The sequence below is a fragment of the Panthera uncia genome, chromosome D1 (genome assembly GCF_023721935.1).
Source record: "Panthera uncia isolate 11264 chromosome D1, Puncia_PCG_1.0, whole genome shotgun sequence".
Lineage (NCBI taxonomy): Eukaryota > Metazoa > Chordata > Mammalia > Carnivora > Felidae > Panthera > Panthera uncia.
This window is the reverse complement of record NC_064808.1, coordinates 18,945,632-19,017,720: the sequence shown is the minus strand read 5'-3', so window position 1 is coordinate 19,017,720 and position 72,089 is coordinate 18,945,632. Positions and strand designations below refer to the sequence as shown.

The 72,089-nt window shown below is 37.5% G+C and overlaps 1 pseudogene; it reads left to right on the top strand.

Moving 5' to 3' along the window:
• The first annotated feature begins 41,864 nt into the window (after positions 1-41,864).
• On the top strand, positions 41,865-50,181 carry LOC125928871 (L-lactate dehydrogenase B chain-like; annotated as a pseudogene).
• The last annotated feature ends 21,908 nt before the right edge of the window (positions 50,182-72,089 follow it).

Below are 72,089 nucleotides of genomic sequence, written 5' to 3'. Positions count from 1 at the left end.
GGCTGCTGTCCTTGTAGTGTCCATCCTTTCCCTGGACCCTCCCTGCCCCCATATCCAGGAGCCCTCGATGCTTTTATGCCTGGCAGAGAATACATGTTTCTCTGTGTGTTTCCAGAACAGGGCCACATGAAGTAAAGGAAGAGAAATCATATATAATGTAAGATTGGTAAACAGAGAATTTTCATTCCTTGGTCCCTAGAAGCTAATGTTGAAAACAAGTGCAAACCATTGATGTCTTCTATGAACAGGGCAGTGTGTTATAGGTACATAATAATAACAATGATGATGATGATGATGTATGTCACAATCAAATAGACTTTGATTTAAATCTCAGTCCCTCACTTCCCAGCTAAAAGACCTCAGACTAGTCACATCAGCTGCCTGAATTTTGGTTCCTTCAACTGCCAAAGGATGATATTAATGGGTACAAGGTGTTAAGACAATTAAACTGGGTAGTATCTGTAATGCACTTGGCACTGTGACTCAAAAATGAACATGACCTAGCCCAGCATGAGCTGACTCACCTTTCCTGCCAGCCTCATTTTGGACCAGTTTGATAGTCTACCTCTACCCCTATGGCACCCTGGCCTGATTTTATTTATTTACTTTGAGAGACAGACTGAACAGGGGAGGGGCAGAGAAAGAGGGAGACAGACAGAATCCCATGCAGGCCCTGCACTGCCAGTGCAGAGCCTGATGTGGGGCTCAAACCCACAAACCATGAGATCATAATCTGAGCCGAAATCAAGAGTCAGACGCTTAACTGACTGAGCCACCCAGGCACCCCTCACCCTGGCCTTATTTTTATCTCTCAGACTCCCCAGTCTTTTTCCTTCACTGAGGTCTTTGTGATGTTTCCACTGCCTAGAAGGTTCTCCCTGTTTCCAGCTCTTCTTCTGCCTGGGTAATGTTTTCCAATGTCAAGCTTTCACCTTTTAAACGGGATTTGTCAAACAAGGACATTAGTCTGCCTTGTCCACAAAACAGGTGAGATTTCATATGTACATTTTGTTTTGTTTTTCTTAGCACCTTGCAGTTATCTGCCACTCTACTTAACTACAGCTGTGGTTAAATGTATATTTTATAAACTATCTTATTATTAATTTTTTTAATGTTTATTTATTTTTGAGAGAGGGAGAGAGACAGAGCGTGAGTGGGGTAGGGGTAGAGACAGAGAGGGAGACACAGAATCTGAAGCAGGCTCCAGGCTCTGAGCTGTCAGCACAGAGCCCGACACAGGGCTCAAACTCACAAACCGTGAGATCATGACCTGAGCCGCAGTCGCTCAACTGACTGAGCCACCCAGGCACCCCTATAAACTATATTTTTAAATGTTAGTCTCTCACAAAGAACTGAAAGCTTTATTGAAGAAAAAAAAAACAAACATAAAACTTCCCGTCTTATTCACCAATTACCTCCAGCCCTGGCCACAGTAACTGTACCCAGGAGTTATTCTTTGTAGATTATAGTTGTATTCCCTGTGGTAGGTCATGGGAAGAAAACCAGTGAACATTACCCAGTTCGAAGTATGATGTCTGTAAAGCAAATGGGAAATATTATTTGGGTCCACACAAGTGGTCATGGTCCCCCTAAAAAGGCAGCAACTTGTTCACTGTCCTTTTCCTTTCTCCTGCATTCCTGAAATGTATCCAAAGCATGAGAGTGTCCAGAGGGGTGTAAAGATGATATATGGGTCCTTTAGGGATAGGCCAGTTTTCCAATAGAACACTTGTGTTTTCTCAGCTCAAATTTTGACTGGGCTCGTTGATTTGGTAAGAACATGTCAAAAGGAACTCCAGGATGATTCAATGTGCTTGATAATACGGATATAATCTAGAGGGGATATTTGAATTTCAAGCTGTATTTAAAAGTGACTCTTAGCTTCCCCAATGCAAAAAGGTACTACACAGAACATGACAAAGTCAACCCTGAAGAGTCATACCCATGCTGCATAAACTTTCCACTGTTATATGAATCCCTGAAAGAAGGGCTAGGTTCTATTGTTTCTGAAAGAATACCCAGTACATGGTGGTATTTTATACATTTTTTGAATGGATGAATGGATGGATGGATCACTCAAACATAAGCTGGTAACCTATTTTGCAATTATATATGGGAAACAGATTTTTTGAGTGTTCCAATATTTTATCGCATGCCTTAATTCATGTAACAATCTTGTTGAGAAGTATCCTCTATTTACAGATAATAGCACTCAGAAAATCTACCTTTTACTAAGCACGGCACAGAGCTTGTACAGAACTTTGCAGTGCTGACTCTGGAGTGTAAGAAAGACCAAAATGTTTATTTTTGAGAGAGACAGAAAGAGCATGAGCAGGGAAGGGGCAGAGAGAGGGGGAGACACACAATCCCAAGCAGGCTCCAGGGTCTGAGCTCTCAGCACAGAGCCCAACGTGGGCTCAAACCCACGAACCATGAGATCGTGACCTGAGCCAAAGTCAGATGCTCAACTGGCTGAGCCACCCAGGAGCCTCTGCATAGGTAAGTTCTAATGTAGAATTTGTGTCTAGAAATTCCAGATAGAAGGTGATAGAGGAGCACATGAAATGATACGTAAAATCTTCAGATAAGGGAAATTTTCAGAAAATGCATGACTTTATTCTGATACTGAAGGAATGAGAAATAGAGACCCAGACATTGAGCAATGGATGACATTTCCAGAAAAAAGAAATAGCTAATATGAAGCCTTGTTGTAAACGTGTACTTAGCACACCTGCAGAAACCCCCGGATACAGGTGGCTGCAAGGTAGGCTTAGGTAGAGGATCTGTGAGAAACGAGACAGGGGGAATGGAGGCCAGACCTGAGGCCCAGGGGAACCATCACATGCCTTCAGGTCACTGGAGATGTAAAGATTTTTTTTTTTACTTTTCACAGAATTTAGTTACAGTCTAGAAAATGGCTCGAGGCAGGGCACAGCTGAAAGAAAGGGCGAGAGGGCCAGGTAGTAAGGGATGACAGTGGCCTGTGCTAAAGACGGTGCATGAGGCTCAGGATGGGGGATATGATACGTTATGAGACATTCAGGAGAGAATCAGCATCTCGTGTGGTAGGTACCATTGTGTCTAATTTACAGAGGAAGGATCCTAAGGTTAATAGAGGAAAAATAATTTGTCCAAGAGCAGAGCAGAAGCTCAAAACCAGATGCGCCCCACAGCCTTACTCTGTTCACATGACATCATCTCCCCAAAGCATGATGTCCCAGACATTTGAAACTGTGGTCTCTAAGAGAGACAGCCCATATCCCCAGCAACTCAAGTCCTCTTTGTATGGCTTTCATACTACCTTCTGTTTCTTCCCCCAAGTACCAGCTGTTGTGCAAAACACTTCAAATTATCAAATGCAAATTCTCTTTGAAAATCAGTTTCAGGATGCTTAGCCAGAAATGTTGTTAAGCAGCTATTGATTGAAAGCAGAAAAGTTAACGTGCAAATCAAATCTAGATTACCTGTGTCTCTAACACACATAACATCATCTTTCACTGACATAGATAAGATGCTGCTGTTAAAAACAAAAACAAAACCAAAACCAAAACCAAAAAAAAGCCTCCTTGTTGGCATCTCAGAAACAAGCACCCCTTTGCTTAATTTGCTTCTTTCTTTGACAAGAATAAACAAATCTTTTAAAAATATAATGAGTCAGGCCATTCTCTCTGTGGTGTGTAAGTGGCTCCAAGGGACTCCAGAAGGTCCCTGTTGAGGGTCATTACCTCTTTCAGGCCCTCTGGGAAGCATTCGGCAAATAATTGCTTCCCCACATTACATAGATACCCTGGTGTTCCAAACACGGGCTGGGGGCAGGGAGTAACTTCTGAACTGGGAAAATTTGGCTGATTAACTTTCCATTAAATGCCTCCCGACTCCATGCTGAAACTTCGGGGATCAAGCTGAGAGCTGAGAAAAAAGAAACAATCTGTAAGCTTGGCTGGTAATTAACATCACCAGGTGACAAATCAATACTACCTGGCTGTTCCCATAAACAATGATAACAGGGAGAACCGAGCCTTCTAGCCCAAAGCTTCCTGGTTATTTTTCTGTGGCTCCTGTTGCTTTAAAGATAGAAAGGTGAAAGACAGGTGGATGGTTTTCTTGAACTGTAGGTGGTAGGGAAGGCTGAAGATGCAAACAGATCTTCCAAGGCAAAGAGGTTTGGGCAAAAAATAATGAAATAAGTTACAATCTGAGAGGCTGGACCAGAAAAACGTGAATTTGGGTAGGTATATAAAAATTAACAAGAGAACTCATTAGAAATGCAAGTTCCAGAAATTCTTTTTTTTTAATTTATTTTTGAGAGAGAGAGAGAGAGAGAGAGAGAGAGAGAGAGAATATGCACGTGAGCCGGGAAAGGGCAGAGAGAGAAGGGGACAGAAGATCTCAAGCAGGCTCTGCACTGAAGCAGTGAGCCCTACATGCGGATCTAAGATCATGACCTGAGCCTAAGTCAGACGCTCAACCGGCTGAGTCACCCAGGTGCCCCAGAAATGCAGATTCCAGAAATTCTGTTTCGGGAGTATTCATTACAAGTTTCCCCAGATCATGCTGGTGCAGGTGGGTCACAAATCATACTTGAAGAATCATTGTTAAATACCTAACAGTTCCATTTGTTAGGTAACTAGAGCCAAGCAATTTAAGAAGTATTTATGTCCTGACAACTTAGTAGTTCTTTGAAAAAGTGATGCATATAAATTGAAAGAAAAATTAACTTTCTCCCTTCTTAAATTACCACAAGTGAGGTGCTGCTAATGGGATGTGCACACCTGTTGGGCACTGCACAACTTCTCAAAGCTTGGAATCAGATCAGACACTGCCACTCTCACTTCCTGTTCACACTGATTTTCATATGGGGCTTGCTTTGTATCATAGCAACTGCTGAAAACCCAGCTTCCCAAAGATGTGGCACCACTGACAGGAATATAAAGTGATTGTGGAAAACGTGAACTACTTGGAGCCAATAATTCCTACAGCCTCTCACAAAAGTCAAATTCTCACTCTGTTGTCCTATCAATTAAAGACATCTCAGTGTGCCCCTATGAGTTTGGGGTGGCACCCTTTGGGCATCAAGGGCATGAACAGCAGTGAAACAGAAAAGATCAGATAGCATTAGACCCCCAGAGTCTCTTCATGGCAGAGAATGGACAATTAGACAGATGTTTGGGAGTAAGGAATTGCCTATCCTTTGGAGATGGAAGCACTTTTCTCTTTCAGGATAGATGGACTGTAGCACTCCAGCTTTAGGCTTCTCAGTGAACTTAATTGGAATAATTTGTTAGTTGTTAGTAAGTGGTGTGGTTTAATTAAGCCTCAAGTACTTTAAATTTAGAAATGTCTTGGTTTTGTTTCTTGGTTTTTGTTTGTTTTTGTTTTTTGCTTTGTTTTGTTTTGTGCAAACCCACTATGTTCCAGAAAAATAGAAAAGCACATTCACCAGTTCATTTAATCTTCCCCACAAAACTAGAAGGTATTGTTATCCCCATTTACCAGTTGGGGAAGCCAGGGATCAAACTGGCTAAGATACTTACACAATATTCTACAGACAGTTAGTGTTGTTAGGCCTGGGACCCAGGTTTAATTGGCTCTAAAATCCAAGCTTTTTGTTCTGTAAGCCAGAGCCTCTTTCTGAGAAATAGCCCCCTTAGGTGGCCACCACGTGAGTCTAGAAGGTTCAGCTTGAGATGCTTAGTGTATCCTTGTTCCCAATTCAGTAGTTATGTGACCTTCAGTGGGTAATTTACCCCCAACAGGCTCATCATCAAAAGAAAGTAAGGCTCAGGCTCAGGCCATGATCTCACAGTTCGTGAGTTTGAGCCCCATGTCAGGCCCTGTGCTGACAGCTCAGAGCCTGGAGTCTGCTTCAGAATCTGACTCCCTCTCTCTCTCTGCCCTTCTCCTGATCATGCTCTGTCTCTCTCTGTCTCTCAAAAAATAAATAAACATTAAAAAAATTAAAAATAAATAAAAATTTAAAAAAGAAAGTAAATAATAGTAACTACCTTGTAGTTATTGAGAACAAACTGACATAAAGCCTCTTGCACATAAGAAACATTTCATCAGTGATAGCTATTATTATAGCCATATATAGCGGTACTATGGGCAGGTATATGTTCCCTATGATTTATGTCAAATTTTTAGAAGAAGAGATTATATCAAAATATTATGTCTGTGTTTATTTTATACTATATAGAATACACAATCATTCAGAAAGGTGACAATGGTTTGGAAGTAAGCCCTCTTATATAACCTCATTTCAATCTATAGGTGTATATATTTATCACCCCTTTAAAGTTCACTAGACTTTTGAAGGCAAATGGAGATTTTTTATTAGCCATTATTTTATTATTTAAAAACCAAATACAAATAAGTGAAAGGTATCTCAAGGTAAAAAGTGGAGAGAGATTATGGCTATCTCCTCCCTTCTAATAAATTTCAAGTACAGATAACACTACCCTCACATCTAGTTCCCCACCCCCATCCATGCTGTGTCATTTTGGGAAATTATTTAATTGCCTAATCTCTTTGGGACTTAGTTCCCTTTTCTATTTATATTTATATTAAATAATATCTGTGTTAACTACTATTAACCCAGTTCACCTAAAATCAACAGATTTTTAACTGACCTTGAATTCGTGTTAAGCACTAAACAATGTGAGACAAATATGTGGATAAGAAATACTCTACCTATCAGATGCTTAAAATTGAATATGTGTGTATGTGCATGCGTGTGTGTGTACATGTGTGTGTGAGGGTATGACAGAGACAGAGAGAAAGTGAGAGAGAGACTGAGAGACACAGTTTCACTGTACTGGAACCAAAAGAAAGGGATATTTTCTGCCCTATTTTGGGACTTATATTAAAAGTGGCAGCCCTCCTCACACCTTCTGTGCTTCAGTTGGTCCAAGCTGAATAATTTTCTTGAGACCCATTAAAAACAAAATATAGCAATTAACTTCCTTTCCCCCATACTGTAAAAATTTTGGTTTCAGACCATTAATTACATGTTAGTGGTTGAAGGAGAGGTGAAAATTAAAGCTCTAACTTAAGTCAAGGTTAAAGAATCAAGAAAAACCTTACTTTTTAATAATGCTATTCCACTTACACACAAAAGTACTGATCTGCATAGATTTTCAGGGCTCACAATTGTCCCTACTATTATTCAATATTAGGTAAGTGTATTAGGTATTATTATCAGTAGACTATTTTGACCTCTAACTTCAAATGTGGATAGAGATGCTCCAGATACAAATAACATAGATAGAGCCATACATACACACACAGATCTAGGTATCCATCCATAAGGTATCAGGTCTCCTATTCATACCCTGGTATTTCTCCAATGTCTTAATTATATTAATGTGCCCATTTCTAAGGCAGGGGAAAGGCAAAGCAAGTAGTGCTTTTTCTCCCCCTTTAGTTTCCTAATCCCAATTACTAACGTTGGGTATTACCATGAATTAATTAATTAGTTAATTAAATTTTAAATTTAGGGGTGGTTTATAGGGAGTGGGAAAGTAGAGGAAGAAGAGAGGCATTGATTTTGTTTTGGTGATTTTCATTTCAATTCCCTTTGACTCTTTAGTGGTAAATGCTCACACTGAGCTGAGAAAATGAGTGACAGGATTCTCATTAGTGCTACAGGGGTTCCCAGTTTAATATTTACTTGGCTGTATTTATAGCTTTATGGATGAATGGGTGCATGGTTAACAGAGTGCATATAGGATTGAAAAAAAATGGGACGGCACATTAAAACGAAACAAGAGGGAAGCACTTAATTGCTGCTGCTGTTTTGATAGCTGAGAGTACAATATTCTCTCTACATATAATGATCATGCTAATAAAAGTTAGTGTTTTCTGCCCCTAATATGTGCCTGGCTTGGTGTTTGGGGTGGGGGGTGAGAGGTGGTGATTAAGAAGAAAGATTTATTCAACCTCTTAGAATTTACAGCTTTAGTTTCATGTGGTCCTCACAGCAGCTGCTTTGGGTATGTCTTATAAATTTTATAAATTTTATGAATGTGCAAACCAAGTTTCAGAAGTCACTTGCCTACAGGTAGAAGTGTCAGAGCCAGACTCTAAAGACAAGTCTCTTTTGACTCCAAAATCCAGTTATCTCCACTACACTGGGCTGCCTCCCACACCGGATATATTGATAATACAGAACTAATCAATTCACTAGTTGCATCTCATTTTTTTTTCAGCATAGACTGGTTTCATAGATACATTTATACTCTCTGGAAAATTGATGATGATTCTAATTTTGAATATATTATAACATACATATGGTTATGGTAATCACTCATTAAACCCAAGAGTGAGTGGAATTTTCACGAACCACAGGACTCCATCTAAATTTTCAGAACAATACTGAGACATATCACCATTAGGCTGACAAAAGTAATTATAAGGAAAGAACATGTTCCATTTACACCCCAATTTCACATGATAAATGGCCCAGAACTGTCCTTTCCAAATTTCAGTACTCTGGTTCACGACCTCACCATCACCTGGGAGGCTTATTAAAAAAACATAGATTCCACACTCTATTGACTCAGCATCTCTAGAAGGGGGGAAAAAAAACACTTGGAGAATCTGTATTTTAAACCATTTGCCTAGGTCATTTCCGTCTATAATAAGTGTAGGATCTACTTCTGTAGGTATGAACTACTCCACTCTAGTTGGAGGAGCATAATCTCACATCTTATATCTTTTATTGTTAATATTGGAATTATTAAAAGATCAAAGCCTCATCTAGAATAGTAGCAAGTCCAGTACCTTCTGTAAGAGGGGAATGGACTCCCCATAGCCATTGTTGAACAAATAAACAAAGGCTTATGCAAACAATTGATTCTACTATAAGACTAACCAGGGCAAGTTCTAGACTATAATTGGGTCATCCATTCCATTGCTCTGTTTCTCTCCGTAACACACTGTTGCATTGAAAGTGGGTGTTTTGACATAAGGTGTCCTGAACCTTATGCCCAGGAAAGGTGACTTCAATCATCTGATACTGAGCTCACAGAACACTACTCCGAGCTCCGACTCTCATTTGAATTCTAATTCAGCACTCCCCTAAGGCTTCCCAGGAGTTTATTAGAGTTGTCTCCAGGTTCTCCCCTCAATTCCAAGGTGAAAGAGTACCTCTACTCCTTTTCTCAGGGAAGACAGCTTGACTACTTCCAGTGGGTCAGAAAACCTTGGACCAAGAAAGACGTATTTGTGAGAAGTTTCCAGCCACTCTACTCTGTGCTGTTTCTGGAAACTTTTCACTCTTTATCCTTACCACACAAGGCTGATTATACTCCCTCCCTTGCCAATAGAGCTTGATTGGCCTTTTTTTTTTTAAAGCAAAAACAAAAAGATCCCTGAGGGAAGCAGTCATTCAGGGTCTCAAATGCAATTCACTCTTCCTAGGACCACCAAATGGATCTGAGTCTTATTAAAAATAACAAAACTGAAACAGAAATTAATGCTGAAGCTTTATAACCTTGTTATAAATACAGATGACCCTTGAATAACAGGGGTTAGGGGCACCCCCCAACACACACACACAGTTGAAAATCCATGAAAAACTTCTGACTACACCAAAACTTAATTACTAATAATTGGACATCTTACCAATAACATAAACAGTTGATTCACACATATTCTGTGTGTTATACGTGTTATATGCTACATACATATATATAGTATATATTACTGTATTCTTACCATAATAACTTTTTTCTTATTTTTTTGGTATTTCTTTTTTAAAATAAAATTTTTAATGTTTATTCATTTTTGAGAGAGAGAGAGGGGGAAGGGGAAAGAGAGGGAGACAGAGAATCTGAAGCAGGCTCCAGGCTCCAAGCTGTCAGCACAGAGCCCAATGCAGGGCTCAAAATCACAAACCCTGAGATCATGACCTGAGCCAAAGTCGAATGCTCAGCCAACTGAGCCACGCAGGCACACCTTATTATTATTATTATTATTATTATTATTATTATTGTTATTTCTTAGCTAGAGTTTATCTGCGAGTTTTTTTTAGAAATGTCACAAATCCCCCCAAAAATTTCCAATATATTTACTGAAAAAAAAAAAAATCCATGTACAAGTGGACCCATGCAGTTCAAACCCATATTGTCCAAGGGTCAGCTGCATACATTCTTTTTTTAATTTAAGTTTTATTTTATTTTGAGAGAGAGAGAGGAAGGGAGGGAGAGAGTGGGAGAGAGAGAATCTCAAGCAGGCTCCAGGCTGTCAGTGCAGAGCCTGACATGGTGCTTGAACTCATGAAATATGAGAAACCAAGAGTTGGACACTCAGCTGACTGAGCCACTCAGGCACCCCTACACATTATTATTGACATCATTACCATTATTTTTTCCCAATTACCATGCTCCCTATGTCACAGTGAAATATAGTTATTTTTAGAAAAAGTTATTTTCTAAGAATGTATACCAATTCCTTCCTAAATCATTGCCCTAAAATATCAAGGGAAACTATAGCTCTCTGCACTACAAATGTGTGAAGTGATATGCCCACATCACTTTCCAGTTCCTATTACCTAAACCAGTTTCTATAAACCCGTTTATCTCTACTTCATACAACACAAATTCCAGTGATGTTTTACACATGCCAAATAGTTTCTATAATCAAATGTTTCAGAAAATTACCAGTATAATAAAATAATTTACTACAAGTTCTACAAAGAAACTGTGAATCTTCCAAAGAAGATAGAGTATTAGAGTTTTTCTCAAGCTAAAATCATGGAGCCATTTTTCCACAGAATATCTTAAATGATTGGCATTCTACAAAACTCACCACAGAAAATGTTGGTTCAAGCCAACTTCTGTTATTGATCATTCTATCAACAAATATCATTGAATTTCAGCACTGTTCTTTGCGCTCTTTTTTTTAATGTTTTTTAACAGTATTTATTTTTGAGACACAAAGAGACAGAGCTTGAACAGGGGAGGGTCAGAGAGAGAGAGAGAGACACAGAATCTGAAACAGGCCCCAGGCTCTGAGCTGTCAGCACAGAGCCCGACAGAGGGCTCGAACTCATGGACTGAGAGATCATGACCTGAGCTAAAGCCAGACACTGAACCGACTGAGCCACCCAGGCACCCCTGTTCTCTGCACTCTTCAAGGAAATAGGGTAGGAATGGAGAAACATCTAGGAATTAAAGGGGAAAAAAGCAAATAACATTTTCTTACTTGTCACACACAATGATATAATAACTTTAATAACTGTTATAACTACCTCATGTGATTTCTTATTTAATCCCTTTAAATGTTTTTAACATTTTATTTTCTTTTTTGAGAGACAGAGAGAGAGAGAGCGTGAACAGGGGAGGGGTAGAGAGAGAGGGAGACAGAATCTGAAGCAGGCTCCAGGCTCTGAGCTGTCAGCACACAGCCCAACACGGGGCTCAAAGCCACGAACTGTGAGATCATGACCTGAGCCGAAGTCGGACGCTCAACCAACAGAGCCACACAGGCACCCCTCTTATTGCTGAGTTTTAAGCATTCTTTGTATATTTTGGACAATAGTGCTTTATCAGATGTCTTTCCCAAGTATTTTCTCCCGGTGTGTGGCTTGTCTTACTATTCTCTTGATATTGTGTTTCACAGACCACAGGCTTTTAATTTTGATAAAATCCTGCTGATCAATTATTTATTTCATGGATTGTGCCTTTGATGTTGTATCTAAAAAGGCATCACCATATCCAAGGTCATCTGGGACTTTTTCTTCTGTGATACTTTCTAGGAGTTTTGTAGTTTTGTGTTTTACAATTAGGTCTATGATCCATTTTGAGTTAATTTTTGTGAAGGGTGTTAAGGTTGGTGTCTAGATTTTTTTTTTTTTTGGTTGGATATCCAGTTATTCCTGTACAATTTGTTGAAAAGACTGTCTTTTCTTCATTGTATTGCTTTTGCTCCTTTGTCAAACATCAATTGACTATATTTATTTGAGTCTTTTTTTAGGTTCTTTCTTCTGTTCTATTGATCTTGTTACTATTTTTCCAATACAGTGTCTTGATTACTGCAGCTTTATAGCAAGTCTTGAATTCGGGTAGTGTCAGTCCTACAACTTTGTTCTTCAATATCGTGTCAGGTGACTGTTTTTAGTACAGTATTCTTTTTCCCATTTCTGATGTTATTTCCTTTCCCCCTTACCCACATCACGTGCTTGCTCCCACAAGATGCTTCATGTTGAGCTAAGAGCCTAATATGTTTTCTACCATAGCTTCTTCCGACATCACGTAATTACTTACACAGGCAGATTCAGATTGAATCCATTCTAAATTGTATATTTGTCATAGTTTAATGTCTTTGGAATTAAGATACAATAATAATTGCTGTGAAACACCCAAGTGGTGACTTAGTTGCTATTCTCTATTGCAGGCATGTCAGTATCTAAAGAATGGGAATTCAGGGCCTGGGAAAAAAAGTATCTAAAGAATGGGAATTCAGGGTCTGTAGACAATGCTGGAATTCTCACTTTATAAATGTTAATGATCTTGATTGCAGAGGAAGACATTCTGCTGACACCCAAAATATCTATGACCTCAATTTGAAAAGGATATGAAGAGGATTTAATAAAACCTTGAACAGTTTATTTTGCTTACATGTTCCTTTTCCATATGAAAAAACTTATATAAGGCAACCACTGATATGCAGTTACATCTAAAAGAGTTCTTTAAATGAAAGTTAATTTTTTAATGATAAAAAAGCTTTCTGCCATAGTTTAATCTCAGCAGTTTTGCCTTTATATGAAATAATGTTTTACAATCAGTGTGTTTTACAATCAGTGGTATTTTAGGTTCAATAAAGCATAATACTTAAATGCATACATACTTATAAAGTTTTTCATTTTTTTGTGAAAATAGAATCATATTTTATATAGTTTGTCTCATTCAGTGATATCTTATGGAAATTCTTCCAAATCCAAGAAATACATTTCAAATCATTTATCTTATTGGCTAAATAATATTACACTGTGAATTCATGCCTTTATTCTTCTACTGATAGGCATTCATTTTATTATTGCTTTGTTTTAATGCTATAATAAATATCCTTATAAATATGTATTCACATACTAATAGATATACTTATTTGGGATAAAGTTCCAGGAGTGGAATTTTATTTAATTTTATTTATTTAATTTTATTTATTTAATATTATTTATATTGTGCATAAAATTTAATAGATATTGCTAGTTTACTTTCCTAAAGGGATGAAACGAATCTAACATAGCAATGTACAAGAATACTCTTTTCTCATGAAATCATGCAAAAAATATATTATTCTTCTTTATGGGAGTCAGCCATATCTTAACATGTTAATCATTATTACTTAGCATTTCCCAAAATATCAGTGATTTTTGATACCTTTCCATATGTTCATAAGTCATTAGGATTTATTTAGAATTTCTCTATTCATTCTGCCCATTTTTCTGTTTTGTTACCTTTTTTGTCTTTTTCTTAAAGAGTTATTTGCATACAATAGATACATTTTTGTCATCAAGGACACATATTTTCCATATATTTGCTGACTTTATGATAATTTTTTCTCACAATTATCTTAATTGCTAACTTTTTTTAAAAAAAATTAATGTTTATTTTTGACAGAGTGTGAGCAGGAGAGGGGCAGAATGAAGGAGACACAGAATCTGAAGCAGGATCCAGGCTCTGAGCTGTTAGCACAGGACCTGACGTGGGGCTCAAACCCACAGACCACAAGATCATGAACTGAGCCGAAGTGGGACACTTAACCAACTGAGCCACCCAGGTGCCCCATCTTAATTTTTTACCTTTATCATGTATCTTATGGCTCCAGGATATCCAAATTTGGTTAAATTCTGTTAGATTTTGTTGCAGGACCTTTATCCATTTGAAATTTGTTTTGCGTGTATTGCAATAGAAGTTACATTTTACTTCTACCCAGTTGTGTCATCACCATTCATTAAATATTACATCCTTTCCTGCTTATTTAACTGAAATCTCAACTTTACATACACAGCCTTCTTATACACACAGAGCTATGCTCTGAATTATCTTGCCAGTTTCCGTCATCTGTCGGTCTATTGCCAACAGCAAAATGACTTGACATCTTATCTAGAGGACAAGTACCCCTCGCTGATCATTCATTTTATAACATAGGAGTGGCTCATAAATGTCAGAGGGAACATTTGATCCCAGCCTATCTGACTGAAAAACCCCTTGGCACCGCCTCACCCTGACTCCGCACAGACCTCCTCCATAGCCTGGCAGCTAGAATTTTCAATTCCTACAAGTGAGGAAGTGAGACTAGGGGAAGGGGAGCTAATGTGGCCAAGACTACGAATGTCATTTTCGGGAACATTCCTTTATATTTATACAATATAAACTTTCATGAATAACATATGCTTTCTTTTTTAAAATTTCTTAGTGTTTATTTTTGAGAGAGAGAGCACAAGTGGTGGAGGAGCAGACACAGACAAGAGGGAGACACAGAATCCAAAGCAGGCCCTGGGCTCTGAGCTGTCAGCACAGAGCCTGACGTGAGGCTTGAACCCACAAACAACGAGATCATGACCTGAGCTGAAATCGGATGCTCAACCTATTGAGCTACCTGGCGGCCGCGACATATACTTTTAAAGGCCCCTCATCCCCAAAGCAGTACATGCCTTTTATTGACTGTACTGGTATTTTACTTTTCCTTGGACATAAGAGTAGGCAAGCTGGATGTGAATGTCTCGGGAGGAGTAAAGGAACATCTGTATTCAATACCCAACACTACCCCAGGGGCCCCTTGATGCCGGTCACCAGCAGCCTGGACCCTACACCTACTTTTGACCAGTGGCAAGCCCTACAGACCAGCACACACTCCTGACAACGAAGCTAGAACCAAAGGTCTTTCACACCAAAGCCTAGGATGCGAGTGTTAAAACCTAACCAATGCTGCCTCTATGTGGGAGTCACACATTTAGGACTATTGGCTTCTGTAAAATCCTATCAACGGAGTTCAGGCCACTGCACTTGTTCATATTCTCATAACCAGGGGATCACATGTCCTGGTTTTCCTAGAACAGTGCCAGTTCACGTCTGTTGCCCCAGTGTAATTCATAATAAAGTCCCCTTTCCCTCTCAAAACTGTGTCACTGCAGTAAATTACACGGTCATGCTCTTTAGAAAGAGACAATGCAAGCATGACAAGTCTTGTAGTAGTATAGAGTTGATAGACCTTCTCACCCGGTGAGGCTGATGGAATTATCAGTGGAGTGCCCGAGGGGAAGGACTCTAGGACAAAACAGGATAAAACCTATTTTATGTCATTGTCATCTAATAGTACTGTTTTCTCTGGAAAAGTAACAGGTTGCCATGTTTAGGAACTTTTCCAGTCAAAATGACCTACCTGCTGCAGTGGAAGGGAGAGATAACTTGGGAATAAGTATACAATTCCTATCCTCTGAAAACAAAAATCCAGGTTGGTAGGTCTGATGTTCTTCTGAGAGTCTATATCTCAGGGACATTGTGGTACCCGCACTCCTTTCAGCCAACCATCAATAAGAGGACCCCAAAAGATCTCAAATAAAAGCTTAAAAAGATTCAAGTCTGCTTCGATTCCACCTCCTTTGTTCTTTCTACCACATTAGCATATTCAGAAAACTGACAAACTGATTTGAGTTGATAAAGCAAATATACTACTACTTGGAGTCACATAACTATCGCAATTGTTTTTTTGTTTTGATAGTGAGGTGAAATTCAAGTAACATAAAACTAACCATTGTAAAGTGTGCCATTCAGTGTACATTCAAAGTGCTGTGCCAACTGTAACTTCTATGTAATTCTGAAATATTTGTATCACCCATAAAGGAGACCTGTACCCATTAATCAGTCACTCCTTATTCCTCCACCATCACCCCTGGCAACTACTGATCTGTTTTCTGTTTCTATGGATTTTCCTATTTTTGATTTTCCATATAAATGGAAACAAATACGATCGTTTATGTCTGACTTATATCTCTTTCCTTATAGTACTTCATTCCTATTTTGAATAACATTCCATTTATGTACCTAACATGTTTTATTTATCCATTCATCCACTGGTAGACATTTGAATTTTTCCACCTTGGGGGCACCTGGGTGGCTCAGTCGGTTGGGAGACCGACTTCAGCTCAGGTCACAATCTCACAGTCCATGAGTTCGAGCCCCGCGACGGGCTCTGTGCTGACAGCTCAGAGCCTGGAGCCTGCTTCAGATTCTGTGTGTGTGTCTCTCTCTCTGCCCCTCCCCCACTCATGCTCTGTCTCTCAAAAAAAAATGAATGTTAAAAAAAATATATATATATATATGAATTGTTTCCATCTCGTGGCTATTGTGAATAATGCTGCTATCAACATTCATGTACAAGTATTTGTTTGAATATGGGTTTTAGTTTGACTTGAATCACTGGATCAGAGATACTGCCAAACTATGTTCCACAATTAGCAATGTATGAGAGTCATCCCACTAGCAATGTATGAGAGTTACAATTTCTCCCTATTCTCACCAATAGTTATTTTCAATTTTTTTTATTACAGTCACCCTAGTGCATGTGAAACAGTATCTCAATATAGATTTTCTATATATGGGATTATGTCATCAAGGAATAGATATAAATTTTATTTCTTCCTTTTTAATTTAGATGCTATTTATTTAAATTATTTATTTGTCAGCACCTAGTTTCTCTGCCTAAAACTTCCAGGACGATATTGAATAGAAGTGATAAAGTCGATATTCTTTTCTTATTCCTGATCTTGAGGGAAAGCTTTTGGTCTTTCACAGTTGAGTATGATGGTACTTTGGGTTTTCATAAATGCTGTTTATCAGGTTGAAGAAATTCCCCAGTTTTTTGAGTGATTTCATCATGAAAATGTGTTGGTTTTTGTCAAGTGATTTTTCTCATAAATAAGATTGTGAGTAGAAAAGAAGGGTAGATTAAAAGAGTTATGAAGAATGAGAGACAGTAAAAGTAACTTATGGCTAGGTTGACCAGGAAGACTAAAAGTAAAAGATGGACGGATTTACATTTTGAAAGGTAAAAGAAAAATGGGTATGCACACTAAATGTACAAGAAGCAACCCTCACAGGCATGAATTAAGAATGAGTAGGTAATTTTTATCTAGTTTTTACTAACTCCTTACATTATATATAAAAGCAATTCTCTATAGGCATTTCAGCAAGGGTCCTCAGGTCTCAGCTGACACCCAGCATCAACTAACTGCTAAGTGTGTGAGTGAAGTTTTCATGGTGATTCCAGTCCCTCACCTAAATGGTAACTGCATAAAACTGATAAAGAACCATCTGAGTGAACTCAGTCTATCCTAAGAATCATGAGAAATAAAGAAAGAAAGAACCATTATTATTTTAAGCCATTGGGTTTTGGGGTGCTCTGTTATACAGTAGTAGATACATGAAAAAACAAACACATAAGCACAGACTAGAAGAAAGGCTGCATAATGGCACCAGGCCAGACCAGGATACAGTTGTTTATATATTTGAGTAATCCACTCACTAAGCATTTCATCCAATGGGCACAAGGCCAGGTCACAGACACTAGAGATAAACATGAGTATAAAGTAGTTCCTGCTCCAGAGGAAGTCACAATTTAAGAAAGAGAGACACTGTCTATATACAGCAAGCAGTAATAAAATGGTGCGTGCCATTGATTCAAAATTATGGGAGCAAGGAGGGAGTGATAGAGATAAGGAAAGAAAGAGATTTTCAAAACACAAGGGTTGCGTGTTTTTTGAAAGGTGGAAAATAAGGAGGGAAACTTTCACATAAAAAAAAGAACAACATGTATAAAAGTACAGAAGTGTTCAATTATGTCTTATTCAGAGGCTGAATGAAGTCAGATGTGGTTTGAGTATCAAAGACAAGAGGGGTGATGAGAAATAATGAAGGATGAGGTGAATGGCATTTTAAAGAAGTGTGGGCTAATCTGTAGGCTGAAAGAAGACAGTCACTAAAATGAATAGTAGCATAACACTTAACCAAAGATCAAGAAGACAATCCTGATGGCTTCAGATTTTTGCAGAAAAATGGGGAAAGTATTTACTCAATCAGCATCACTACAGGTTATACTGCCTTCCTAGGCAAATAATAATGGAGATAGACGCAGTCACTGTGGAGTTCTTTGGAAAGGGATCATTCAAATTGATGTGATACACACCTGATGTTTATTAGATGAAAACAGCCCTATGTTATGTGCCAAATAGTATCCTTTCTAATTTTCCTTTCCTGTCTCTACTCTTTTCTTTAGTACTACACGCATAACCTCTAATTGAAGAAAATTATTGTTTATATGTCTTTATATAAGGGAACAAATTTCATTTCAAAGTTGAATGGAATGATTATCACAAATGAAAGTGAAATTGCTAACAAGTGAAGACTGTGACCCAATCATCACACTGAGACTTTGGAGACACAGTTTCAAGGATTCCCAAATTATCTTATGTCTCTGATTGTGATTGCACTCTTGATCATCTTTTTCGACAGCTTTCTTTCACTGGAAGTCAAAAGTTATCATAATCCTTTTGGATTGCACTGCTCAGCTCTTTCACCATCAGCTAAGATCTCTCACTGAACCCCATGGACCACTAGCAAAGAACAGACACACAACTTCCAAATAAATAACTGATTTGTTTGGATAGTAACCAAAAAGGTGATAACCAACCCCCCTTGATGCATTGTAATTAAAATACCTTGGATCTATGTAAAATATTACCTCTAACATACTTTATATGCACACTTACTGTTATTATTATTATTATTATTAATAGCTAACTCTCATTAAGGACTATATGCCAAATAATTATGTTAGCATTTTATATTGATTAATTTAATTTTCACAGTGGTACTATGAGGAACTTTGCTTTCACTTGGGATGATCTTACTCAGAACCCAGCTACTATGTTGTGAGAAAACCCAGGTCATGTGACTATTTCAGCCAACAGCCCCAACTAAGCCCACAGCAAGCAACCAGCAGCCACTGTCAGGCATGTGTACAAATAGGCCTTCAGCTACTACTGGCCTCTCAGGCCTTAAGTCTTCAGCTGAGGTCCTAGAAACAATGGAGCAAAAACAAGCACACCCGCTGCTCTTTATCATAATTCCTTATGCAGAAATAGATAATTAATAGAGTAATGAAATGGGCAACTAATATTCCCACATTGCAGATGAGCAAACCCTGTTGTTAACTATTTCTTGAAATGTCTGTTTCCTCCACTAATCTCCCTTAAGCCAAATGCTATGTCTTGTTTGTCATTGTCTTTCCTGCTCTAAGCACTGGTCCAGGCATTAATATATGGCAATGAATGTTTGCTTAATGAAGAGATTATGAGAACCATAGATGGAGAGCAGAGAGAGAGACATTCTTCTAAGTGCATTTCTCCTGTCTTTATCCAGTTCCCCCTGAGAACAGTCAGTGTTCACATAGGCAAGCAGACCTAAATTGTTCATTTATTACAAAGAATGAGGTCTGTGGAAATTACATAAAGAAGGTGAATTACAATCTGGAACTGATTTAAAGAGTTATTTTTGCAGGAAGATTGTTGAGCCGAGTACCTGTTTTACCCACTACTGAGACAAAAGAATATTCTTCTTTCCTGATGTTATATTTATCAGTGGTAGTCTCTGAGACCAATAGATGGCAATGCCATGTAGTGATGAAAGAGCCCAGAGCCTAGAATCCTTCCTATTCCTAAACTTTCATTTACTGTTGCATTCATGCCTCTCAGATACTGTGACCAACTCCCTGATTCTAGATACTGACAGCAGAGAAACACATGCAAGCCTACAAGGATGACCTCAGTTACCGTCACTGTCCACGGACCTCCCTTCCCTGGCTTGTACGTGCTTTGAGCCTGCTGGCCTGTGCTATCATCCTCTGCAACAGAAATCTGCCTTTGCACTACTGAGCCATTTGCAGAATGTGGCTTGGAGATTATGTCTCCCTTGGATGACCCGTAGCTCATGACCGATGGGTACAGGCTTATGAAAGCATAGCTCCCTCTCTTGGAATTGGGACAGATTAAGTGTAATTTACATTTAATTACAGAGTTGCCCTTCACAATCCACCTGATCCAAGACTTCAGATCTTCTGCTTTCCTGCCCAATTTCCCACACTATATTAAAGCATTTTCCTGGGTGCATGTCTTTAATAAATCAACTATCCAAAAGTCCTCACTCAGGATCTGCTTCTCAAGAACTAACTTGAAGGCAAAGGGTGTCAATAGCTTTGTTGAGAAAGAGAAGTGTCCTATTAACAGATAATCATAAGACAGAGCACTGCTTTAACCTCCCAATCTATCATTTAACTTCCTAGCTACATTCAAATTTCCCCAGGGTGCTGACACAATGCAGAGAAGAGATCCATCAGGTACAAAAACTGTGAGAAGTAATAGTGACTTTATAATGTTCACAGTCATCTTAGGTGCAAGCTATATGAGCGCTCAAGCATTCAGATGAGCCAAATTATATATGTGTACAAATTATATATATTTATATATATAATATATATTATTACAATATAGAAAAATCTTATCAGGGTTAAGAATAAGTATCAATTCTATTACAAGCCATACACTTAGCTAATAATATTGATCCTGTGCTCAAGGGACTAAATAGAAATCATGGGTAAGGGCCAAGAAAGATCAAACATGACCACTGGGGCCGATACCATCCAGCAGGTGGAAGCACATGATAAAATTGAAGTCATATATTGTAATCTTCAGGATACACATGACATAAAATCCCATCCCATCCCAATAGGGAACTATTATTCAGAAGAGTTTGGTTTAAGTAGAATCAGGATGTTCTATAGAGTGCCATAGTGGGACTTTAAGCAGCAATTCTTGGCATTGAATAAGAATCAAAATTTTCAAATGATAACGATTAGTGTAAGAGTGACTATAACAAGGCTCTGAGTATCTGGAAAGGAAGCTAGCATGAATCAAGGAAGGGGGTTCAGATTCAGAACTAGCTTCCAGATTGTGAAATCTAAATAAGGCAGTAGAAACTCATGGATTGTTGACTAATTTGGCACACAGTAAAGTTAGTCAACAGACTGAAGTTATAATATTTCATTTTAGGGGTTGGTATAGTGAACTCCTCTCTGTTTTCATCCAGGTAAGAGGTGTTAGGGGTAGAGAGTTTTGATAGTATTTACAGATCCTACTGCTCATGAAGTGGGGGTGGTAGTGCCCAGCTGTACATCATTCTAATGGGTAGGATCATCATCATTAACGGTTGCTTCTCATTCCTCCTCCTCTTCTTCCTCCTTTTCTTCATCTCCTTATTTTGCTCCTTCTCCTTCTTCTCCTCTTCTTCCTTATTTTCTCTTCTTCCCCCTTCTCTTCCTTCTCCCTCATTCTGATTAACAGCAGCAGCAAGAACGTATATTGAGATCTTACCATGTGCCTGAAACTGTTGTAAACAATTAAAATGTAATATCTCACTTAATTTTCACAGTAGCCATATGAAAAAGGTATTATACAGGACATATTTTACAGAAGAGGAAGTGAAGTACAGGGGACTTATATAATTTGCCCACATTTCTGGAAAATTGATATCAAAGCCTGGAGTTGAACCCAGGCAAGGTACCAGAGCCCTTGGAAAATACATTCCAGTACTGAGTGATTACTATATAAAAAAAGGGTAGTGCTGTGGCTGGCTGTGTCTTATATCCAAAGGAATTACTTTGAATTGGAAGAAGGGGATTCATTTCTCTTTTTCAAATTCCATTTTAAACTATCATTTCCAAAATCCTGTCAGACCCATATAATCCACAGGTACTTCTTCATCTTCTGAAATCCTTTATTGCTTAGTTGCAACTCAATATTTATACTGAATAACCAGTTCCCACTTCATTTATTTGCCTTCTCATCACAACTGCACTAAATTATCTCTGCAAGGAGACATTGCATCTTACCGATGCTGCATTTACAGAGCCTGGAATACAGTAAGCACTTAACAAAATCCTGTTGACAGATTAACTGCAGATTGATAAAATGGGGATTTTCCAACAATGTAATATGGTGCCAAGAGGATCAAATCTGCTTTCAAAGAGATGTTTATAAATAGGATTTAACCTCAACCAGTTCAGGTGAGTTACTGTGGTCCTACTTAAAATGAAAGGAATGACCTCCAAAGATCCCTTCTAAGCCTATGACATGATGCCTCTGGGATCTGTTTTCTTAAACTTCCATTTCCCTTCCTTTCAAGGTATTTGTGGCATAAGAAGACTGGAAATCTTGACCTTATGCATAATGTAATATTTTGTAAAAAAAACCTGTAAGCTTTGGGGACAGATTGGGATATTAACTTAAGCTCTATAATATATAGCTCAGTAATCTTGATCAATTTTAACCTCTCTGAGCTTCAGTTTCTTCATGTGAAAATTGGTTCTGATGACAGTAATTTTATAGGTTTATTCTAAGAAAATGTAGATATGTGTAGGTGAATGCAGCATCTGAAGAACCATAAACACTCAACAAATATTAGTCCCCTTTCTTCTAACTTAACTCTTAATAAAATCAGATCATTCTACAAGTATTTCAGTAGAAAATAGCCATTTAACTTGTATGAATTTATGAATATGCATAAATATATGTATGAAAGTACTATACCACAAAGCTCAGTAAGGTAATTCCAAGAAAAGTAAATTCCAGATGTCAGCTCTAGGGTTGGCAATGATCTGATAATCCATAGCTTATAAGAGTATTAAAATTAGTAATAAAAATTTTACTACCATTTACATCAGAAACTGGTTTTAGTAGGGGGCCAACATGGTGGAGAAATAGGGGGATCTGAAGTTCCCTCATCTCACAAACAAAGCAGTGTTGAAGCTAAAGGACTTTGAACTCCAAGAGTCCGGGAAGAAAAGAGACAGTCGCACTTCCAGGGACCCACTGGGACAACCTGACGGGACATAGGGCTACTTCAATGAACAAATCAAAGCACATCTAGTGGAGGGGTCAAAACATCACTACGAGTAGGGAGATAAAGTAACCAGACTCACAACAGAGAGCAAGTAACACTCTCCAAAAATCACATCCTGAAGGGCCAGGCCCTGGACAGTGTATGACTCCCCTTTAATATAGCAGTGCTCACAGGTGCAGGACACATAACAAGCTTTTAAAACACATAAGGGACAGAAAACTAGCCAAAATGATGAAATTGAAGAATTCCCTTCAAAAGAAATTCCAGGAAGAAATGACAGCTAAAGAATTTCTCAAAACAGATATAAACAATATAACTGAACAAGAATTAGAATAATAGTCATAAGATTAATTGCTGCACTTGAAAAAAGCATAGAAGACAGCAGAGAATCTATTGCTGCAGAGACCAAGGAACTAAAAAATAGTCATGATGAATTAAAAAATGTTGTAAATGAGGTACAGAATTAACTAGAGGCAGTGACAGCCAGAATTGAACAGGCAGAGGGGAACAGGTGAAATAGAAGATAAAATTATGGGAAAAAATGAAGCTGAGAAAAAGAGAGAGAAAAAAATTCTCAGTCATGAGGGGAGAATTAGAGAACTAAGTGATTCAATGAAGCATAATAATATCCATACCATGGGAGTTCCAGAAGAAGAGAGAGAGAAAGGGGCTGAAGGTGTGCTTGAACAAATCACAGCTGAGAACTTCCCCAATCTGGGGAAAGAAACAGACATTGAAATCCAGGAGGCACAGAGAACTCCCTTCAGACATAACTTGAATCAATTTTCTACACTACATATCATAGTGAAACTGGGAAAATACAAAGATAACGAGAGAATTCTGAAAGCAGCCAGGGATAAATGGGCCTTAACCTACAAGGGTAGACACATAAGGGTAGTAGCAGACTTATCTACTGAAACATGGCAGGCCAGAAAGGAATGGCAGGAAATTTTCAATGTGATGAATAGGAAATATATGCAGCCAAGAATCCTTCACCCAGCAAGTATGTCATTCAGAATAGAAAGAGATAAAGGTTTTCCCAAACAAACAAAAACTGAAGGAATTCATCACCACTAAACCAGTCCTATAAGGGATCCTAAGGGGGACTCTGTGAGTATTAAAAGACCACAAAGGACCAGAGACACCACTACAAGCATGAAACCTACAGATAACACAATGACTCTAAACCCATATCTTTCGGAGGAGGAGCCAAGATGGCGGAACAGCATGGAATTTTTTTTTGCACATCGTGTCCATGAAATACAGCCAGATGGACACTAAACCAGCCTGCACACCTAGAAAACTGATGTGAAGATTAACACAACAATCTGCACAACATGAACCACAGAACTCAGCAGGTACGCACATGTGGAGAGGTGAACTGGGGGAGAGAGATGCTGCTGAGGGAAGGGAGCTGTTTTAGCTTGCAGAGAGAGGACAGAACAGGGGGGGAGTTTGGGAAAAGCACTCCCCAAAAAGCAGCTGCAGAGAAAGTGGCAAATTGGAAGCAGCCACAGGGACTGAACTAAAAAGGGAGAAAGGAGTGAGGGTTTAAAGTCATTAAGACTCTATAAACAGGGAAGAGGAGAGTCTGAAACTCCACAGCTCAACACCTGGCGGTGCTCTGGTGGGAAAAGTGAATCCCCAGGAGCAGAGTGGGGTCTGGGAAGTTCTGAGGCCACATGAGGAGAAGCAGTTCCACTGCTGGAAGGACATTCGGTAGAGGCTGTGCGGCCACCCGATCCCAGCCGACCCCAGAGAACAACAATTGTTGGTGTTGGAATAAGGTCATTAAGGGTGAAGCCTGGTGCCAGATGTGTGTTGTGATTTTCAATAATCCCTGAAACACTGCTGCTATATGATCACGTGAACTTTTTCTGGGGGTGGGCTGGTGCCCAGCCACAGTCTCTGGGCATTGGCAGCAGCACAGGCCTGTGAACATTCCTGGGTGTGACCAGCACTGAGCCATTGCTCGGTGAGACCCTCCCTCAGAGGATCTGAGTGGGTCAAAGCCTCAGACTCTCAGAAGTGAGGGGTCAGGAAACACAGCCACATCTGAGATAAAACTCAGGAAGGAGGTGCTGCCTGGCAGCCTGACGGTTTGGTCGCAGACAGTGTAGAAGTGGGGAATGGACAGAGCCGGAGATAAAGGATGCGTGTGCAATTGCTAGTAGGGGAGAACAGATTTCCGATACTGGAGTCTGGGTGGCTGGGTGATGTCATTTTAACCCCTCCTGTACATGCGCATACACACCTACAAGTGCCACAACAATCCACCCCAGTAAGCTAAGCAGCTCCATCTAGTAGAGAATGGCGCCATTACACTAAGCCCCACACAACCGGGCCAACTTCGCTCTTCAGGAACACCACAAATCTCTCTGCCTGCTTAGTTTATGGACTACAAAGTGCTTCATAGTTTGACTTCTAGGGGAAACCGATGTAATCTCAATCGTATTTCAGTCTGTTTGCTGGTCTGTCTATTCAATTTTCTTTTTTATTTTTCGTTTTTTTTTCTTGAAAACAGAAAGAAAAATTTATTTCTATTTTCAATTTTTATTAAAAATATTATTTTTCTACTATTTTTTACTTTTTCGTAAATTTTTCAAATTCTATTTTACTTCCATCATTTCATTTTATTCTATTTCATTGTATTCATTTTCTCAAATAATTTTCAAACGTTTTCCTTTATTCCTCCCTTTTTTTCTAACCTATCAAGCTCCTTTCAATAACCAGACCAAAAAACACCTAGAATATAGCATTATTTATTTGATATTTTTGTATGTGTGTTGTTTTTAATTTTTTAATTTTAATTTTTTTACCTTATCAATTCCTTTCTTCCTTCAAAGTTAGGAAACAAAGGAATTCGCCCTAAACCCATATCATTCAATAATAACACTGAATGTAAATGGACTAAATGCTCTAATCAAAAGCTATAGGGTATCAGAATGGATAAAAAAAGAAGACCCATCTATTTTCTGTCTACAAGAGACCCATTTTAGGGCTGAGGTCACCTTCAGATTAAAAATGAGGGGATGAAGAACCATCTATCATGCTATTAAAGTCAAAAGAAGGCTGAAGTAGAATTATTTATATCAGACAAACTAGATTTTAATCTAAATACTGTAACAGGAGATGAAGAAGGGCATATGTAATAATTATTGGGTCTATCCATCAAGAAGAGCTAACAATTATAAATGTTTATGTTCTGAATTTGGAAGCACCCAAATATATAAAACAATTAATGCAATCTTATTGGTAAGAATGTGGTAATTTCAGGGGACTTTAATATTCCACTTACAACAATGGACAGATAATCTAGACAGAAAATCAATAAAGAAACAGTAGCCCTGAATGATACACTGGACCAGATGGATTTGACAGATATATTTAGAATTTTTCATCCAAAAGCAGCAGGATATACATTCTTCTCAAGTGCACATGGAACATTCTCCAAGATAGATCACATACTGTGTCATAAAATAGACCTCAATAAATACAAAACAATTGAGATCATACCATGCACACTTTCAGATCACAATGCTATGAACCTTGAAATCAACCACAGGAAAAAGTTTGGAAAATCTCCAAATGCATGCAGGTTAAAGAACATCATATTAATGAATGAATAGGTCAACCAAACAATTAAAGAAGAAATGGAAAAACATATAGAAACAAATGAAAATGAAAATACAACAATTCAAACACTTTGGGATGCAGCAAAGGCAGTCATAAGAGGAAAATACATTGCAATCCAGGCCTATATCAAGAAACAAGAAAAATCCCAAATACAAAATATAATAGCACACCTAAAGGAAATAGAAGCAGAACAACAAAGAAATCCCAAACCCAGCAGAAGAGAAATAAACAATATAGAATCAAAAGGACATAGCAGAAATAAACAATATAGAATCAAAAAAACCCCCAAAAAACAAACAAAAAAACAGTAGACCAGATCAATGAAACTAAGAGTTGTTTTTTTTGAAAAAATAAACAAAACTGATAACCCCCTAGCCAGACTTCTAAACAGAAAAGAGAGAGGACCCAAACAGATAAAATCACAAACTAAAATGGATTTATCACAACCAATCCCTCAGATATACAAGCAATTATCAGAGAATACTATGAAAAATTTTATGCCAACAAACAGGACAACCTGGAAGAAATGGACAAATTTCTAGACACCAACACACTACCAAAACTCAAACGGGGAGAAATGGAAAGCTTGAACAGACCGATAACCTGTGAAGAAATTGAATTAGTTATCAAAAATCTCCAAAAAAATAAGAGTCCTGGACCAGATGGCTTCCCTGGGGAATTCTACAAGACACTTAAAGCAGAGTTAATACCTATCCTTCTCAACCTGTTCCAAAAAATAGAAATGCAAGGAAAACTTACAGACTCATTCTATGAAGCCAGCATTACCTTGATTCCTAAACCAGACAGAGACCCCCCAAAAAAGGAGAACTACAGACCAATATCTCTGATGAACATGGATGCAAAAATTCTCAACAAGATACAAACAAATCGAATTCAACAGCATATAAAAAGAATTATTCACCAGGATCAAATGGGATTCATTCCTGGGCTGCAGGACTGGTTCAATATTCTCAAATCAATCAATGTGATACATAACATTAATAAAAGAAAGGATAAGAACCATATGATCCTGTCAATAGATGCAGAAAAAGCATCTGACAAAATACAGCATCGTTTCTTAATAAAAACCATCAAGAAAGTTGGGATGGAAGGAACATACTTAAACATCATAAAAGTCATATATGAAAAGCCCACAGCTAATATCATCCTCAATGGGGAAAAAATGAGAGCTTTCCCCTTGCAATCAGGAACATGACAGGGATGTCCATTCTCACCACTGTTGTTAAATTAGTTTTAGAAGGCCTAGCATCAGCAATCAGACAACAAAAGGAAATCAAAGTCACCAAAATTGGCAAAGAAGAAGTGAAACTTTCACTTTTTGCAGACCACATGATACTCTAAATGGAAACCCCAAAAGACTAAACCAAAAGACTCCTAGAACTGATACATGAATTCAGTAAAGCTTCAGGGTACAAAATCAGTGTACAGAAATTGGTTGCATTTTTATACACAAAAAATGAAGCAACAGAAAGAGAAATAAAGCAAATGACCCCATTTATAATTGCACCAAGAACCATAAAATACCTAGGAATAAACGTAACCAAAGATGTAAAAGACGTGTATGCTGAAAACTATAGAAAGCTTATGAAGGAAATTAAATAAGACACAAAGAAATAGAAAAACATTCCATGTTCATGGATTGGAAGAATAGACATTGTTGAAAAATCAATACTACCCCAAACAATCTACACATTCAATGCAATCTCAATCAAAATTGCACTGGAATTCTTCTCAAAGCTAGAAAAAACAATCCTAAAATTTGTATGGAACCACAAAAGACCCCAAATAGGCAAAGTAATATTGAAGAATAAAACCAAAGCGGGAGGCATCACAATCTCAGACTTTAGCCTCTAGTACAAAGCTGTAATCACCAAGACAGTATGGTATTGACACAAAAACAGCAACACAGACCAGTGGAATAGAATAGAGAACCCAGAATTGGACCACAAATGTATGGCCAACTAATCTTTGACAAACTAGCAAAGAGCATCCAATGGAAACAAAGGCAGTTTCTTTGGCAAATCGTGCTGGGAGAACTGGACAGCAACATGCAGAAGAATGAAACTAGACCACTTTTTATACCATTCACAAAAATAAACTAAAAATTGATGAAAGACCTAAATGTGAGGCAGGAAACCATCAAAACCCTAGAGGAGAAAGCAGGCAACAACCTCTTTGACCTCAGCCACAGCAATTTGTTACTCGACACATCTCCAAAGGCAAGGGAATTAAAAGCAAAAACGAAATATTGGGACCTCATCAAGATTAAAAGCTTCTGCACTGCAAAGGAAACAATCAACAAAAGTAAAAGGCAACCAATGGAACGGAAAAAAATATTTGCAAATGACATATCGGATAAAGGGCTAGTATCCAAAATCTATAAAGAACTCACCAAACTCCACACCTGAAAAACAAATAGTCCAGTGAAGAAATGGGCAGAAGACATGAATAGACGCTTTTCCAAAGAAGACATCCAGATGACCAACAGATACATGAAAAGATGCTCAACATCACTCATCATGAGGGAAATACAAATCAAAAACACACTGAGATACAATCTCACACTGGTCAGAATGGCTATAATGTACAAATCAGGAAACTACAGATGCTGGTGAGGATGTGGAGAAACGGGGACCCTCTTGCATTGTTGGTGGGAATGCAAACTGGACCAGCCACTCTGTAAAACAGTGTGAAGTTCCTCAAAAAATGAAAAGTAGAGCTACCCTACGACCAAGTAATAGCAATACTAGGAATTTACCCAACGTATACAGGAATGCTAATGCATAGGGGTACGGGTACCCCAATGTTTATAGCAGCACTTTCAACAATAGCCAAATTATGGAAAGAGCTTAAATGTCCATCAACTGAGGAATGGATAAAGAAGATGTGGTTATATATACAATGGAATACTACTTGGCAATGAGAAAGAATGAAATCATGCCATTTACAGCAATGTGGATGGAACTGGAAGGTATTAATTATGCTGAGTGAAATAAATCAGTCAGAGAAGGACAGATATCATATGTTTTCACTCTTTTGTGGATATTGCGAAACTGAACAGAAGACCATGGGGGAAGGGAAGGAGGGAAAAAATAGATACAAACAGAGAGGGAGGGAGGCAAACCACAAGAGACTATTAAATACAGAGAACAAACTAACGGTGGATGGGGTGGGGGTGGGGGGGAGAGGGAAAATGGGTGATGGGCATTGAGGAGGGCATTTGTTGGGGAGAGCACTGGGTGTTGTATGTAAGCCAATTTGACAATAAATTATATTCATAAAAAAAAAGAAACTGGTTTTAGAAAGTACGTGGCTACAATGTGATGGCCATTGACTGCAGTGGCTCAGAGAAACAAAGAATCCCTACCCTACGCAGTAGCAAAAGCTACTAGAACGTAAATATTAACAACTGGAGGAATTTTTAACAGTTACGAATCAGTATAATAACAAATAAGGATGGAAACAGTAAACTAACTAATAACAATGTAGGTAATGGGTTCTGTACCAAAATGTATTAACTTTGAAAGAGCCTAGTTAGACACAAAGAATAATGGGAAATTAAAGTTTTAACACTGATATAAACAAGTGGCTATCTGGAACTGGGAAGGAATGCCAAGAGGGATCAAAAGATGTTCGAGAACCAGGACAGTTTAAAAGAATGAGAAATTAGGACTAGGTCAAACTCATAATCATAAACCATTCCAGGCTAAGAGGTTCACCACATTACCTTAACAAAAAGATTTTGACAGTAGCAGAAAAAGCACAAGTGGCTTCTGTCTGAATATTAGTGTCAGTTTGTTGAGAAAATAATAATATATTTGCAACTAAACTATTTCATGGATTTTTTATTCTATATATTTAAGTTAGATTCTTCTCAGCAAATATATATATATATTACTCTTTCAAGAGAGTCAAAAATAAAAAAAAAAGTCCTTTTAGTTTGTTAAGGATAGAAAATCCAGCAAAATATACTAAATCTTGGTTTCAAGACTTGTTCCAAAGTTAAGAAACAGCCTTTGTTAATGTATCCTGAAACTATATCTTCTATAGTGAAAAAGGATCATACCGGCATAAAATATAAACTAAATATATACAACCATTTGTGTGAGTGTGCACATAGAGACATTCAGAATTTAGTTTTAATATATTATCTTATGGGGGATGCCTGGGTGGCTCAATCCATTGAACAATTCTGACTCATGATTTCTACTCAGGTCATGATCCCAGGGTCATGGGATTGAGCCCCACATTAGGCTGCATGCTGAATGTGTAGCCTGTTTAAGATTCTCTTTCTCCCTCTGTCTCTCTACCCTACTCACGTGCATGTTCTCTCTCTGTGTCTCAAAAACAAAAACAAAAAATACAGTATCTTATTGGAGAAAAATTCACTTTAACGTTACAGAAATCGCAAAACAAGTCAGTTCAGGATTCACTGCTTTTTCAGTTCACTTTTATGCTGAAATAATAAAGTTTCAGGGACCTGATATCATCAATCGCCAAAAATAAATTTGAATGATCTTCACATATAAAGATCATAAATGCTAGAAATATTTGTACATATTCAACATATGTGAGAATTTTATTAGGGACTATGGAAATGAAATTCATTTAAAATTTTGAATTCATGATATTTCTTGAATTGGTATCTATTAGCAATTATAAATTTAACTTTGTGTACACAGGAAAATTATGCAATCTAAATTTAAATTAATTTTCATTAATAAAAACAACACATTGCACTGAGAACATCCAACTGCATTCAACTGCATTTGATTTAGCCACTAGAATTATCCAAAATAAGCAGTAATTTAATAGCTACAATATTAATTCTAAATTCAAATATATACTAATTAAAGACTTCAGACAGCTAATTACTTTAGTGCGCAATACAGAATTGCTTTCATTTTTTCAAACCCTTGTTTAACTTTGAGCATTACACATTTTATACTTGGATATTTTTTTATTTGTGTAATGACTCTCTATGATTTTATGGATCAAAGACAAATGAATTAACATATGATTTCTTCATCCATAAGTGCATGATGTCATTCATGGAAGATGTTTACACAAACAGGACATCTACACCCATGTCACGTCTACACCTGCAAAATTCGAGGTTCTCTGAAGTACTGAAGGAACTCTGATTATCTTCCAACTTTTGACATCCAAGATTTAGTATGTTCTTTCCTTAGAACTGCTAATTTCTGGCAACCAATTGCTGATAATCAAAAGATATCATTACCATTATTATTTTCAGTTTCATCTAAAGAATATATACACTTTAAATGACAGTCTTTTACTGCCATGAGAATTTATCTTGTAAGCCATCCTTCTCACAGAATAAATAATCCAGAAATAAAGTGCTATGGGAAGAAACATAGCTAGCTCTTAATGAGTAATTGCTGCGTGATAAGGATTATATATTTTACATATGTTCCTTATCATTTAATTTCATAGAACACAGTATGGCACATACTATGATTCTCCCCATTTTCAAATTAAGAACTTGAGACCTAAATGGATAAGTAGACTGTCTAAAATGACATGTTTACTACTGGATTAACTCAGACTTTTTTACTCCAAAGCCGGTGGACCTGTTAGCTATAATCTCTCCTTTCTTCAACCCTCAAAAAAAGGAGACACATATGTACATGTACATCTGACTATAAAATATGATAATGAGATAAGAACAGGAGTAAATTTAAGAAACTCATTTACACAAAAATAAAAAAATTGGATCATCAGATTTAAGAAGTAAACAGATAAATTCCATTTTGAATAGCCTACCATGTAAAAATATACTGCTTATTGCAAATTTAAGAAGAGGGCTGTAATTTTCTTATTTTCTAAAGTAACAATTATAAATTGCATAATATACAGACACTCATTATGTTGTATAAAGAAGTTTGACAAGTACAATCTATAGATTTAGGCTACTAAGTTCTACCCTTACAGGCTATGTGTCTCTGACAAGTAACTAAATGTCTTCATGACACAATTTCTACATCTGACAAATGGGAATAATCCATGCAACCATTCTTTTGGGTCATTAGCAATAGTAAAAGAGATAATACATTTAAGCACTGTATTAATGAGTGGAAGCATCTCGAATCATTCCCATCAAAATTCCTTAGTTCAAAACAACATAAAACTTTGGAAAATTTTCCAATAATGCACACATGCAATTGCTCAATTTCATTCATTCCTGAAGAATTTTTAGAAACAAACTAAAGAGGTTTCCAAACAAAGAAACCGTAATGGGAGAGGAGAAGGTGAGGGGGCAGGAGGAGGGTAAAGGAAAGGTGATAAAGGTCAATGGAGGAAGAATAGAATAGGAAGAAAGACCTATGCCTACTATCAATTATTTTGTTTTTGGTTCATAAAGCAGAGTTTCCCAACCTCTTAACTTTTCTGATAACCTTCAAAAGCTCTCCAATAGTCCACTTTTCAGTGGTTTCCAACTTGCTCCTTAGTTCCTTGGAGAGGATGTAATTAGAAGCTGTATTTTAATTGAATTAACAATGAGACTAATGCACTTAAAGTTTCTGACTTTGTTGCCAAGGTAAAATAGTAATTGAAAACAAAATGATTAGGAGCGGGCAAAATAGGTTGAAGGCTGAGCTGACAGCAAGTTGTCCTCAGTAAATAATCAGAAGAGCCACAACAAAGTTATTCCTGACTCTATTATCTACCTCTTGGTTTCTCGTACTCCATAACCTGAAGCAGATTTGGTGTATTTAGTGTAGGTCACCATATTTACCAAGCATAGACAATGTATGGGCAAGAATGATAGCAGAACAGAAGAGACAAGAGAGATTGTGTGTGTGTGTGTGTATGTGTGTGTGTGTGTGTGTGTGTGTGTGTGTGTGTGTGAGAGAGAGAGAGAGAGAGAGAGACAGACAGAGACAGAGAGGAGTGAAAAGGAGGGAAAGACAGAGGCAGACACACACACACACACACACTCTCTCTCTCACACACACACACACACACACACACACACTCTCTCTCTCTCTCTCACACACACACACACACACACACACACACACACTCTCTCTCTCACACACACACACACACACACACACACACACACTCTCTCTCTCTCTCTCTCTCTCACACACACACACACACACACACACACACACACACACTGGCGGGGGGCGTGGAGGACTAAGAAAAGTACAAGACGATGGAGTGAAAACCAGAGTCGCAGAAAGATGCAGACATGGGGGCATATGGCATACTGGCAAGGTCATCACTTTAAAATAAAAAAAATAATCTAAGTTCTAATCTTCATTCAATTAATTTTTATCTCTTTGATTTGAGAAAGTTATTTAATTCTTCAAACCCTCAGTTTTCTCATCTATATACTGAGAATAAATATGCTAACATTACAGGTTTTATTTGGAAATAAAAGATATCTGTTTCAATCACTCAAAACAAATTAGATGTTTTATATATGGTAACTCGTATTATTTAACTATACTTCCTAGAATTATTTAACTTCATACCTCTGCTTTTAATATTCCACAGACCATGTTACCTCCTAAAGGAAATAGGTTGTGTCAGTCTGCTTGGGCTGCCTTAACAAAATCCCACACGCTGAACTGATTGGCTTAAACAACAGAAATTTACTTTCTTATGATTCTGAAGGCTAAAAGTCCACGATAAAGACACCGGCCGTTTCTGAGGCTTCCCTCCTTGGCTTGCAGATAGACACCTTTTGCTGTATCCTCACATGGCCTTTTCTCTGTGTGCACACATCCCTACTGTCTCTTCTTTTTCTTACAAAGACACCAGCCATATTGGATTAAGGCTCCAACCTCATTTAACCTTAACTACCTCTTCAAATTCCCTATCTCCAAATATACAGTTACGCCGCAGGGTTAGGGTTTCAATGTATAGATTTGGAGTGAACACAATTTAGTCCATAACACATGTCATTGGAAATGATCAAATCGATGCAGGTGGTTCAGCTTCGACTTTTAGAGACTTTCTACATATTCCTGAAGAACATCTCATCTTGAGACAGAGCTTATTTCCAGTTCTACTGTATTATTCAAACCCTATTTCCAGGAGTCTCTTTGTTAGCATGCCCTCAGTCTGTGTACCCTTACAAAAATGTTAGATGACTGATTGGAACCACTGGATTAAAAACTATTCCCCAAGCCAAAGGCAGTAAAGTACCATTTGGATGCTATTATTGATACTGTCCTCTTTAACAAATGTACAGGTTATTTTTACTTTTTCAGGGAATTTTTGATGAACATGAAATATTCATAGAGGACAGATAATATTTAAATGACATCGTTAAATAATTAAAAATGTGAAGATCTCCACTGGGAATTACAACATTAAGACTGCAAATACATTCTCATTATCTGCTCTCAATTTCTGAGATATTGTGGAATAAAAGGAACTTCTGAGTAATTTCTCTATGCTATTATTAAGAGAGTGGAAATATACCTTTGGAGAGCCAAACTTCACATTGGATTTTTCAGCAGAATGATTATTAAAATATTCTTGAATAAATTTCAGGACCTAAAACTCAAGTGCAATATGTAATAAGTAAAGAATATACCAACATGCTAGCACTTCCAAATATCAGTGACTGAAGGTATAAGAAAAAGCCTTTGAGAATCCAAAGGATTGAGTTTAATTTCAGCTATTATATTTGCCAAGTACATATTCTATTTGTTTCGCCCATATTCACTTTAAATCAATTAGAAATTGGTTTATTTCTATCTGCCTGTATGTGGCATGGCAATGGAAAGGTAAGATTTTGTGTACTTGATTGTCTAATTGTCTCAATATGTCTATGGAGAGAACTCTTTCAGAAGAGAAGAAAGTGAAGCTAGAAATGTTGAGTAAATTGACAAAGATCATCAATGATAAATGGCACTGGAAGTAATCTAAACCCCAACCTAATCATAAACATTACTACTTTTTCTCAAAATAATACCCTCATACCCTGTTCTTCATAGGGTTGCTATAAAATTCATTGAAACAATGAAAGTTAAGGTGGTCTGGCAATTATTCAAGGATTCACATGTGAATTTTGTATTATTGCATACTATTCCCAAACTATAGTAACATTTTTGTCTGTTTACTAGCTAGAGGTGTCAACTTGTTATCTGTATATGTATTAAATAGAATTTATCCATTATTTTGCAATAGAAGACTGTCATGGATTTCAAGAAAAAGGAAAATGGGATATAGAATCATTAATATGACAAGTGAAATGGTATTTATCAAAAGTTTATTGTGCATTAAGGATTATGCTTAAGGCTATGAAAGATTACAACTACTATCTGAACAATATACAATATTCATTTCCTTACTTTTTAAAAGTTTATTTTGTATTAACAAAAATTTTTAATGTTTATTTATTTTTGAGAGAGACACACAGAGTGTGAGCGGGAGAGTGTCAGAGAGAGGAGACACAGAATCTAAAGCAGGCCTCAGGCTCCCGAGCTGTCCAGCATGGTGCCTGATGCAAGGCTCAAACTCACAAACGGTGAGATTAGACCTGAGCAAAGGTGGAATGTTCGACTGAGCCACTCAGGCACCCCACAAATGTTTATTTTTGAAAGAGAGACAGAGCATGAGTGGAGGAGAGGCAGAGAGAGATGCAGACACAGAATCTGAAGCAGGCTCCAGGCTCTGAGCTGTCAGCACAGAGCCCAACGCGGGGCTTGAACTCATGAACCTCAACATCATGACCTGAGCCAAAATCAGACCTGAGCCAAATTGAGACACCCAGGTGCCCCTACATTTCCTCACTTTTAAGCTGAAACTAGGAGAAAGACATTTTGAAATAGTAATTATTAAATAAAGAACAGCAACAACACTTATTGTGTGCTGAGAAATACTTGAAGCATGACATATATGACCTTACACATTAACAAATCCTGAGGTTAATAAGAAACTCCTTTACTAATGCCTCAATTTCCAACTATTCTTATTTACTAACATCTTGGGATCTATTTGATTTATTCCCATCATTCAAGAGATCTTTCAAAATTTGTCACTATCTTACAAATAAACAAATCTAACAGCTTGCTCTCAATTACTCTCTGAAATATTTATTATTGAGAACCTCATTTTGGAAATGCTGGCTTCCCTTGGATGCCATGACACTACATCATGAGTTCTCCTCCATCTCTTTGATACTATCTCTGTCTATTTTATCACTGTTTCTTCCTCATTTAACCCAAAGTATAGTACATATGCCAAGAATCTGTTTTAACATAACAATCTCAGCCACTTCCATGACTTCAATTAGCATCTCCCCAGGTACAGTGAAGTATTTAAAAGGCAAATGCAGATAGTGCAATGATGCACTGGTTTATCAAATATTTATTGACCATCTTCTCTTTAATAGGTGCTTCTCTAGGTGATGGAAATACTGCAGCAGCCAAAAAAAAAAAAAGAGGACAGAAACTCATATCCTCATAGAACCCCCTTTCTCGTGATAAGGGGGAAATGACCCTCTTAATCTGTAAATTTTTATTAAAAAACAGAACAAAACAAAAGAATGGTAAAGAATACTTTCTTTATGGCAAATGAAGTCCATTATTAGAATCGTGCTTCTAAAAGCCCCAAAAATATCCATTTCAGTTTACACTTTTCACAACCATTTTCAGAACAGAAAAATGTTGGACTTTATATAGTATGGTGTAAAGATGCAACTAAAAGGAAACTTAATGAAAAGTGACTTTGTTCAAAGCAGTGGTGATTTCATCTTAAGTAAAAGAAAGAAAGAAAGAAAGAAAGAAAGAAAGAAAGAAAGAAAGAAAAAGAAAGGAAGGAAGGAAGGAAGGAAGGAAGGAAGGAAGGAAGGAAGGAAGAAAGAAAAAGAAGTTATAAGGTACACAAATGAAAGCAACTCCAGCTGGCTCTCCAGCACTATCGGGGACTGAAATACTGTATACATTTTCATTTGTGCATTCTTATCATACCAAAGGTACATTCTATCAACATGTTTTATGACTGTTGATGTTGACTTTGATTAGCTGGCTGAAGTAGTGTTTGTCAGATTTCAGCGCCACAAAATTATTCTAGTTTCTCCCTTTCCCATGTTATACTCTTTGGAAGGAAGTTGCTGTGCACACTCCACATTTAAAGAGTGAGGATTTAGGGGCGCCTGGGTCACTCAGTCGGTTGAGCATCTGACTTCGGCTCAGGTCATGATCTCACAGCTTGTGAGTTTGAGCCCCGCATTGGTCTCTGTGCTGACAGCTCAGAACCTGGACTCTGCTTCAGATTCGGTTTCTCCCTCTCTCTCTCTGCCCCTCTCTCACTTGCTCTGTCTCTCTCTCTAAAAAATAAATAAAAACATTAAAAAATTAAAAAAAAAAGAGTGAGGATTTATAATCCCTCTCTTTGAGAACAGAGAATCTGCATAATTTATTTAGATTTGTCTCTTCTCTCCTATTTATTAATTTAGTTGAAATTTATATCAGCATGGATTCACAGATATTCACTTTGTACTCTGGGTTATAATCTAATATTATTTCATGTATTTTTTTCCTCAAAATGTTCCAGCTTTGGCCATTGGAAGCTCTTTCAGTTGGGTTCTGTGCCCCTTTGACATAATCAATGTGCTTTTCTTTGTTTGAGCACTTGTATATTTTCTGATACTGTAAGATTCTTCAGGCTCATCTCATATATTGCCTAGAATCAGTCATTTCTCCAGGGAGGGCTGGTTCTTTTTACTAGTACGTGGTATTAGAAACCAAGATCTGGGTCTTGAGTGTGCTCATTGCTACTGTGGTATTACTTCTTTTAGGTCCTCTCAGCAGACAGCAAAAAAGAAAGAAATCTGTGTATTATTTCTACATGTAACCACATATACATCTATTTTAAGTTAAACATGAGATCTTACCAATATCTCCAGCTTTAAGCCATAGCCACATGAATTATTCTACCCTCCTATTCTTATTTTTTCTGCAAATTCCCACTCCAACAGTGAGAAACCTGGCTCCCACCATCCACCATGCATTAGCTGTTCAATTCCAGTATACATGCATAGAAGTATCAGAATTGTTACTCTTTCCCTCAAAGGAAACAACTTTAGCAACCAAAATACAATGAGCAGGCACAGTTCCTTTGGCCTTCAGTATTGCAAAATCCACTAATTTCTGGTTACTTAGGTCAGCATTCCCCACCCACCGCCACCTTCTTCATTGAGATTTTTTCATACATTTACAATACAGATAGATATTCTTGACAAACTGTATAGTTTTGCCTGTGATACCCTAAGCTTCTAAATGATTTTTTATATTTGCATACATTAAGGTAAACTATTTGTGCAGTAAAATTCTGCATTTTTCAAAATACATAGTGTCATGTATGATACATTAGAGTATCACAAAGAATAGTTTTGCCGACATAAAAATCCCCTGTACTTCACCTATTCAACTCTCCCCTGAATCCTGAAACCCTGGAAACCACTGGTTTTTTTTAATTTTTTTTTTTTTTTTACTGTTTCCATAGTTTTGCCTTTTTCTAGAATGGCATTTAATTGGAATTATATAATATGTAGCCTTTTCAGACTGGGTTCTTTCATGTACAAATGTGTACTCAATATTCCTAAACATGTTTTTTTGGCTTGACAGCTCATTTCTTTTAATTGTTGAAAAATATTCCATTCTATGCATACACCACAGCTTGTACATTAATTCGAAGGACACCTTAGTTGTGCCCAGTTTGGGGCAATTATGTAAAAACCTACCATAAATATTCACACGCACATTTTTCGCTGGCTATAAGTTTTCAACTCAAGTACATCAGTACCTAAGAGCACAAATGATAACCCATATGATAACAGTATGTTCAGCTTTGTAACACACTGTCAAAGTGTCTTTCAAAGTGGATGTGCCATTTTGTATTTCCACCAACAAGAAATGAGAGTTCCTGTTGCTCCACATCCTCATCAGCATTTGGTATTTTCAGTGTTTCAGTTTTTAGCTATTCTAATAGATGTATAGTGATATCTCGTTATTGCTTAAATTTGTAATGGCCTAATGACATGTCATATTGAATATCTTTTCTTATGTATGTGTGACACTTCACCTTTTGTGATGTGTCTGTTCTGATCTTTGGCCCGTATTTAGTTGGGTTGTTTTCTTATTGTTGAGTTTTAAGACTTCTTTGTATATTTTGGATATGAGTCTTGTATCAGATATATGTTTTGAAAATATTTTCTCCACATCTGTGGCTTGCCTTTTCATTCTCTTAACACTCTCTTTTTCAGAAGTTTTTAATTTTAATAAATTCTAAATTATCAACTTTTCTTTCACAACTATGAAAGAAAACATGTCTTCCTGGAAAATGTCATGTAGGTGATTTAACAGTATAACACAGAAATGTTTCATGTCTGAGATAGCCGTCTTCTGAGTAAGTGACGCAAACAATACATATTGTTTAAGAATCTCATGTTAAACTGGGTTATTGTGCCTCTGAAAGGACAAACAGGGGTCTGGGAAACTATGGCCCTAGAAATTTTCTGGTTTTTCTTGTGTAATATAATTACTTTTGTCCTTAAAGTTATTACTAGAGCTTTACATTGTATAAGATTCCTGATTTATATGAATCTGGTTTGAGTAATTCTTTGTATTATTTTACTTGCTAATTAGAACTTAAATTACTGTTGTGGTCTTAAATATCTTTGTATTCTCTATGGCAAATTTGATCAGATTTGAACAAATGTCTGCAATTACCTTATATGTATGAGAAATTTCACATATTCCTTTAATTTTCCATAAGCCTATGAGATGTGTATTATTATCACTATTTTACTGGTGATTTAATTAAGGCTCAGAGGTTAAAAAACTTTTCCAAGCTTATGTAAGTATCAGGGACCAAATAACCCAGATATGTTACTTTGAAGCCATGCTATTTTATCATTCTACTCATAACTTCTTTGGATTTGGGTCTGGGCAACTGGTGAGGTTCTCAATACCTAAATTTAGTGTGTTTATACTGACTACCAATTGGAAACATATGAACCTGTTATTTAATAAATTTAGTAAGTAAAATGATTGGATAGCTTCAGAGACATGTATTTACCACTGATATCTCAGCTCCCTTAGAAAACTTGTGAATTGGTGAAAGAATGTGGCATCCCAATTTATGTCTCCTTAGCATATTCATTATTTTAGCTGATTTTTTTTAGTTTTTAATAAACTAAAGACATCAGAGAAGTTCTGAAAACTGCATAAAAATTACCCTTTTGTAAGACACACATTTAAATTGGAAATCTCCATTTCTAAGTGTGTCTCCTTCTCTGTACCAGGAAGAAGAGGATAACCAAATCTAGAAAATTTTATCAATGAAGAAAGCACAGACATAAATCTGCTTAACAACCATACCCTTGTTTACCATGCCTTTTTGATAGCCTTATGTAATAACTGGTTCTACCAACCCCCACCGTCTTCTTTTGTTTTTAGCTGGAGATGTTATTTAAGACGGTGGCTTGGGCATTTGGGGGAGTTACTCAATTTTCCCGGGTATCTCCCATGTACACTGGAGGTATACCTGTTATTAAACTTCTGTTTGTTTTCCTTCTGTTAATTTGTCTTTTATTACAGAGGGTGTCCTTGGCCAAGAACCCAGAAGGATGGTGGAAAAATTATTTTCCTTCCTAATATTAGCACTTATAATTGGATAAATGGTGGGCTATAGAGATCACTGCCAGAAGAGTTAAAGTTTATTGAGTACTCTGTATTTTTTTTTGTCTTTTTGTTTCTTCTTCTATCTTGTTTCCTGTTTTCATTTGCCTTGTCCTCTACTTGGAAAAATAAAGGGTAGTAATCATGACCCTGATGTTTAAATCATGAGAACTGGCAATTAATATGGAAAAAATATTACCTATTTGTGTTGAAAATATACAGACTGCTTTTCCCCCTCCTGCAAGAATTTAATTAATCCTCTCCCTCACAAGAAGTTATAACTCACATTCCAAGCTAATTAAATCTGGAGAACATAATGCCTTGTTACAATACAACTTATCATTTATATATAACTTACCCTAAGCTGGAACTATGATATTATTCCTTTTACCAATTATATTGTATTTCTTAGGATGGGACCACCCAGAGCAATCTGATTGGTCCTCACAAACATGAAAGGGTAGTCAGGAATTGGTGGTGAGGTGTGTGTTAACAACAGGGTACATGCATCTTACATGATTCTAAAAGAGTTCTAACTCTCTAGCTCATGTCTCAAATTGTGAAATTGACTGCCAATATGTCTGTAGCTATCAGAGATGTTGACTCCAAAGAGCAAAAATCTATTCCTATCACAGTAAAGGCATTAAAATTAGGAACAGAAAGCCAAGAATATAGGGCTATAGGGACATTTGTGGCTTTGTGGTTATCTAGCATTTTATTCTACCTCTTTGGGGGAGGACTCTTCTTCCCATAAGACACAGTCAGGTGGGTCTATTAACCAAGTTGCCAAGCACATTTCTGTTGAAAAAGTAGACACATTGCCCAAACAAGACCAACCAGACCCTCCTTCTTAGAATTTGAATCTTGGCAGACAAAGCAGACTTAAAATATTAAGAAATGATTTACACTAGCAATGCTCTTGAGATGAGTGAAGTGGTCATGAAACTGAGTCTATGTTATTTTATGAACTTGATTCTTCAACTTTTCTGATTTCTGTGACACCTCCAAGTCTGTCTGACAAATTCATTTTTGCCTTTAGGTGGGTTTGTTTTGCTCTCTACAAAAAAACCCCAAACCAAACAAAAACAAAAAACAAAAACAAAACCCTAATTGCTACAAGACCTAGTTGTATGTTACTGACTGTGAAATTCAGCAAGTCACTTAGAATCTACAAACTTCAGCCTTTCACCTGACAAACGTGAATATATGTGTCCTTTAAGTCTCACAGAATCCGGACAGTAAAGGAGATTGTAAGTTGTCTGTGTTTTGCAAATAATATTCTACATGAAATTAAAAGATCTAAGAATAATACGTTCTATGTGTTCTGCTTTTGCAAAGTAAAAACATGAAGAAAATAACATTTGTGTATAAACCATATTGCATATCACATACATATATGTATTTCTATCTATCTATCTAGTCATCTATCCATCTATCTTTATTAGTTAGGATAAAGAGAAAAATAAGTGGAAGCCCAAAGGCAAAGCAATGAGACTGCCAGTGATGGTTAAGGGAATGTCAAAGGGATGAATGGAAGATATGAGGATAATTCCTAACACCAAAATTGTGTCTTCATTGCTATCGTTCTAATTCATCTGGATGAATGTGGAAATTGGAATACAGTCCCATGATATTTACTCTGGTTGATATGTTGTAATACAAAGAGATTGTAAGGGTAAATATTTAAAAATAAAATAGGACAAGACTGCAATAATGCCCCTAATAAGGGATTAGATTATGACCAGTGTTTACTGTAGATATTTTTGTCATCAGATTATCAAATGCATGCTATTACCACTCATGTTGTGGGTTTGGCATTTAAGAGAATAATAGACTTCTGTTTAGAAATCATGTTTGTCATTAAAATCCTAACAAGTGACAGCTGTAATAATCTATAGCCTATACATTCCAAACACAAGGTAAGTCAAGAATTTTGCCACCAGAGCAATGATCTAATTAGGACCTGTGTTCCTGGGCTGCCAGTAAATTTATGCTACTCTATTAGGGGATTTACCTTGAATATTCTTGGAAGAGAATACTGCTGTTACCCAGATGACTGGTGAACTTTCTAATAGTGATGAGGAAACTAACATTTGTGTCACCTCTTCTGGGTGTTGGAGAGTTTGCACTTTGTATTTACAAGCTTTACCCGACTGCCCCCTCACAATACCCCTGTGAAGTTCATATAATTAAGACTATTTTTCTGCAAAAACTGCACTATAACACCATGTAGGAGCCTCTCTATCACAAGCATAGAGCTGCAAACTGCATTTCAGCACTAACTTTTGATAGATGTTGATCTGCAGTGTGACAAAACACACATTCTCTGAAGCGAGGCCAGTTACGCTTCTCCTTCTCAGACCTTCTCCCATCATGGTCACTGTGAAATATATCTGACTGATACTAGGGCCAAGATAAATGGGAAAAGTTTGCTCATTAGCTATAGGAAAGTATGAGATGACAATAATGATTCCATTTTAATATATAGGGACAAATACATTCTTCATAAGTATAGAAATGTAACTGTTCCATCATATCTCTATGGTATTAATTACAAACCTGTTGAGACAGTGAGGATATTGATAATGGAACTTAGAAATTGTAAAGTACAATGCATATAAAATTTATAAAACTTAAAAAAACATATTTATCATGTCCTGGGAGCTGTGAAGGGACTGTAGATACGATGATTAACAAGACACATTCCCTATGCTCAAAAAACTTGTATAGTATCATTGTAGTTGCTATTGTTGTGTGTACTATTAGTTATATTTCCAATACTTTCGCTTTAATCCTCTATGTTATTAGATATAAAGTCAAAATTATACATCACAGTGTTTATTTTCTTTTCTTCACTTTGGCCTTTGACTACTTCAATCATATTTATGCAGATGCGACCCAAATTCAAATCTCACCCTCTCTCGTGAGCTCAAGTCCTGTGTTTACAAAGTACATGCTCAACCTCTAAATAACCTGCTGATTCCTCAAACACAATCTACCTCAAATGGAGTCATATAATTCCCTTCCCTCCAAATGACAGTCACTCAACCATGAAAATATACAGTCAATTTGGGTCCTTGTCGTCACCTAAATCAATCGTCAAGTCTAATGAGTTGGTATTCTTTCCATATGTCCTTTCTGGCCTCCCTCATCCAGGATTCCATCACATCAACCTATTTTATATTTCGCAGTGTCCTTATGTTCTTTCCAGCTATGGTTCTAATCGTATCAACTATGCCTAAAAATATTGGCACTCCACAAAACATACTCAAATTCCTCAGTCTACTGTTGAATGCTTTCTGTCATCCAGCACCAACTTCTCATCTGGTTTATCTTCCACAGTTCTTAATGTCCAGACCTCACAGGAAACTTATTTGTAGAATATTCCAGCACATTTCTTCTTAATCTGCTTAGGTCCTTCTTATTCCACTTAGGTCCTTCCACTCTCCACACACTTGGCAGCCCCTACTCACCCATCCAGGATAATCTCAAAATGTGTTCATTACTTCCTTTAAGCATTTCTGATTCTTTGCAGGTCAAAGAGCAGTTCTTTCTCATCTTTAATTCTAGTACCTTTTGCTATATTGTACTTATGGGTTATAAAATTAAAGGTATGTGCTTACATACCACATCTCTCCTAGCAGATGTAAACTCAAAGAAAAAATATGTCTGATTTATACATATATATATATATATATGTGTGTGTGTGTGTGTACATATATATATATGTATACGTATACACATATATATGTATATACGTATACATATATATATGTATGTATACATATATATACATATTTCAATATCATAGATAAGGAAAAGTATATAAATCACAAGTGTACACATGGATAAGTAAATATTCACAAAGCTAGCACACCCATGTAGCTAACATCAAGATCAAGAAATAAATTAGTAGAATACCAGAAGTCACCTCATATTCCCATTCAGACTCTACCCTTAGCCTCAAAGAAATCTAAAATCCTGATTTATATCAATATAGCCTAATTTTAAACTTTGTATCAACAGGATCAAATGAATGTACTATTTTGTATCTGTTTTTTTTTGGGGGGGTGAGGAGCTCAAGTTTATATTTATGAGATTCATCCATGTTATTTCATGTCCTTGTAATTTATACAGTCTCATTACTGTATTGTTTCATTGCATAAATGTATCCCACTTTGTTTATCCATCTTTCTGTAGATGTACAATTGGCAAGTTTCCAGTTGTGGGATATTACAAATAGTGGTCCCTTCTTGGGTCTTCAGTTGCACATATATAATGCACATATATAGTGCATTTCTATTGGCTAGATAGTGTCTGATGTATTTTTGTATTCTTCACAGCATCTAATTCAGTGCTCTCCTTGGAAAAAATGAACAAATGAATAAATATATATGCTATGTCCTTTCTCTTAAAATTATTTTAAATTGCCCATGGCCCATGCATTTTTGCATCCAGATGCATCAATGCTGTGTTCAGAATACACATATAACAAAAATTGGAGATATAGATAGATAGATAGATAGATAGATAGATAAATTTAATACTTGAAGGTGTATGTCATGAGGTAAGATCTTTTATTACCTAGAATTTGTCAAATTCTCAAGGAATATGTTTCTAAATTGTACCTGTACCCAAGAGAGAGCTAAGTATGAATGAGGTTTTTAGGGAGTGGCAGAACCTGGCTTATCACATTTTATGAGAATGCACAAGAGAGGGATTGGGTATGAAGTTAGTTCTTATTAAGGTTCTGAAAAAGAGTATGAATAAAAACAATGCAATCAGCATTCATAATCAGATAAGCCTTTAGAGTTATATATTAATTAATAAAATAGAGAAACCTCTTATATAAGCATTTATTTACTATCTTAAATGTCTAAACAGGTGAGTCAAATTGTTTTAGTTTTATTCCTTCATTAACAGAGAAAATTACATACTTATGGCTATAAAAACACCTTGCTCAAAGAGTGAGGATCCTTCAAGTAGCAGAGTGAACATATATTATTATTTTTTTTATTTTTTAATGTTTATTTTTGAGAGAGAGGGAGAGAGAGAGAGAGAGAGAGAGAGAGCGAGCATGAGCAGGGGAAGGTCAGAGAGAGAGGGAGACACAGAAGCCGAAGCAGGTTCCAGGCTCTGAGCTGTCAGCACAGAGCCCAATGTGGGCCTCACACTCATGAACTGTGAGATCATGACCTGAGCTGAAGTAAGACACTTATCCAACTGAACCACCCAGGCGCCCCATATATCATTAATATAATGTGTTTTCTCTATGTTTCTCCCTCTGTCTCCCTTCCTCCCTTCTCCTTCCTCTCCTATGTCTCTCTCTATTTCTTTCCCTCTTTCCCTTCCTTTCTTCTTTTCTCCCTCTTTCCCTCTTCCTCTTTTTCCTCTGTTAGTTGGGTTTCCCTAGAAGTAGCTCTGACACATGAATGGCATGCAAGGATGTCTCTGAGAATTAAAAGGAAGAGTGATAGCAGAATGGAGAAGAGACACATGGAAGAAAAAGCAGCTCAATAACACAATGAGTGACCAGAGCTCAATCCAGTGGGCAAATTGGGAAATGATGCAAAACAACTCATATATGACCCAACCAAGGGGTAAGGGAGGTGGGGTATTTATATACTAACCTGAGAGACACTGATAAACATTTTCACAGGGAAAGCTAATTCTCTGGCACTTCTAGCCTTCCACACACATATGCATCATGGACTTTAGAGGTTCCAGAAAATGGCCTCAGCACAGATACAGATACTAGCAGCTGGAAGTCAGCCGAGCCCCACTAAAATAGCAGGTCTGAAGGAATATAAACAAAATGCTGACAGTAATTATTCTTTCATTCTTACTCTAGTCCTTATTTTCTTTGCCTCATTCCCTTATGTCTCTTTCATTTTTTCTGACACCACAGCCACCATAAAAGTCTTTAAATTCACCTTAATATATCCAGGAGCATTTAAAAAATAAAGCGAAACTGAAGAAATCAAGACAATTGGAAAAATAAAAGTTAAAAAAAAAGCAGATGGACCCAAGGTGGTATTATTATTCAAAATACTTTCCATTCAAGGGATGAGCCACAGATTCACAGGAACACTAGCCACCAATACCATCGGTAAACATGATAATCTAGTGCAGAATTAAACAATCCAGTTTTCCAGGAAAAGCACTTTTTATTAATACCAAGATCATGGAAAATTTCTACATCAAGCCCTCGATAAAGGGAGCACTATGCAATGTGGTAAACAATGTCATTTTCAAACTCCCTAGAGAAATAGAAGGTTCAAAAAGCTAGAAGGAAATCGAACTTGAGGCCTTCAGAGAAAAACAAGCCTGAAAGGAATCATGTCCCTTTTGAAAACTATTCTCCAGCCTCAAATTATGAAAAACAATACCTTCAGGAAATAGTTGTCACAACCAGGGATTTCTAATGGCATCATGGCAAAGTTGATAATTGACCTGAAGATGCTTCAAGAAACCACTGACCATCTCAATGACACATTGACCTTTGAATAGCCTCTAGAGAAGGGTTAGGGCAGTCAGTCCAAGAATTGAGGGAAACAAAATACAGGAATCAAAATCATTGCTGCTGTCATCATGTTGTTCAAGCATGACAGCTTCAGGGCCTGCCACCACTCTGGGCTTCAGGGACACCAAGAAAAAAAGGGCTGGCAGCAGTCCACCCCAAATGGAGTCACACAATGCCTCCAGCAATTAAGCCTGGTAGTCACAGTTTGATTACACCAACAGTATACACTGGGCCTATCCGTTCATCACCATTGTATAGGCACTGTCACCCATCTGTGTCACCCTGGCCCTGCAATCTTTAGAGCTGCTACCATCAAGATGTTCTATATTTCCCTGAATCTAACCGGCTGCACTCTATGCTTACCTTTCTAAACTTTTCACTCTCTTATCTTAAAACATGACTCTATAAGATATAAACTCATTTTCATCTTTAAACTCTTCCTTATCTCTTTCCTTACTTCCTTGCTTTAATGAAAGGTTTGCTTTTTCCTACAGATAGAATTTCCCATGATGACTATGTATTATAAATTTGAGGAGACAGTTTTCCTGTCCATTAAGCCATGATATTCACAGAGTGTTACTCCCCTGTATCAGTCAGGATAGGCTATAATAAGCCACAGTAACAAAGAAATTCTGAAATGGCATAGTGTGACACACTCATTCCTCACTCAAAACACAGTCTGATGAGAAGGTCAAAGTACTTCCCTCAAATCATCTGTTTCTTTGTGTTGTTCCACCCTTTTCTGACATTAAGATCATCTTGGCATCATTCAGCCAACAAATAGAGATAAAACTGAGGGAATACATGCTATATATTTACTCATCCCAGTCAGAATGCGACATGTTATTTCTGCTTACATTCCAATAGCCATACTCAGGAATATGGCACCAACCTAAATGAAAAAGCGGCTCTCAAATATAGACTCCTAGAGTTCCCAAGAAGAGAAAATAATACTGGTCAGTATCTGTGACAACTCAATATTCTGGTCAACAAATATCTATTTTTATCCTTTTTCCAATACATAGAATACACTCTTTATTCCTAAAACAGACTGGCTAAATTACCATCTTGCCACTGTTTCCACCTCAAAATCAGATTCTCCAGGTGATTTCCACTCCTCTACATCAAGTCCACATGTGGCTCCTTTCCATAAAGATAAAATATATGTCTCACTTCAATATACAATGATGATATGCACATCAGACACTTCCATATAAAAAGAAAGAGGTAAGGAGGAGACGCAGCTGGCATTGTCTTCTTTACATGACTCTTACAGCTGTTTCTCACTAGGCACAACGGCAACTCTTAAGGAAAAACTGATTGTGTCAGTCACAGAAGGAGAGTCAACCGTCCCAAACAATAAGAGTACTGTAGTGGGTGTTGGACAAGTTGGCAGGGCATGTGCCATCAGCATTCTGGGAAAGTCCCTGGCTGGATGATTTGGAAGTGAACTTACCCTGGTGGATGTTTTGGAAGATAAACACAAAGGAGAAATGATGGATCTGCAACATAGGAGCTTAATTCTTTAGACATCTAAAATTGATAATTTTGTGACAGATAAAGATTACTCCATGACTGCCAATTCTAAGATTGTGGTGGTAACTGCAGGAGTCTGCCATCAGGAGGGAGACAGTGGCTCAACCTGGTGCAGAGGAATGTTAATGTCTTCAAATGCATTATTCCTCAGATAGTCAAGTGCAGTCCTGATTATATCATAATGGTGGTTTCCAACCCAGTGGATATTCTCACATACATTACATGGAAGCTAAGTGGACTACCCAAGCTAAGTGATTGGAAGTGGGTGTAATATGAATTTTGCTATATTTCACTATCTTATGGCTGAAAAACTTGGCATTCATCCCAGCAGCTGCCATGGATGCATTTTGAGAGAACAAGGCAACTCAAGTGTGGCTACGTGGAGCAGAGTGAATGTGGCAGGTGTTTCTCTCCAGGAACTGAACCCAGAAATGGGAACAGACAATGACAGTGAAAATTAGAAGGAAGTACATAAGATGGTGTTTGAAAGTGCATACGAAGTCATCAAACTAAAAGGATATACCAACTGGACTGCTGGATTAAGTATGGCTGATCTCGTTGAATGTTGAAAAATCAATCCAGGATTCACCCAGTGTCAACGATGGTGAAGGGAACGTATGGCACTGAGAATGAAATCTTCCTGAGCCTTCCATGTATCCTAAAAGTTCAGGGGTTAGCCAGTGTTATCAACCAGAAGCTGAAGGATGATGAGGTTACTCAGCTCAAGAAAAGTGCGGATATCTTGTGGGACATCCAGAAAGACCTAAAAGACCTGTGACTTCTGGCTTCTTGGCTGTAGAAATTTAAAACTACAATGTGATTAACCATGAGCCTTTCTTCAGTTTTTCATCCATATACTTTGATCAGTTTGCTTATATCTTCCTAAATATGTGAATCTGGGCTCACAGAATTGAAGTCCATGCTTAGTGCTTACAAATGAGCACTGAACAAATAAAATTAACTATCATAGTGTGCTTCTGAAAGAAAGGGAAAGAAAGAAAGAAAGAAAGAAAGAAAGAAAGAAAGAAAGAAAGAAGGAAGGAAGGAAGGAAGGAAGAGGTAGGGAGACAAGGGGAAACCCATAGCAGTCATGGGTCCATAGTAATTTTGAAATTTAGGAGAGCAGACAATGGAAATTGTCCTTGTTTGAGAGGTAGTGGAGATTCCATGAACTGGGTCTATTTTTTAGAAAGATCTATTTTGGTCATAGCTCTTCATGACTTCAAGCTCTTCTCTTGGGAAGTATTCTCCTTCCCATTACCATACTTGGCCACATCTTACATAGGGATTAATGTGACCTCCTTGAGGCAATGAAATGCAGACTTAAAGGCTGCCTCTTGATTATGAGAAATTAGGAGACTAGAAGTTGTTTTAATAGCTTGAACAGCATTAGAGATTTTCAGTCTGGTCTTGAAGTTTCTCTGGCAATATATTTCCAAAAAAAAACTTGTTAGGCTTGGGTTTTGTCCTTTTCTAGTCCATCCATGGTCCAACAGCCATATCCAAAGTTCTTTCTAGATAAAATACTTGAGCTGTGAATTTCCCTATGTTTAATTACTATTACCTTGGTCTCTTGAAATAAATATAAATACAGATCATATAATCTGTCTCATCCTCACCCTGAAACATTCTGATATAATGACAAGCTGAATTAGGTGTTGACACTCAATAAAAAAATCCCGTTTCTTACTATTTGGAGTCAGAAAGAAGTTTTTTTGACCCTACCAGTTCTCCAGTTTTTTTACTCCATCTATTCCACTTCATTTTTTCAAAAAACTAGCCAAATTTTCATTATGTCCTCCCTTTTTTATAACACTTTGCCAAATGTCATCCATAACAGCCCACTCACATGAATTACATGATTTTTTTCAAATTTCATCCACTAGACTTAGCACGTCAGTTAGGTGAATGATCCGCCTCTGAAATGTTACCAAAAGTGACAATCTTCCAAATGTTTTCTCCCAGCATAACATGAGGTACCTTCTTCCAATATCATGTCTTCCCTGTTTGCTTTCTACCACTAAGCCAGGGCCATACATTTGTGAAGACTTTTTTGTGGTATCGATTCACTTCTGCTTAAGATCAAAGATACCAGCTGCTGAACAAGTATTCACACTCTCAGTGACTTAATATAAGTTTAGTTCTCTCTCCTGCCATATTCAATGGTGAGAGTTAAGATTTCCTGGCAGCTTCACTTAGTTCACTGAGTCACTAAGTGGTGACTCAGATCCTATTGTCTTCTATTACAGAATCCTGTTTCCATCCACAAAACTGGGAAGAGAGATGAAGGGTCAAAGAGTTTTCAGTGTTTTGAGAATTCAGACCTAGGAAGAGTCTATATAATATCTGCTCACATTCACTTGATCACAACTAATCTTATGACTCCTAACTAAAGGCAAAGAAAATTGGGAAATCTAGTTTCTCCATGCCTAGGAAAAGGACATAAAATTGATGACAGATTCAGCCAGTGTCTGTTACAATCCAACCTTCTGGTCAATAAATATCTGTCTCAATATTCCTTTCACACATAAGAAATTCTCACTCAAGTACCCAGTCTCCATTCAGCCATTGCCTCTGGCTAAATGGAATCATGGAATCTGGCTTTCTGGAATCAGTGCATGAGGTCCAGCCATCTCTGTCATCTTCAGATGTGGTTTATGATGATCCTATAAACTTTGGACTAAAAGGATAAGTTATCTTCTCCCCACCCACATACACACCACATCTGGAAGTGAAACAGGGATAGGATGTCAGCAAAAAATACTCCCATTTACAAAGGTGAAGAATGAAAAAGTCACCACTCTTACCACTCTTACAATTCTGCATTGTTGCTGGGCATACATAGTAAAAATCTCTACCCTAGGGTTTATGATTCTTGCCCTCAGGACACACTTCTTGCCCATTGGTCTCCATGGGCTTCAGGCTCCTCCCTTTGGGAGTCTTTTTATTCTTTTTTTAGAAAAAATTTAATGTTTATTTACTTTTCAGAGAGAGAGAGAGAGAGAGAGAGACAGAGACAGAGACAGAGAGTGTGAGCAGGGGAGGGACGGGGAGGGGGGGCACACAGAATCAGAAGCAGGCTCCATGATATGAGCTGTAAGAACAGAACCCAATGTGGGGCTCAAACAAAGAACCATGAGATCATGAGCTGATCCAAAGTTGGACGCTTAATCTACTTAGCCACCCAGGTGCCCCAGGAGGCTTTTTATTCTTAATCACACCACTGCCCTGTCCAACAAATCAGTTTGAACATTTATTTTCTGAAAAGTGACTCGAAAATCAGTCTGTTTCTATCTTTTGGTCTTTATGTTTTAGAGTTTAAGTTAATTCTGAAAACGTTCAACTGACCTATGGAGAAAAGAAATCAAAGGGAAGATATACTGGCTACTTAATCATCTCATTAAAAGACTGAAAACAAAAAAAAAAAAATAAAAGAGGTTAGAGTGGGAGAGAGCCAAAGCATAAGAGACTGTTAAAAACTGAGAACAAACTGAGGGTTGATGGGGGGTGGGAGGGAGGGCAGGGTGGGTGATGGGTATTGAGGAGGGAACCTTTTGGGATGAGCGCTGGGTGTTGTATGGAAACCAATTTGACAGTAAATTTCATATATTAAAAATAATAATAATAAAAAAAAAATAAAAACAGGTAGTGGTTCAAAAAATAAATAAATAAAAAAAAAATAAAACCAAAGCTCTGAAGTAAAATAAAAAAAAAAAAAAAAAAAAAGACTGAAAACATCATTTCTTTTTGTCTACCGATGGGCAGAACTCAGTCACATGCATCTAACTGTAAGAGAGGATGAGGACTGGGGTCACTCTAAGTGATCAAGAAGGAGAAATGGGATTGGTTAGTCAGTCTCTGAAACTTTTCCCCAGTGTCTTTTTTTTTAATGTATGTTTTATTTACTTTTGGGAGAGGGAGAAAGTGTAAGTGGAGGAGGGGCAGAGAGAGAGGGAGATAGAGGATCCAAAGTGGGCTCAATGCTGACAGCAGGGAGCCCATGTGGGGCTTGAACTCACAAACCATGAGATCATGACCTAACCAAAGTCAGAAGCTCAACCAACTGAGCCACCCAGGTGCCCCCATGGTGTCTTATAAAACATCTTCTCCTTGACAGTGATAGCTATTTCGCTTGAACATTTCCTCTCTCCTAGTATCATCATTCTCAGTAGCCCTCCTCTTGCCTCTCCTAAAACAGATACTTTACCATTTTGAAAATTCTTCCTTATAACTTTATTGTCCATTCATGTGGTCAACCCACTCAGACCACTGGCCTCAACATTCTTGAGCTCCTCAAGTCTGATGATCTTCTCCAACATGATACCTCAACCACCCAATCTCAAAGTCACATACTAGAGCTTACCATCACCTGAAACAGCTTCATTTCCAAAATCATTAATCTCACTTCTTTCTATCTTCCCCACCCCACCCAACACTATGGCTCAAATAACATCAACTTTATATTTCTAACTACAAAATTTCCTTCCTAATTCATCATTTAGAATCCACTCTTAACCCTTTACTCCAGTCCCTCTGCTCACAGCTCCCTATTCCAGCTTGTTTACTCAACTGACCTTTTTATACCTAGACTAATAATAACTGCCTTTACTTTTTCCCAGTCCAATAATCTTGCCTTTTTACGAATGCTCTCATTATCCAGTTTAGGTTCTTTGGTTCACCATTTCAAAAATAGTCTTGCTAAACACTTTTTCCTCTCTATTATAAACCCACTTTGAAGAATATCAGCCCTAAATGAAACTAAGCATTCCCTTCCCTTCTGCTTTCACCCAAGCAACTGAACAAAGCTTAAGAAAACTACACAGAAGAACAAGTTGATGCTACAGTTTTTCCATGATCTTCAAATTGCAAAAGGCCCTAATGTGTGCTTGAAATAAGTCGCTTCTCTAGACAACAAATATTTTCTACTTTCCACAACAATTATGTTAAAATTTTGTGCTTCCCACAAAACTCTCTGTAGGTCCTCACCTCACTCTCATTGCCTGATACGAAGAGAAGAGTCTGACATAAGATAGGAAGACTTCATAGCTCACTACCAGTTCATATGACTACCTTCTTCTTGCCCTGAGCCCCTTTACCTCTCTCTTACTATAACGAAGCTGTGTGCTTCTCTTGTAGATGGCTCACCTATGCTTCAGTCTCCATTCTTATCGAACTTCATAGGAAATAACCTATTCCTCCCCATATATTATTTATCTCACCATTAATACTGCTCTTTTCTCAATTACATTTCATTCCTCTTATCTGTCTTATCTGAAAATACAGTAAATAAATTAAAACATTCTCATTTATAGCCACAGCTTCAATCTGATGACTGCTAATCCTTCTCAGGGCTTCGATCCACATTATCTCCATCTACCCTCTTGACAATTTACAAACATGTTGAACTGAACACATCCAAAACTGGAATCACTAGCTATTTTATACTCTAAAATCTTTTTCTGTTTCTTCCTCTCTCAATGAATGGTTCTATGTTTATCCTTTTCTGCATATCAAGTGCCTAGGAGTCATATTTGACGGCTCCCTCTCCTTTTCCACTTGCATTAACAAATTCTGAATGCTACATCTAAACATACCTTGAATACTTCTATTTCCATTACCACCACCCTGGCCCAAATAACCTCACATCTTTCTGGACTATAAAACACTCCCCTTCCTCCTTCATGGTTTTGAACTCCCCACTCTCTGTTTCTCTCTTTACATAAAATGGTGATCCAGCAGGATAAACTCTTGATTGGAAACTAAAAATCTGTTTCCAGTCCTGGCTTTGCCACAGTATGACATTCTGTACATTGTTTAAAGTTTCTGAAACTCAGTTTTGTACCATTTAACATATGAAGGTGAATTTATAAATTGTCTTTCACGTCTAGACTTCTAAGACTCTTAAATAAGTGTCTTTGTTATGTGCCAATAACAATCATAATGAGCAATTCTGAATTCATATGGAAAAATCTAATCACATTTCAGGGTCAAATATAAAATTCTAAACAGTGAGAAAACATACATGCACACACAAATAGAAATCAAATAAATAAAACATCAAACCCTTCTCTGGTTTCTTGTTGTTAGCTCACTTAGTTCTCCTATTGCTTGATATTCTAAAGAGACATACTTTATCCAAATTTTATGTTCCTGTAAAAAAATTAATATGAATATACTATCAATTTTCCCATTGGATTTTCAATTATTTCCTACAATGTTTGGCATGCATTTGAGTGGCATGCATGAAAATAAAACTTGTCCTGATTTGTTTTCCCTTTGGTGGATCTGGATGTTATCCCAGAACATGAAGCACAAAAGGTTAAGAGAGGTAGTAAATGAAATATAGATGAAAGATAGAAATTGTTCATACAGCTTAGAAAGAGTTTATCTCTAAAAATAGCTGCCTATATTAAAAAGAGATATTCCTAAATCAGTAGCTGCTAATAGAGCTAGATTATTAGAAAGAAATACTTTTGGTGTATCATAAAACTTGGAATAATAATGCAGCACTTGGTTAAACTAATAAAGGTACATTAGGGTATGTGAAATGGGAGACTTACTAAAGAGAGCAACTGCTATTTTATGACCAAAAAGAGAAGGAAGCAGAGAGCAGGAATCTTCCTGTAGCAGAAGCCAACATTTTAAAGTGTCAACTCACCTCAAGGCAAGAACAATCTTCATTCTCCAGGGGTGGTTAATAAGAAAGTCTTCACCAGTTAGGTTCTGATGAATAAGTATAACCCCCTGGGAATGGGAGCTGAGGAAATGATCAGAAAATGTCCCAAAATCAGGCCTTCAGGAGACAAGATAGTTTCTGGGGCATCATCCTGTTGGGAGTTATACAAATGAAAACTATGGTAGTTATGGACTTGTCTGGGCTAACATTTCTTTTAAATGTATATCATGTAGGTCATTTCCCAGGTCCTAAACAACTTCTCTAAATGGTGGGCCAGTTCCTATTAGTGGCAGAGCAGGAGAAGCTTTTTCACTCAAAGAGCTTTTGCTTGGAATGTTGAGTTTGGTTTTCCACTGCCAAAATCATGGTGGAGAAGTCCAATGCAGAGCTCTCTCTCTCAGGGCACCTGGATGGCTCAGTTGGTTGAGTGTCTGACTCTTGGTTTTGGCTCAGGTCATGATCTCACAGTTCAGTTCATTGGATCAAGCCCTGCATTTGGCTCTGCATTGATAGCATGGAGCCTGCTTGGGATGGTCTCTCTCTCCCTCTCTCTCTGCCTCTCTCCTCTTCACATGCACACATTCTCTCTCTCTCTGTCACAATAAATAACATTAAAAAAATAATAAATAAAAAAAATAAAATATAGATCAGACAATTAGAACAGTGCCTAGCTTATAGTAAGCAATTAATAAATATCAGTCATAATTAATCTTTATATTCAGGGTTTTCTAAGTATGGTTAACATAGTAAAGTATCTAATAATACAGTTGATCTTCATTTATTTTTAGATTCCATATTTGAAACGTCATCTTTATGCTAAAATATATTAGTAACTTCCAAATCAATAGTTGGGGTGTTATTCAAGGACATATACAGAGTAGGCAAAAAGACAAAGAATAGAATGAATGTACACATTTCCAGCTGAGGTCTAAAAAGGTGATGCTCTACCCTCTTGTTTCAGCTCTCATACTGTAACCAGTGTCTTTTTTGTGGTCTACTAAATTCCACATTTTTCACATTTTTGTGCTTTTTGTTAGTGATTTTTCTGTTTAAAATGTTCCCCTAAATGTAGTGCTGAAATGCTTCTAGTGTTCCTAAATGCAATAAGGCTATGCTATGCCTCATGAAGAAAATATGCATGTTAGATAAGCTTCATTTAGATATGAGTTACAGTGCTATTGGCTCTGAGCCCAATGTTAATGAATCAATACTATTATGAAATGAGGTATCTTTCAGCAGAGACAGACATAAAGCAAGGTTATGTATTGATTGATTGACAACAATATTACAAGCAAAGGCTCACAGGACTCTAAATCTGTATTTCCGCCAGAAACAAACGTTCAGTATTTGCTAATTTAGTGTTAATGGTAACTTTATATAACATAATTATCAAAAATAAGAATCAATTATAATAATAATAAAATCATAACAATAAAATAATAACAAAACAATAATGTACTATTTCTTGAGCCTAGGTATTTCACATTTGTTCTCATGGGACAGAGTGGCTGTCCCATCTCAAATACTCTCAAACCACTGCCGCATTTGCCTGAAGTGGTGGCAGGTAGTTTTTAGTATGCTGATAGCTTTCTGCCTGAAGAAAATAAACTTCTCTGATTCTGTCTATGAGGTCTCTCCGTTACACGTGAGTGCACCTTACAAATATGAGCAAGTACAAGTCCCGCGCTCAGCTAACCAATGAGGAATAGGAGATTATAGGTACATACTCCAGCATCCCAGCAATCCTGTGGGACAATTTTGAGGCATATTACATCTCATAATTTCTCCATGGAATTTAGGAAAACTTTCCTGTAGAAACAGTCAACCATGGTGGCCAGCTTCCAAGATGGCCCCCAATGGTCTTTTCTTCCAGGTTAACCTGTCCTCTATATTCCCTTTCCATATGGATGAAGGCTAATCTGTATAATCAGTAGGATATTAAGGAAGTTACATTTCCTGACTTCTGAGGATATGTCATACTGAGACTTTAGCTTTGGCCTCCTTTGGTTTACTTACTCTGGGGGGAAGACAGCTGTCATGTATTAAAAATATTCAAGCAGCCCTCTACAGAGGTACATGTTATGAGGAACTGAGACCTCCTTCTAATAGCCAGCAGTAACATACTAGCCATGTGGGTAAACCATCATGGAAGCAAACCCACCAGCCCCAGTCAATCCTTCAAAATGACTGCACCCCTAACAATCATCTTGATTCAAGCTCATGAGAGCCTCTGAAGCAGAATTACCCAACTAAGCTATTCAAATTTCTGACCAACAGAAACTTATATGACGTGATAAACATTTATTGCTATTTTAATTCACTTACTGTTGGGGTAATTTGTTACATGTCAATAGGTAACTAATGTATCCAAACACTAATACAGATTTCATTGGCTTTATTCCTATCTGTCTCACTTTTTTTACTCTCACATGTATACTTCATAGAATCATCTCAAAAGTAAACTATATATATGTCTGTATCCTTATTTCAGGGTCTGCTTTTAGGGGAATTTAAACTTTAACTCTTGGTACTGAAAAGGCTCCTGAAAGAAAACTCTTAGGATGAGATCCTGGGATTGATCACTCAATGGTCAATGGATCCCATTTCTGCTGCTAAGTGGTGTGATGGTATCTGGAAAGCTGTGATGCCATTATTACTAAAACTCTCACTTTGGGTTGATTAAGGGTTAGATACAAGTAGAAAGGGATATATTGGCTATGTAATACCTCTAATTCTTGAACATACCAAGAAAATGTTATATATATACTATACACACACACACACACACACACACACACACACAAGCATACCATAGTGGAGTCAACTGGCTTTCATTAACTGTCCTAGAAGACTTGAAAAGAAATAATGGCAAGAATAACTCAATCAGTTATTCACTCTAAGTATTTTCTGAAAATCAGGAGCCATGCCCATCAGATTTTAAAGAAAATCCCATTTCCTGCAGCAGGAGTGTCAAGTCAAGTACTTGATCATAAAGGTAGTAGAGCTATAAAGACTTACAACAGTGGAAGCTTTCCTATCTGAACTGAAAGCCTTATTAAGGACATGTAATAGCCTCATATGAGGTGTATGTCTCACAAAGTGATGCTTGACTTCCTCAGTATCTACTTCTATTTCTCCTCATTGCCTCTAGACTAACAACTAGAATCAGATCTCAGAATAACACAGAAAAGCACAGTCTTACTTTGGTAGAAAATTTATTTAGCCAAGAATTACAGAACTAGTTACTATGTACCAACAATGACTAGTGAGACGGTACTGGGTTGCCTAGGAAGTATGGAATATGAGACTGCATGGAGGAATTTATTGACATAGCAGCTCTCTCCCATGACCAGAATTTAATATCCTGGCAAGGATGCTTGGACATGGTCCAAACATTAAAATGGTATGGCTCCCACAGTTTGAACAGGACAGTAACCTACAATAAATGAGGTTTTTGTGCCTGTAATGCCTTGGTATAAAAAAGGTAATAAGGAATCACGAAGTGAGCATTAGAATAGATTTATTATGTGAAACCAGTGAACCCAACAGCTGATTACTCCCTAGGACAGTCCAGAATTAACTACGTTTATGAAAACAAGAAGGCTACACCAGTAAGGGAGAGGGACAATGGCTTATTTGAAAAGTATAGTGGTGTCTGTCCTCTATAGATCAAGATTAATATAATAAACGATGCTGCCATGGATCTGGGTTCCCTAGTATCAGCGAGAATGGTAGAACTCCAGAGAACAGAGGCAAGATGGTGGCACTTAACCTTCTGAAGTAAGGTGGATAGATCACTGTAACAGGCAATAAACCTGGAATGGAAACAAGAGGGCCTTGACACTCAGGGAATTGTTGCAATAGCTGATAAGCCATGGTATTTTTGGAGATGAAACAGATGGACAGGCAACAAAGAACTACTTATTTTGAAAGCTGGTGAATTCAGTCACAGCAATGGAAAACCATGATCTCTCACCTGGCTTCCAGATTTGTGCCATTTTGAAACCCAGAACCAACCTATCAAAGATCTTTTCTTGAAGAAGGGTCTTACAGTGCATAAGCATATATATAAAATATTCTCCAAAACCTTCCCCCAAAGGTTCTACAGCCATTCTTAGTATGGAGGTACACTGGGTAAAGGAAACACTTTTCACCATTTTAGAATTGTCAGAAAAGGGGTTGATAAGATAACCAGGAGACCTGAAATGCTAGGATGACTCCCTGTTGGTGCAGTGAATGTATGCAGATTCCAGGTGACAAATAAAATACTGAGTCAGGTCTATATCACATAGAACTATCCTGTGTCTCATTTTTTTTGTCTTCTACCTGGATTTATAAGTTGGTGGGAAGGGCTAAATGAAAGCATCTAAAAATGATCCACTGGCCAAATAAATATATCAGAAGCAATATACATCCCCAGGTGGATTTGAATTGCTACCTTAAAATGTTTGGATAGGGATTAGTGTACTCAGCATATCCCCATTTGATTCATTGGAATGGCCACTTCAAGAAACAGATGAATCATGGCAGATTAAGGCTACCAGCATTTAAACATGACTAAATGATATTCCCAATCACATCTACTCTACTGAACATATCTTTAAAAGAACAGATCAACATAGGCTTGGAAGTATGTATGGGGTCATGGATCTGACAAATGTGTTCTCTTCCATCTCCAACAGCAAAGAGAATCAAAGCAGCTTTCATTCACTTGGAAAAGATAGCATTTCAAATTTACTTACTTTCATAATGGCTATGTTAAAATTCCAGCTCTCACTTACAGTAATATCCAAGGGACTAAGACTTTCCTGATAGTCTCAAGAATATCATAACTCTGGGTCCTCTATATTAGTAAAGAGGATAATGTAAAGAATGACCCAAATCTCCATTGATGAGTGAAAGACATCTAGCTCCTGGGAGTGCTGCCAAGAAAGAGCCCTCAGCTCTTAGTCCCCTTGGGAATTGTCCCTGCTAGAGAGAGCCACCTTCACCTGGTCCATTGCTCTCTTCCTGGAGTGGCCTAACTCCTATGACTGATCAGCGTGGGAGTATGAAGGCCTGACTGACTCATGCCACCTGGGGAAAAGTCTAAAGAAAAAAATTTATTGTAGCCTAAGAGTTTCTATTAAAACTGCATCATAGCCTATCACTTTCTGACCAATCAGCCTTCTTCATTTACCTTCTATGGTGTCTCTTCTAAGAGTCCTCCCTAACAAACCTCCTGCACACTAATTTAAGTCTCAGAATTTCCTTCCTTAGAAATTCAATTTGAAACATCAAAGTATTTGTTGAGCCTAGAAAAGAAAAAGATGGCAAATACTTTAGATGTCCTGTCAAAACACATGCATGTGAGAGTGTAGAATATAAACCTTATAGGGATTCAAAGAACTACCACATTCTAAGATATGCTGAACACTGTTCTGAAGTAATACAAAAATTACTATATTTTGTATCTTCATCATTAAGGAAGATGCATAGTGTTTGGTGGGCCAATTTGGATTTTGGAGGCAGAGAGTGATTTTTAAAGCAAAAAAAAAAAAAAAAAAAAAAAAAAAGGATTCTGCATTAGATATTGGCTTTAGTAAAACTTGCCCTTCAGCTCAGGCCACTATAGAGCCATTGATGCTAAAGGATCTATGGTAGATAAGGATGGCATGTGGAATCTCTAGTAAATATAATAGAAAAATTACAATAAAGATCCCTAGTGTTCCAGGGCATAGCCATGTCTTCTGCACTACTCACCATTTGAAAATCTGCTACTGGGCCTTGGTAGAGACAAAATACTACACCATGGGAAATAAAATAGCTATAAAAATGTAGCTGCCTACAATGTGCTAGGTATTCAAAGACTCAACAGTTAGAAGGGTGCAGAAGCAATCTATCATATGATTAACAGCAAATCTGGTATTCAAGCTGAGCATGTCTAAAAGGTAAAAGGAAGTTACATGTCAGATATTGTACATGCCAATGTCACATACCTATGCTATACCATCACTTCCGCCTCAGCTCACAATATGGACTTCTGGTAGTCTCCTAAGACCCTGGACATATAAGGATGAAAATCAGGCTTGGTTCATGGATGGAATAGCTCAAAACACTGATGTGAGCAAAAAGGGACTGCAGGAGCTCTGATGAAAGGAAAACCCTCCCCATAGGGAGAACACTGAGAGGTATAGAATCCTTCTATAGAATAGAGACAACAAATAATGGCTCATGGGCCAAATATAGTCAACTGCCTGATCTTACAAATGAAGTTTTATTGAAACATAGCCATACCCATTTTTTCCATATTGTCTATATCTACTTTCACACTACAATGACAGAATTGAAACAGAGTTGCAACAAAGACTACGGGGCCTACAAAGTCAGACACTTAAATGTTTATTATCTAGCCTAACCCCTGATATACCAGAAGTGATCTAAGATATGTGCATACACACAGTATTGGGTACTGGGAAATGGCTCAGATGGCAAGGAGGATTCTGAAAGAGCAAGATCTGACGATTGGAGACAAGAATATTTTGAACAAGAAGTATATAGATAGACTTATGAGAATAAGTACAGATTGTTCAGGTCATGCTATCTCACTTTACAGCCATTAGGAAGCATGTACCTTGGATGGAGCACTGAATAAGAAACGGATAAATCTATCCAGAGGTGGTTAACCAAACTCTTTCTGTGAATACTCTAATGCTTGCACAAAGGGCTCCAAAACAAAGTAGACATGGTAGCAGAGACAGGCCATTTTTAGATCCAATAGTATGAATTCCCTCCCAGTGAGGCTGATCTAGCAGATGCTGCTGCTGGCATGTCAGTAGCAAAAACATACTCATCTCTAATACGTAGGATCCGTTACCAAGACTAAACCATTCACTTGGCAAACTTGTTCACTTTTGAGTCCCATCAATTCTGGAGGTTCAGCCATTCCTCCCCCCAGGGATTATTATTTATTTGGGGTATGACCTTCTCTTCCTTGTCCACGTTTCCTAGGCCATCACCACCATCCAAAGACTCAGAGAATATTTGAATGGCTGACATAAAGTACCACCTACAATTGCCTCAGACCAAGGCAACCATTTTATGATTAAGAAGGTAGGGGCACCCGGGTGGCTCAGTCAGTTAAGTGCCCGTCTCTTGGTTTCAGCTCATGTCATAAACTTATAGTTGGTGGGTTTGAGCCCCACATCACGTTCCACACTAACAGTGAAGGGCCTGCTTGGGATTCTCTCTCTTCCCCTCTCTCTGCTCCTGCCCAGCTCGTATTCTCTCTGCTTCTCAAAATAAATAAATAAACCTAAAAAAAATACACATGACTATGGAATTTACAGATCCTACCACATACACCATCACTCAAATACTACTATCCTGACTGAACTTTTAAAAGGCCTTTTAAAGATTCAGCTGAGGAACCATCTTGAAGACAATAACCCAAACAGTTGCAACACTGTCCTCTAGAAGTGGCATGTACTTTGACCCGACTACATTAGATAGAAGTATCATTGGCTTCTTTCATTGTCACTCCCAGTGACTAACTTGGAGAAATTATACCTTCTTTACTCACTATTATTGGCTGAATTGTATCCACCAAAAAGGTATGTTGACGTCTTAATCTCCAGTCCCTGTAAATGTGACTTCATCTGGAAATAGAGTCTTTGTAGATGTAATCCAGTTAAGAGAGGTCATTGGGATGGAGTCTAATCCAATATGACTAGTATCCTTAGGAGGAGAAGATAGTCACATAAAAGAAGAATACCATGTGACAGGGAGGCAGAAATTGGAGTTATATAGCTCTAAGTAAAAAAAAAAAAAAAATGTTGACCACCAGTGATACCAGAAACTGAGAGAAAGGAATGTAACAGATTCTCCTCTAGATCCTACAAGACAGCATAGACCTGCCAACCCCTTGACTACAAATTTTAGTCTGTGAGAGGCTAAATTTAGTCTCAATAACTGTAAGAGAATAAATTTATTTTGTCTAAAGTCATCCAATTTGTGGTACCTTGTCATGGCAGCTCTAGAACATTAAGACACCCACAGTGGTAGTCTTTGCTGGATTAGAAATAGTTAACTCAGGCCAGGGATATTTCCATTGGGAGATACAGTAAGGGTCTACTGAGCCAAAACTTACTACTGCCTCTTGGTTGTTTTGGACTACTCACGTAATAGAGCAGAAAAGAAAGGAGTTAACATATTTGCAAGAGATAACCAAACTTCATTATCATGAATAATTCAAATATCTGATACATAGTGAGGGCATGGAAGAATAAGATTGGAATTAAGAGCATTCTCTGCAGTGCTTCTTGATTATCCAGGTCCAGTGACAGCTGCAAATGGGAAGGTAGCAACCATAGCCTGAGAAAAACACTGTCAGCAGGAATTCAGGTATTCAAAGGTGAATGTATAAGCCACCCCACCAGAAAAAGCAAGTCAAACTAGTATAAACACTGGCCAAAGGTGAGGGGAATCTAGAATAGGGAGTAATAGAGAGAGTTGATGAACATAAACAATGGCCTTGGGACCAGGTGCAGAGATGAGAAGTGTAGCTTTTATGACAGCTATCCATATTTAAAATCTTTTTTAGATTTTGTGTCTGGCCACCACACTGAAGCTTCAGTGAAAGAGCGGACTTAATATGGGGCATAAGAATATCTGAGAGAGACGTATCTGTATCAGATACTATTGATGTACTACCTTACTTCTGGGTTTATTTACCTTTGCAATAAATTATTTCTAGAATGTTGACAGTGTCCTATCTCAAGTGCATGCATCTGTATGCATCTTTTGCCTGAGTGTTTAATGGCATCATGAGGAGCGTGCTCAGATGTAGGAAAGTACAAAGTCAAAGTAAGGGGGAGTTTAAGTGTCTGGGGAGGAGGAAAATGTACAAAAGGGCCCCAATCTCCATTCCCTATGGGGATCTTTCTGAGGTAGGTTTCACGCAGGTTCTTCAAGAGGGCCTGAGCAACTGTACTCCATTGGCCAATTGTTTTTAGCTCTCCAGGTCACTTTTAACATCTCCTTACTTTTATTTCCAATGATCACACTCAAGTCCTTGTCCTGTGGTCTGTATTTGAAGAAAATTTAATCAATATACTTCTCTTTAAAAGCTATCACAAGTAAACCTTTTAAAAAATTATTTAAAAAAAAGGGGGGGGGGGTGCGCCTGGGTACCTCAGTTGATTAAGTGACCGACTTCAGCTCAGGTCATGATCTCACAATTCGTGAGTTTGAGCCCTGTGTTGGGCTCTGTGCTGACAACTCAGAGCCTGAAACTGCTTCATATTCTGTCTCTGAGCATATTCTGTCCCCTGCTCATACTGTCTCTCTCTCTCTCTCTCCCTCTTTCTCTCTGAAAAATAAACATTAAAAAAATTGCTAAAAGCTATCAGCAGCTGAGTGCAATTACATTTTATGGACAGGTAAATAAGAGTCAAAAAAGTTAAAGAACCTGACCAAGATCACACAGTAGTTAATGGAAGACCATTCTAATGGCTACAAATCTTTAGTTCTTCACATAATATCTTCATAAGATTGCCTCCTTCACATGCCATTTAGGTTATTTTATCCAATTCAAATAAATATATACACAATAAAGGAAAAACCCCATACCCATGCTATAAACAGAGAAGGACCATAAAAGTTTATATAAGAAAATTGATCTCTGATACATCTAAAGGCTAATGACCTCTACATTCTAATGATATGAGGTAATTCTAAAAGACTTTTCTTCTTGCTTCAGGCATTAGCTGCTCCCATTCCTCCAACTGCCATTTTGCTTCAGCTGAGCTGCTCAAAACTGAGTACAACTTTCATTCACATTCTCATCCCCACCATGGAGCATGCCATTAAAATCATGGCTACCACAGTTCTGAAAACTGTAACATATTATAAAGGCATAGTCTGTGAAATCTCTCCATTGAATTGTTTCCTTCTAAAACATTTGTTAGTTTTCAATGCCTAACTTGATAAGAATGCACTTATCTCTAGATATAACATTTGTCAGCCAATAACCTAGGAAAAATTGATGTATACATTCCCAGTTTTAAATGCAACATTTACAATGCGTAGTGAAAAGACAATGCGCGGTAACAGCTATGAGTTACACGGCAGATACAATTGATGGAAAATCAGAATCACAGTGGGCCTTTTGAAAAGCATTCTGAGCATCAACAAAGGGGATGTGGGTCTCAAAGTTGCTGGTGCTGAGAGGCATCACAGTGTCATTCACACCCAGTGTGAGCCATTTTCTGCCATCCTGAGCTTGTCCTGAGTAGATTTCCACAGAATCTTTTATGCTTAGCACTTGTTTTGACAAAAACTGTTCAGTGACTCCCCACCCACACACAATGAATATTTTGCTAAAGAAAAATTAGCAGAAAAAATTAAAGAAAGAATTAAAGTGAAGGAGAAAAATAGAAGAGGTGTTATTCCATAAAAAAGCAACTTTTAACATAATTAATACACTGGTGATCAGAAAGTGATGTTTTAAATTTTTTTTAACGTTTATTTTTGAGAGACAGAGATAGAGGATGAGTGGGGGAGGGGCAGAGAGACAGGGAGACAGAATCCGAAGTGGGCTCCATTGAGTTGTCAGCACAGAGCCCAACGCGGGGCTTGGGCTCATGAACCATGAGATCATGACCTGAGCTGAAGTCAGACATTTGACCGACTGAGCCACCCAGGCGCCCCTGGAAAGTGATGTTTTAAGCATCTTCTATTCAAACAACACAGTTTGAGCCTTAAAAAGGTCGTTTGTTTTAGTTACATTTTAAGAAGTTTGTAATAGATTTTGGATTGATCCCATTATAATTGATCCCATTTAAAATATGGGGAAATTGGGGCTCCTGGGTGGCTCATTTGGTTAAGCGTCCGAATCTTGATTTTGGCTCAGGTCATGATCTTATAGTTTGAGACTGAGCCCCATATTGGGCTCTGTGCTGACAGCATGGAGGCTGCTTGGGATTCTCTCTCTTCTCTCTCTGTCCCTTCCCCACTCACATGCAAACTCTCTGTCTCAAAATAAATAAACAAACTTTAAAATAAAATAAAATGAAATGAAACAAAATATTATCATAAAATAAAGGGAAACTGACTCCCAGGAGCTGTTTGCATGCTGAATGTCTAATTTCCTGGAATGAATTACTGGTGACAGTAATTAAGTATCTATCTATCTATCTACCTATCCTTCTCATCTTAACAAAAATAACCTGAGGTGGCTCATAACACAGAAAACATAAGATACCATAAAATTAAAATTACAACATAAAAATGAAAATCCTAGAAACATCAAGAAGATAAGCATGCCGAACATGAAGGCCAAGGTAGGATCATCACCTGTATTTCACTTTCCTAATATGAAAAATAATGAAGTATAATTTTGGAACAGAAAAAGAACATTCCAAATACAAATTTTAAATGTTATATTTCATATGATCTTTTATATAGGAGCTGATTTACAAAAAAATATGGACATGATGTGGATATGACTTTTAATGGTAAAGACCCACATAAATAGCCAAGAATATGCTGCTAAAGCACAGTTTCCTGATGACAATTTAGTGAATGGTTAATATGATATGGACTCATTTGAAAAATGACAAAACATAAATGTAAGTGATACTGTAAAGTCTATTCCTTTATTCCTTTAGACTCCTTCTTTTCTGTCTCTCCCTCTCCCTCTCTTTGTAAGTACCATTTCTCAGGACTAAAGTTTGAATACAGTACAAGTGGGATACAGGGATGTACCTACTCTGATGAAAAGAAAAATCCTAATATTCCATGTTGGTGGCTAGGACAAAAAGCTGCTGAGACATTATTGGCACTTAAACTGAGACTAAATCATAATCCCAACCATGTTTTCCTATACAATCTTCAAAGGAAGATCTCCTCCTGCATACTTCTTGAATGACCTTGCACAGTCTCGACATCTGATTGACAATCAATAAATATCTTTTAATTGATTCCATCCCAGATGAGGAGTGGCATTCTTAGCCATTCAAGTCATCATTACCTTGAGCCAACATTCAGGTGATACTACTGTATCAAGAAGAGACTGAAGTCTTCTTGATGAATAGGTTCCTCTGCTAGCTAAGTTAACCAAAGAGAGAATAAAAATCATAATGAAGGAATTGGTGCAAAACCTGGATTATCTACTAATTACCATTGCACAGATATACGCACATCATGTACACTTAGAGTTGAAATATTTATAAGGCCTACCTTTGCTTTGACTGTGGAGACAATCTACACATAATTGATCTCCCTCCTATTGGCATCAATTTTTTGCTATGTTCTAAATAAATGTCTATGAGTTATTGAGGGATTTACATATATACTTATTACATACATATACAATATATATATATATATATGTATTTATTATATACACTTATATATTATATATGTATAGTATATATTTTAGTGTGTGTGTGTGTGTGTGTGTATATATATATATACATATATATGTATATATACATATATATACACATACATACATACACTAAGTCTCTGGCCTACTTAGCGGGTATGATTGAACAAGTAGCTATTGTTTTTGTTCTTTTGTTATCCCTGTATAATCCATTCACTGAAGAAACAGCAAACATCTTGCTGAGGCCAAGATCTATGAAGTCTTAAGCAAAATAGCCAGAAGGTCAATTTGTTGAAACTGTACTACAGTAATATCCCAAGCAAGTATATCGCAGCTGCATTATTTTTTTTCTCACGAAAGTGATGGTTATGTGCTTTGAACTATTTTCCCAAATAAGATAAACATAGAACCATCCATAAGAAAATAGGTCATCATAGTTTCATAGATTGAATGTGCCTCATTTGTACTGCCTAAGTGGAGTCAGAATTGTGTCAGGCCATTGAATTTGCTTTGATCTGAGGTTGGCATCCACAGAACCAGAGAAAAAGTCAGGAATCTACTCTGAAACTGCACAGGAAGCTGAGGGTGGGAGGCTGAGATAATCCAATGTTCCTATAGGGAATCCAGCCTCCAAACACCAAGAAACCACATGCCCACATACCTATGTGTAAACACACAGATGTATAGATATACATACACCTATCGATCACTCTATATATCTATATCCACATAATTGCCAAGTATTTAGAACTAGGATGGATAGGATATAAGTGGGGGTGGGGGGGGGCATAAGTAATCAGCAAGTAAGTGAAGTGTATTCCAGGACTATAAATTAGTGTTACAACTTATTTCACGGGGTTGTTTGAAGCATATGTACTAAGTTTAGACAGCTCATTTGGCTAGAATAAAAGCAAAATAAAAAATATTCCCTTAATATATCTGACATCAAACCCCTAGAGAAAAAAATCTTTCTCCTTTCTCCAGTGATGAGATTGGGGGCAGCTTACCTCTATCCATTTATCTGAACAGTATAAGAAGCATAAGAGAAAGTGGACAAGGAAAATAAAGTCACTTTATTCCTCCCCCCCACCAATGGATCTTTGAGATGTCTAATTGTGCAGTCTCCATCACAGTGGCTGGCCCTACTCTAGCACTTGTCCCTACTCCTTCCTATATGGCTTCCCTTCTTCCTGCAAACATGGAGCTGTGTATACACATCCATCTGGATTCAGACCAGAAGAATGATGAATCACTGCCTAACCTGCCTATTGTTTTCTTCTCTATTTTCTCTAACCTGAGCTCTTATCCCATCACCAGAATAGAAAGAGGAGACAGAGGCCACTCGCGAATTTTGTCTTTCATAAATCTTGTAAACCAGACCAGGCTTCAATTGTCCCCTCTGATTTTTCAAGAACTCTATGAATCAAACATCACTTGCTCAGGGTTGGATCCCTGAGGGCTACCCATGGCTAAGTCCTTTGCTTTCTAGGACAGCAAGCACAAAAGAAGGCCACATGGGGTCAAGGCCCTTTGTAGCCAACTCATCGCCTTTTCCTACGAAGCACAGCTTTCAAAGACAGAGTTCAGGAGGGAGGCCATCAAGGGTAACTGAATTTGTTCAAAGAAACACAACCACACATTTGCTTTTTCCCAGGGGGTTGCAAAATATTTGCATTTGTTGAGAAGAATACCTTACAAACACAGAATTCTGTAATTCTTCAGTGTGCTATGGAGAAAAATGTCACTCTGTTATTGTACCCTACCCTCTGACATACACAGATCAGGTATAATTTTGGTATTTTGATAGATGAGAAAATCGAATCATTGACAGTATAAATAATTGAATCACCATGTTACAACTTTCAATAGGGAGGCTAGGTCTAGAATCCCAAATCCAGAGGTCTTTTCACTACACTACGCCGTATGACCAAGGTCTTTTTTTAGCTGAAACCCATTCTTCGTTTACTTTCATTTTATGAAATGAAACTAACAATCCAGAAGGAAGTATACAGTGTCAGAATTACCTCTCCCCCTTTGTTTTTCTCTGCAACCTTATAGTTACTATTTTTCCATCTTTTCATGAGACTCAAAATAGGATCAGGTTATAAAGGACAATATTCTCCAACCATAAGAAATAATCTTCCTAAGGGTACCAGGAGTGCAAATACCATAAAATATGTGTATATGAATAGGATGGCTTCCTTTTCTTGACAGGTATCCTCCACCCTTCTGCCCCACTCTGGGAGTAATTAAATTGCTAATGTGCAAGGAATGACCTCTGTGCCATGTAGGCAAGTTTTAGGCAATTATTCCTATAAAATGTTTATGAAAGAGATGTTGGAGACCAGTTCTCATATTCTAGGAATCTGATGTCTCAACTCAAACAGTAAAATGCAAGCTGCATAGAGTCCTGGATATCATCAGACTGGGATTCCTGATAGACCATGGTCTTAGGCACCATGCTGCATATCCGCCATTTACTTGGCTCTCCAAATATACTTTCCATACTTCTCCCCACTCTGTGCCTGGGAGGCTGCCTATATGGATTGATCAACAGGTTCTTCAGACCTCTGCTTCTGTTTAGGTTTATCCAGTGAAAGGCATCAGCAAGAAACCAGAGGATCGGAGGACAGTGAGATTATAGCATTATTTTGCATCTTCCTTCCCATCGTGATCATTCTACCAAAACTTTTAGTTCCTGTCAAGCAGCCATTTACTGGTGGCCACTCTTTTTCTGGGTTCCAGCAATTGCTCTTTCTTCTCTGCCTTTCAGGCCTGGGGTAGTAACAATGAGATTCCATGTTACAACTCTCAGATAATTGGAACTCCCGATTCGTGTCTTTGTAAATAGTCCCTAAACTAAATTCTTCTCAATTTAATTCCGGTGTGTGTGTTATGTTTCCTATTGACATTTTGACTAAAACAGACCAGTTACTTTATCTCTCTGAACTTCTTTTTTCTCACTTACAAAATGGGTAAATAATGTTTACCTTGTATGATTCTTGTAAGAATCAAAATTTATTGTCGATAATAGATTAACAAGGGCTATTTATGTGTCGGGAAATTAGCTAGGCTCTAGAAATCCAGCAGTGAATAATATAGATAAAGCATATCATTTATATATTGCTATGTAACAAACCATCCTCAAAATTCCACAGCTTGAAATAGCCATTTTACTTACTCATGAATTTGTGGGCCAACAATTTGGGCTTGATACACCTGGATGATTTTCAACTGACTCCACCTGTAAATACTCATTGTGATGGCAGTCAGCTGGTAGCTGGACTGAGGCTGCATAGTCTAAGATGGTCTCATCTACATGCTGGATATTGCTGCTGACCTCTTCCCCATATGGTTATTCAATCCCAAGGAAGCTAACTTGGCTTCTTCACATGGTGGCCTTAGTTTCAAGAGAGTGACAGCAGAAACTATAAGGTCCTGAGCCCTACACTCAGAACTTTTAAAATGTTATGTCTACTAGATTCCATCTGTCAAGGGAAGTGAGAAGTCCAGCTGAGATCCAAGGAGACGAAGACACACACTCCACCTTTTCCTGGACAGAGCAAGGAAATCATATTTCAAATGGGAGCACATCCTGGGTTGGAGGAACCTGAAGCCAGTTTTTGCAATCTACTATAAAAAAAAATTCTGTAGTTCATAGAACGTACATCCTGCTGTGCAAAAATCCTGTATAATATAA